A 72,089-nucleotide genomic window follows, 5' to 3' on the forward strand; every position below is an offset into this window, starting at 1 on the left:
AAACATTTTTCACAACTTGCAGCCACTGAATATTCTTAAGTATAAATGCATGGGTTACAATTTAATAGCATCACTGCAGGCTTCAGTTTGTGTTTCTGTGTACCATGGAAGTATAGCTTGAAATGACAAGGTCACATTTTGATGTTTTTGTAAAACCAAAACAAAGCAAATATGGTGATTTTCTATTTTCTTTTGTAAATTTTTAATTATATAATCTCGTGATATAAGGCTCCATTTGAATTACGTTACTACTATTGTGAGCTGGAAATTGACATCTCTCGGATATCAGAGGATGTATTTTTCAAGTTTTAGTCAACTTCTTCAATTGTTGGGCCGGCACTGCCACCTTCGTTTGCACCAGCGTTAGCGCCACTGAAATCTCCAGGCATACCTCCTGGCATACCACCTGGCATTCCCTGGCCACCTGTAGCCTGGTATAGCTTAGTGATGATGGGTTTGCATATGCCTTCTATTTCTTTTAGCCTATCTTCATATTCATCCTTTTCTGCAGTCTGTGGGACGGAATTTGAAACGCTTGTTATTTGTCCTAAATATACGTAATTTCCTTAATAAAGTCTTTTCCAGACATTAATGTCACAACAAATTTGGTCGATCATCTCGCCATAGTGTCAGTGGGGTCATACTGACTCTGTGTACACGTAATGAATTCATTGTTTCCTTAAGCTGTAATGAAGCTTAGTCCGGTGACAATATCTGCGCTCCCTATGCTGTTACTATGCACCTTAGATTATAACGTGACCTGTGAAAATTCACATACCTGGTTGCTGTCCAGCCAAGTGATGACTTCTTGACACTTTTCAATTATCTTTGTCTTATCCTCTTCGCTGATCTTGTCTTTCAGCTTCTCATCTTCAACAGTGTTCTTCATTTTGAAACAATAGCTCTCCAGATTGTTCTTGGCCGAAATTCTCCCCCTTGGAGCTTCATCTTCATTCTTGTACTTCTCGAAATCGTGCACCAAACGTTCAATCTCTTCCTTTGACAAACGTCCTGTAAACAATAGCAGTGTAATTAAAATTATTTATATTTCACAATTTCTATGTTGCTATGCCCTTTGTTTGATCAAAACATACTATATGCTATAATTGACAACAACAGAAAAACAGCTTAAAGAAAATATTTTTTTTATAGAGAATTCAATGATCACAGTTGAAGCTTCAACCAAAGCAGACTGCACAAAGTCTCACGAATACTCACCTTTGTCATACGTGATGGTGATCTTATTTGCTTTATCGGTGCTCTTGTCTACAGCAGACACATTCAGGATACCGTTGGCATCTACGTCAAATGTTACTTCGATCTGCGGCACACCACCAGGGCTGAGGGATATCAGTCAGTTCAGATTTTCCCAAAAAATACTGTTAGGAATAAGAAACAAGGTTTATGCAATAAGTTGTCGCTAAAGAACTCAATCTTGCTAACTTGAACGTCATTTCCACAATAGCATGTTCTCAAGACATCAGTTTAACAGAGAGTTCATACATCAACATCACCGAAATTATAGGACGTCAGCGATTTTCGACGACTTTGAAGGTCAAAAATACCGTTTTCCAGATATAATTTTACGTACCTTTAACAAATCATGGTCATGACTAGTCAGTTTTGATAATGGTGGGGGATTATCAGTTTTACAGGCTTTCCTGGGACGCTTTAAAATTCAAGATGCGTCACACCTTGTTGTGTCTTACCCTGTGAGAATTAATATTTACATATCTCCCATATCCATACCACAACGGACTCGCTACTCTTCATTTATAAGCCATGAATTGCAATTTCACGATTTTTTGTGCAAAGAAATAATTCCCGCAGAAAGATATTTCTAGGAAAACATGCAAAAAGTGGTGATTCATCTTACACGCAAGGTGACGATTAGCTAGTACCTGTTGTACATTTCTTTTTTGTCATCAACGGGTGAATTACATTCGGTATAGAGCAGCTGATTGCATAAATTATCTAGAGCACTTTGAAATATAATGAATTTCCGCTCATCAACAAGGGTTGAACAATCATCATTTTCAGTCTCTGAATCGCCAGTGTCTGTTTCTATGTCAAGTACATAGTCATGATCTCGTCTAAAACTAGTCTCCTAATCCGTCGAATTTCAATTCTGTTGAAAATAGCACTTCTATGGCTTCCTGGTGTTGATTGACAGAGAGGCCGTGGCACCCTAGGGCGATAGTCAGGTGGCTTAGCAACAAAAAACAGCAAGATCGTTACACGGACGACAAAAGTGCCAAATTTTCTACAGAGTTAACATATGTGTGTAGATCAAAATAAGCTATTGCTCCAAAAATTTGGGCCACTGGAAAGGCTCGATGACGTCATAAATTCAAAATGGCTGCCATTATATTGCTTAAAAATGGTAAAATACAGTTTATTCAGCCAGTTTTCACTATTCTTGCAAATAAACTGACTCAAACATTCTCAATTATAGATAAAACATCGAAATGACGCAAATTAATTATCATGATGACGTCATAAAGCCAAAATGGCCGACCAAATTAAAAATGTCCGCCGTAACATTGTCTAAAAATGTTAAAACACTGTTAATGAAGCCTGTTTTCAGCATTTTATTAGCTGAACTGAAATTAAAACCCCAAATTACAGACTAAACAGAAAATTGATGCAAATTTATTATTAAGATGACGTCATAAAACCAAAATGGCAACCGAAAGTTACAAAATGGACGATTAAGAAGTTTACTATGCTTGGTACAATAGCCCATTTACGTGACAAAATGATAGTATAAAGGTAATGTATAATTTGTATTAATATTCCATAAACTTAAAATAAAAGATAAATGTATCAAAACTTAGCCAATAAGTTCAACACAAGTAAAAAACTCTTATGAGATTATTGATTATTAAAAATGGTTTGTGTTTGAAAAATCGAATCGATATAAAGGAAATGAAGGCAACTTCACACACTGGTTCTACCTTTGCTTGTGATACGGTATAGTGAGTAGATCAATGTGGTTTGGTGATAAGGGAAAATGGTGAGAAACCAGTGAATCGATAGTGCTTTGACCCTCGTAATGTGACCTTGGTCCCGGAAATAAGGTTTTATGTTGGTTATTCCTCCTAGCGGCGTTTCGGGCCAAAGTGGGGTCCCTTCTTCAGTCACTTGAATGGTTTTGTATTCCCACATGCTCAGTTTAATGGTAGCCATTGTTCATCAAAGAGAGATACTAAAATCATTATGTTTTGGTAAGATTTTTGCCTGAATTGTTGCTCAGACCAGTCATTTGTACTCTCCTTGTGTTTGAATTGTGCTTGAAGAAGGATATATTGTATGTTTTTCTTCCTTTTACACGTTATTATAGGTTTTCTGGAAAACCGTTTACTCGTCCTTCCTGATTTTCCAGATTCTCATCACATTGTTTGATTAGGCTGGTTTTGTGAGGTTGTGCTGATAAGTATTTTGTTACATCATTACTCTTACTTTTGTTGTGATGAAGGATGGCTGACGTTTTGTTACATCCTTTTTTTATACAAGCTATGTCTTCCTTTTTGTAATCTCTTTGTTGAAGATTTTGCGTTGAGAAATTGACCTTTTTATGAAGTCCATATTGTTGTTGCATGTACATATCTGAGTAATTCACCTTCAATGAAGCATTTGAAAGTCGGTGGCAGATAACTATCGTCAGATGGTTTTGTGTGGGTTTTAAAATCGAGCCATCTCTCTCGATTGCGTCAAGGTATGAGATTTTGTCGATAGAATGTTCAATTATGAATTCCCAAGTTGAACGTAGAGTACAGGGTGTTGCACTCCTCGACAAATGTTCTGAATTGATGTTCGATTCCTGTGTAAACCATGAACATGTCACCTTTGAAATTTTCATATGAATATTTGACCGGATTTGGGATTAAATATAACTTTCTCCGTTTCATGGTATGTGATATCAGCTATTTCTGGTAAGCCCATACTGCATCCATAGATTTGTTGGTATTTTTCTCTGTTGAATTAAAATATTTGCGTTTCAGAATAAGGCCAAAGTAATTAAATTCTTTGTTTTGCGTCAACTCAAAATGGGAAAAGGTACGCGTCTGCGCGGCTGAAAAACACACACAAGAAAATTAACACAATGTAATTTGATTGCAGCAAATAGAGAATTGTAAACAAAACTTTTGTTCAGAAAAGCTAAGCGGTCATGCCCTAAAATTTCCTATTCAAATACACTGTGTGTATTTTTCATGAAAACCTTAAAAACCTAAGCGGGTGGGGACGCAAAACAAAGAATTTAATTACTTTGGCCTACAGTAAGGCTTCCATGTACATTGATGGTGGGTTTTTGTATCATATCAGTTGGCAGGTACTGTTTCAGAGTCCAACGCTACGATCGATGCATTTATGGCTTCATTTTTGGCATGTTTTTCTACATTGATGTCCCGTCTAATGTTACCAGAATAGAGTTTGCTTGTTTTTTTAATTGGTTCTAAATGGAGAATAAAGTTTTTTGTGCCCCTGGCATATATAAGTCGTTTTGGACGATTTGTTTTATGACAAGGTCTAGAAATTCCGACATTTGTTTTATTGGGCTCGAGCAGCCATTTCTATTGAGACCGTGACGTTGGATGATGATTGTTTCTTCTGCTTTGATTTTGTGTATTTTTGGCAGGAGATACCATCGTGGTGTACAAATTATTCTACTTATGGGAATGGGGAAACTGTAAATCACCTCGTCAATGATCTTGTTGTCGCAGATAAATGATTTCGTATACGATATCCACTGTATAGTCAATGTCGCCAAGTGTAATAGTGAACATTTCGCAGCGTTCTATAACTTTCTTTAATGTCATGTATCTTATTCACAATTGCTATGCCACATCCTTTGTTGATGGGTTTCATTGAGATTTTATTGTTTTTAGACAGATTGTTCAGGGCAGTCTTTTCTGCCAGAGTCATGTTCTTTCTGATGTGGGTTGCGGATGGAATTTCCTCCATCGATCTAAGTTGCTTCGAGACAGTTTTACAATTTTTAGGTTTTCCGCGGTTAGTAGTGTCGAACATGGACTTATCTTAGAACAGATGCCTGATTGATTGATTGATTGATTGTTTCTCACGATATCGCACAATCTCATGATGCGAATAAATTTGTTGATATCTCATACGACAATTTTTCTGTATAGGCACTCCGGAGGGGGAATAAATTCAAGCCTTTACTTAATGCTTTGATTAAGGTTTGATTTGCAAAATTGGTGATGAATCTGAGAATCTGTCTGAGTTCTTATCTTTGTTTAACCTTCCATTTCTGCTTATGTTCTTCCTGGTGTTTTTTATGTTTTTATGTTTTGGGTTTCCAAACAGCAAAACTCGTCTGGCCATATTTTTTTCAGTTTCCTTCATCTTTGAATTCCTGACCAGTCTGGTAAGTGAACAACGAAAGGCAAAGACGCTTTTCATAAGATTCACGAAAGCTGCAAAAAAGTAAGCTAAGCTAGATTCATAACACAAAAAATAGTCTTCTCTTTGTTCATAAAACCCTGACCAAACGATCTTTTCAGGCCGGCACATCCTCCAAAAAGAGAACTTCTGTAGCACAAAACTATGTCACCACACATCGGAAAATAAAAATCCAAGAAAATTCAAACGAAAAAGGCTTCTGGATCAAAGGAAGCAAAAGACCAAAATCACAAACATGAAACCTTTTTTCAGGGACCAATGTCACATGACCAGGGTCAAGGCATGATTTATTCACCGGTTACACGCCATGTTTTTCGTTATCATGAAATCACATCACTATTGATCTACTCACTATAACGTAACACTTTCAAAGGTAGAACCGATGGGTAAAGATGCCTTTATTTCCTTTATATTGGTTCAGTTTTTCAGAAAGAGGTCATTGTTAAAAATAAATAATTTCATAATAGTTTGTAATTTGTGTTGAGCTTATTGGCTAAGTTTTTGTACATTTATCATTTATTTTGAGTTTATGGATCATCAAGACAAATTGTACATTACCTTTAAACTATTATTTTGTCACATAAATTGGCTATTGTACTAAGCACAGTGAACTTCATAATAGGTCATTTTGTAATTTTCGGTCGCCATTTTGGTTTATGACGTCATCACAATAATGAATTTGTATCAATTATATGTTTTGTCTGTAATTTGGGGTGTTAATTTCAGTACAGGTGATAAATGCTGGAAACAGGCTTAATTAACAGTATTTGAACATTATCAGACGATAATATGGGGGATATTTTGAATTTGGTCAGCCATTTTGGCTTTATGACGTCATCATAATAATTGATTTGCATCAATTTTATGTTGCATTTGTAATTTGGGATGTTTGTGTCGGTTTATTCAAAAAATATTGAAAACTGACTGAATTAGACGTATTTTACCATTTTTAAGCGTTATAATGGCGGCCATTTTGAATTTATGACGTCATCGAGCCTTTCCGGCGGCCCAAATGTTTGGAGCAATAGCTAATATTGATTTACACATATATGCGAACATCTGTAGCAAATTTGGCACTTTTGTCATCCGTGTAACGATAGTATTGTTAAGCCACCTGACTACGAGGACCTGTTGGCGTATTAAGAGTGGATGGCAAGTCTACTTTCTTCTTTTTATAGGGGAGGGGAGGCTCATCACTATTGTCATCAACCCTTAACGGAGTCACTTCTTTTGAATTTGCTGGTAAAATGATGATATGATTAGTCTAGATCTGTGTCGCCACATAATGAAACTTTTCATCGACACAAGAGGCTTCTTTCTGCAAAATAATAAAGAATATTTGTAACTCTAGTACCTATTTCAATAAGTACGTATCAGACGACATCTGTTCTCAGTATTATCAATAGTGTTTCTCTCGCGACGCACATACGCATATATGAGCACACACAATGTGCCTTTTACCACCTTTCCAAGAAATAAAAAGAAGTACGGATATTGACAAATTGTTAGTCAGGGATATCCAAAACCTAGTACAGGTAATTTGGTGATGAAATACTAGGCATATTGTTCAAGTGACTGAACTATGACTGAATTATTTTAATGCATGCACTTACATCTTTTTACTTTGATTAAAAACAAATTGTTTCCACTAAAAGTCTTTCACGAAATTCAGGAGAAAATCTGGATTGGTCGATATCACAGGGCTTGTGTTGTTTTTGGGTACTAAATATTTTATAATTGTCATTATTATTATTATTATTATTATTATTATTATTATATTATTACAAGTTTAGGGGCTATAAGTATTATATAGAAATCTAATAATAGTTCATTGAGGCTGTGTGGGAATTCTGATAAAGAGGTGTTGTATATTTTAATTTCGTCAATAGGGTGACTTCCCATTGATGTACGTGCAGCGCAATTTTCTTCCATCAAAAGTCACGACTATGAAAAAGATTTCCAATATAAATTAACTCTCTCTCTCTCTCCTATGAAAAAGATTTCCAATATAAATTAACTGTCTGTCTGTCAGTCTGTCTCTGTCTCTGTCTCTGTCTCTGTCTCTCTCTCTCTCTCTCTCTCTCTCTCTCTGCAGTGAAATTGCTATGCTGCGACCATCGAACGAATATTTTCCATACATTAGGGGTAACATTAAAAGTTCAAATATAAATCTAACCAGTGTAGTCTGGCAGAGACCCAATCTCCAGGCAGAGTCATCTTATCGCGTATTACCCACAATTCCTGATGTGTTCGATTCGGCGATATTTGGCGTACGCGCGATAAGAACTCTGGTTCCGAGAGTGGCAGAGACCCTGCGATTCGCGTTCTTCTCTGTTGGAACACGCGCGCGCCCTTCAGAGGCGCGACGCGATTCCCAGAGCATGCGCAATTGAGAGTGCGTGGCGTGACAGTAGAACGTCTCCGATCTCGTGCTATCGTGTCGTTAGCTTTAAAAATGATGGAATGTCAACAGAAACTGGAATTACTGCAGAGAATACTTTTCAGGATATCACATGTGAGTGTCTAAGGTACCAAGTAGGACGTTTAGGAAATCCTTTTAGAAACTTCACGTCACCTGTGGCCATTTTGTGGAGTATAAGCTTATAAGCTTACGTAACTGCAGCGTAAACAGTATTTCTACTGTACATATTGCCGGAACATATGCGATGGAAATGTTTGCGTTTCACGTCGTTCAATCTGAATAGATGGAAATGCCGCCCTCTACTCAAAACTTTGAAAAAAAACAGGGTGACAGACTTTGGAATGCTAACTCTTGTATAACAATGACGTAATTTAATGGGACGACATTTGTATTCGAGCACGGCTACAGTACAGTTTTGGATTCGAGAACTCTCATCATGTTGGATTCACTGAAACAGTCAGTTGTATGCTCAACAATCCAGAGGGTGAGTCGAACTTTTTCCTATGTCCATGTAGAACTTGTGCAAAAATAAGCGAATCCACAGGCCTTTGGCGAATCAATAAATGCGTTTTTCACCAAGCTGAAAGGTGGAAAGATTAATTTTTTTTGTAGCACGTCAGTAGTTTGATATAACTAACGCCCTTCACAATAATACTGGCTCTTCCATTGAGCATCGTGCTACAGGTCAAAATATTATTCCTCAGGTTGATATACATATGTAGAGATTTTTATGGAAACTATTCCATAGCTATTTACATTTCTTTATCACTTTTTGCGGTTTTGCGGTTTCCTGTTTTTTGTTAGCCGATTAGCCGGCACACGCCAAAACGACTAGTCTTTGCCGTTTTCTATAATTTTGAGTTGGCACGCGCCAAAACGATTAGTCTATTGCGCTCGTATTTCTGGGCGCGTTTAGTCTCACTGTTTACCTCCGGTTGGTTAGCAACCGCAGTTTAATTGACAGCCGATTCTTTATATTTAGGGTAAATTGTTGCAATAAGTGTTTCCTACGACGTTCGCACAAGTGAGAGCCCTATACCATGTCAAGTAGGGCAGTATTAAACGTGGTATCTTGTAATATTTCCCCCTTGTCTTGGCCTGCTGGGTTTTTAAAAAGTGTTTAAAGGTATATAGGTACCATGTTCAAATTAAGCTGTTGCTACCATGGAAAGTGATCTAGCTAGTCGTAGAGTCTATTGGGTCACGCCAGGTCACACTAAAATAATGCACCACTACATGGTCATAATTTGTCTTCATTATTCTTCCTGGAATGAGACAAAGAAATTATTAATTGTCAATCCATAAAATAAATAAGTACCAGTGAATCTTGGGTGCTAAGGGGAATTGGTTCACAAAATTAATTTGAGATACTAGTAGAATTAATTTTATCACAAAAAATTAATTTGAAGGCATAAACTTAATTTGATGAATGCGAAGTTAGTATTATACTACATAACACTTATTTGAGATGACTGCATGAAACAAAATTAAAAATGAAAAATTATTTCTGGTCTATATAAAATTAACTCTAACACACTAAAATTAACGGAAAACATAATTTTGACCAGAATGGCCCCAATATACATTATCTTTATTATTATACACCTGCGTCTGCAATCTTTGGAGTTTTCTTCGTACAGTAAATTTCGGTATCAGAGGACGCAGAGCCAATAACTTTGCCGCAGGGTACAATAACTTTTGGTGTTATTGGACGCTATTTGACCTTTGACCTCAAAACACCATTACGTCAATGCGGGGAAATACTTCTAAACATTGGGTACTTCACAACGTTAGTAGTGGTGAATCAAAAGCCTGTGAATTCGGGTGAAATTATGCTGCCGGCCTACAATTTCTCACACGTACACTGCACTGCGCGGGTTTGAAATTTCGTTCTGTGCGCTTAGCAGACGCGCTTAACGCATTCTCAGTTTGCTCGCGATCGCTCAGTGCAGTGCGGGATGGTCATCCCCCAAAAAGCTTTAATTTTGATTTTTTCGAGGTGAAATTGGATTTAAAAAGGTGTATAATAATGAGGTTATTCCCAAAATACCGGGATTTATGTCCGAGTACATTTTTTAGTGAAATAAGGGAAAAAGGAAAATTTTCAATGCCAAAATAGTTACCATGGCAACTTGAAACATTAAAATAAGTCTGGCTTTTGTGTTCTCTGACCCGAACTCCCTCACTAGATAATTTTCATATCAATCAAAGAAACTTTTCATGGGATATTAGAAAAATTGATATTTTCAACCCCTAAAATGGTTACCATGGAAACATGGGGCAGTGAAATCGATATCATATTTGGTCTTTTCGACCCAAAATACCCTTATGGTGAAATTTTCACGGAAATTGAACCTATTATTATTCGCGTTATTATTTCTATATAATACTTATATTAATTATTATTATTATTACAAGTTTAGGGCCTATAAGTATTATATAGAAATCTAATAACAGTTCATTGAAGCTGTGTAGGAATTCTGAAAAAGAAGTGTTGTATATTTTAATTTTGTCAATAGGGGTGACTTCCAATTGTTTTACGTGCAGCGCAGAATTATGCATTATACTGTACGGAGAGAGGGGGATATCATTAAGCCAAGGGGTAATTAAATGCTTGTCGGAAAAGTGACACTAAGCAGTTTACGCGATACCAGTAGGCCTAGACTTTTAACTTTTGTGCGAACTTTACGGATACACGTTCAATCGGTTCAATTTAATTTTGTTTTTAGTTTTCTTCCATCAAAAGTCACGACTATGAAAAAGATTTCCGATATAAATTAACAATCTCTCTCTCTCTCTCTCTCTCTCTCTCTCTCTCTCTCTCTGCAGTGAAATTGCTATGCTGAGACCACCGAACGAATATTCCCCACCCCCATCCCAACTCTAACATAACGTATCCTGTACTAATTCTTTCATAAACGTATCAATGTACCAATGTACAATGGATTCATTCTGTTGTATAATTTAAAACTTATTCAGACTTACTTCGTAAGCGTCATATTGGCATTGCAGAATAAACATTTTTCTGCATTTCGCATGTTTCGCCCTGGCAGTGTAATCTGGCAGAGACCCTGTGATTCGCGTTCTTCTCTGTCGGAACACGCGCGCGCCCTTCAGAGACGCGACGCGAATCCCAGAGCATGCGCTATTGGGAGTGCGTGGCGTGACATTAGAACGTCTCCGATCTCGCGCTATTGTGTCGTTGGAATGTTGACAGAAACTGGAATTACTGCAGAGAATACTTTTCAGGATATCACGGAAAAAAATCAAAAACTAACTATGTTAGATCGTCCGTCTCCGGTTGAGCGAGGACGTGAAAAGAGAAGATGCGAAGCCTGGTCTCCCGACTCGGCTAATTCATATGCCAGTTCCGACTGAGTGACACTTATACTACCTAGAGGAACTTGATTTTCTAAAAGAAAGTGTACGGGATTTTTGTATTTGTACCATCCTGAATTCTGTTAAAATCGTCACTTTGAATGTGAGGGGACTACGTGATCCCATCAAGCGCAAAGCTATTTTCAATTGATCTAAGAAAACGGAATTGATATCGTATTTTTACAGGAGACATATAGTTCTCACTCGGATGAAAGAATTTGGGAAAAAGAATGGGGAAATTCTATCATTTGGAGCCATGGCTCCAGACACAGCAGAGGAGTTGCAATTCTACTCGGAAAAATTTAAATGTTGGTATAAACAAAAAGTACAGAGACGAGAATGGTCGTTTAGCTGCTGTACAACTGAGTTTAGAGGAACAAGTGTGTTGGTTTATCAATATTTACGCTCCAAATTTGCCAACCGCAAAGTGTGCATTTTTAAGTATGTTAATGATATCTGTACTGATTTTGAAATCTTTGGAGAAGATGTGATTTTGTCAGGGGATTTCAATGTGCCTTTTGACCTTAGTATTGATAAAGACAAAGGAGGTATACCACTGATCACTGATGAAAACCAGATCGTGAGAAATTTCATTCAAAAGTTGATGTGGAGGAATAATTTTATAGATGCATGGAGGTATTTCAACAAAAGAGAAAAATGTATCACATGGCGAAGGACAAAACCGTTTGTTCAGTGTCGACTAGATTATCACCTTATCAGCAATACACTTCTCTCAAGTATTATTGACGTATAAATTGTGCCCTCTGTAAAATCAGATCATCATGCCGTAGTCTTAAACTTGAGTATCACCACTTCTGAAAGGGGAAAAGGTTATTGGAAATTTAATAACAGCCTTCTTGAAGATTGTACTTACTTAAACAAACTTGCAATTGTTTTAGAAAACTTTAAAGGAAACACAGCTCGCTTGAGTCCAAACAGATAAAATGGGAAATGTGTAAGTTAGAAATTAAGAAATTTACTATTGAGTACAGTACAAAAAAAGCTTTCCAAAATAAGAATTACAAATGACCTCAAAAGAGGGATAAAACTGCAGCAAGTGTGAAGGAATACAGTAGTAGTCGGCCAATTTTTTACTGTTTTCCAAAATAAGTGCGCTTTCAAAAAGATAAGTGATAGACTTGTTGTAATTGACAAACTTTTATGTATTTCACCGAGTAATCAATTGTGTAAAGAATATGATAAGTTAAGACACGATCTGGATGAGAAACATATGTACAATGCTAAAGGTTCACAGGTACGTTCTAGAGCCAGATGGATAGAACAGGGTGAAAAAAATACAAAATACTTTCTCGGTTTAGAAAAACGAAATGGAAAAAATAACACTACCAAAGGCTAAAAATGCAAAATGGTAAATATACAACAAGTCAAAAGGGAATTTTAAGTGAGATAACAAGTTTTTACAAAAGTTTATATTCCAAAACAAGAAGAACAATTTCGTTAGAAATGTTTTTACATGATGTTAATATAACGACTTTAAATGAACAACAAAAGCAGTTATGTGATAGATTGGTTACAGAAACAGAATGTGTTAACGCCCTGAAGGGTATGAAAACGAATAAGTCACCTGGTTATGATGGCTTAACGGTGGAATTTTATAAGAAGTGTTGGCCAATCATTGGCAATCCACTTGTAGAATGCTACACTGAATGTTTTCATGAAGGTTCACTCACAATATCTCAGAAAAGAGGAGTAATTACTTTACTACATAAAAAGAGTGAACCAGAATTATTGAAAAACTGGCGTCCCGTAAGTCTCCTTAATATAGACTATAAGATATTAAATCAACTTTTAGCCAATAGATTATAATGTGTTACCATCTGTGATAGACTGTGACCAAGTTGGTTATATGAAAGCAAGACAAGCTGGGGAGGTACTAATTTGATTCAAGATCTTTATTATTATACTCTGAAAAATAATTCACCAGGAGCAGTTTTATATATTGATTTTGAAAAGGCTTTCGATTCAGTTGACTGGGATTATATACGTGAGGTATTGAAAATTTTTAATTTTGGAGAAAACTTTCAAAAATGGTTCAATGTCCTGTACAATGGTATTTCTAGTAGTGTAAAAAATAATGGATGGATGACAAATTTTGTAAACTTATATAGAGGTGTTCGACAAGGATGTCCTTTAAGCGCACAACTATTCATACTTTGTGTAGAAACACTAGCGTGTAAAATCAGACAAAGCCCTGAAATAGAAGGCATCGACATTCCGTCACTGAATCAACAAAAAGAGGCACGAGTAGCACACTCCAGCTAGCAGACGACACAACCATCTTCGTTAAAAATGAAAGGTCTGTAATGAAAGTTTTAGAAATAATGGATCAATTTCAGAGTGTCTCAGGGTTGAAAATAAACAAAGAAAAAAGCGAAGCCGTTTGGATCGGCAGCTTAAGAGATTCACAATCCAGATGTGGTAATTTAAAGTGGACATCAGAGCCTGTTAAAGTATTGGATCTTTATATTGGATACAACAAACAAAAGTGTGACCAACTAAATTGGGAGCCAAAAATAAAAAAGCTCGAGAATACTTTCAATTCATGGAAAATGCGAAATCTCACCCCGCATGGAAAGGTTCTAATTATTAAGAGTTTAGGTTTGTCGAATTTACTGTACTTAGCGTCTATTTTAAGTGTACCTGAAGAGATTGTAAAAACTGTTGATAAACTAATTTATGAATTTCTGGACTGTAAGAAGTATAAAATCAAGAAAGGAGTACTATTGGCACAGATAGAACAGGGAGGTTTAAATGTACCCAGTTTTTATGAATTGTCATTAGCTGCTAAATTTACCTGGTTTCGCAAATATTTTGATCAAAGTAACGCAAAATGAAAACAATTTTTCTTACTTGTTACAAACAGATGCGGAAAATAGCATTCTCAGATCAAGTGTTGATCCAGATTATATACCTTTTCAGATTTTAAGAGCGTTGCCACCTTTCTATAGAGATTGCCTTAAAGTTTGGTTTGCTGTCATACAGAAAAGTACTGAAACAAGTAATAGACATCTTATGTGGAATTCAATGTACAAAATTTTTGTGTCTGTAGAAATGAGTGATTTAAATATTTTTGCTTATGACTCTTTCAGTAACACCATCGGTATAAAAATTTCTTCAAGAATGGTTTACAGAATGTTAATTAAAGATTTTGTGATAAAGCCAAATGCGATGGAAAGTTGGAGTAGAGAATGTAAATTTCAATTTGCAGGAAAAGGAAGTGTGGTTATTAGCCAAAAGGGTTACACAAGAAACTAAGCTTCACAGTTTTCACTGGAAATTTACTATCCGTAGATTACCAAATTGTGTTAAGCTTTTTCACTGGAAGAAAATTGATTCTCCTTTATGTAAACGTTGCCATGTATACGACACTTACCAGCATAGATTTTGGGAATGTATTGTCGCAAAAAATATATGGAGGTTTACTGAGAAAGTAATAAGTAAGTTGTTACAAATGAAATTGAGTTAAAGTTTGTAGATGTGATCAGAGGATATTATTTCAAATCAAAGAAATTGGAAAATATTGTAAATCTTACTATTATCATAGCCAAATGGTCTATACATAAATACCATGTCTGTAATCTTGAAGATTCATTTCCTTCTGTAATTGTTATGAGAAACGAGTTGTATCAAAGAGCTCAAGCTCAGAAAATTGAAACCTTGCTTAAAGTCATGTGATTTTTTGGTCACATTGTTGTAGTTTTCAGACATGTATACCTTTTACGAGAAAGAAAATAAATAACAAAAAAAAACAAAAAAAAAACGGCTAAGTACAAAGCTGGGATTGAGGTACAGGCCGGGGTACGGGCGGAGTGAATCCTTGTCCCCGGGAACGCTAGCGCTTACAAACAGGCAAAGTTGGTCAGTTTTTGTTTTAGTGTTATGTCCCATTGGCCGAAATGTTCTGCACCTGTGAATGCCGGACCCTTGTCCATAACAACGTAGTCATTCAAGTCACTTGAACTGGACCATTGATACATGTCATACCGCCGTACCGATCGACATGATCGCAAGCGTAGCACTCGTCGCTGACGTGTAATGCATACCATACAATGTCAGCTTAGAGCGTACGGACATACGCGAGCGCGTTCATGTAAGCTTATGGCCGTTGTTTGAGGGACTGTGGGGCTTAAATACTCGAAATTATCGTGTGTCGCAACGCATTTCTTTTCATTTTCAACCAAAAATGGTGACTTTGTTATTTTACAACATGACATGCACTTTTAATAGTTCGCTAGTATCCATTTCAACTCATTGGACAATGGAAACATCATTTGGTGTCGCCGTTCTGAACTACCGAAAATGCAGTCGTTGTGCACTGACTAAGTGGGAGTGCAGAGAAATACTTAGAAGAGCCTAGTGTAGAATTTGGGATAATTTGTTTGCGTTCCTGTCAGCCTTATCTGAAACATTCTTTGTAGTTTTATCGCCCTCGTTCACGCCGAATATTCATAGACGTGGGCACTATACGGTTCTCGGGGCCTAGACCGTATAGTGCCCACGTCAAAATTTGTATGGCCAAAAGCTGGAATGTATGTATATGAAATTTGTGGCTGACGTGATGCATTTTACGCAATTATAGGCCGTGTCAAAATCCAAAAACACACTGACCCCTATTTGGCATTTCAAAAACATGGTGACCCCTATCACCAAATCAAAAACAGGGTGACCCCCATGAATCCACCGGCCCCCCGCCCCCTAGGCCGAAGAAACTGACCAGTCCCTTAATTATCATGCATGCAATGTCTTTACTGCCACTGTGCTATATAAGCCCACATTTCCACCAGTCATCAAAAAACAGAAATGGATTTTCACTGTGTAGCCTGAATCATTTTTTAGAATATGCAAAATCACAATAACTGCACAGTATATCCTCTAAGCTCGCTCGACACAGCACATTTCATCCTCCGGCTATGTGTGACTGGAAGCCATGCGAAGGAAGCCATATGCAGACGTGAGACGAGAACATATGAATGAAATCAAATCCTGATATCTTTCACAGCTTCGCACTGTTTTGTAACATTTGAATAAAAGATCGAGGTTTATTTCCGAGGGTTTTTATAGCTTAAACTATGGGGATTTTCTGGAAAAAAATCAGGAATCTCAGAGGCGCGGTGCATTGTGGGGTGGGGCAAAGGTCAAGTGGGCATCAACAGGCGCTCACTTACGTGACTACCGTAAACAATACACACAACCCACGACAATCACACAGAAGTTCTCTCGCTCAACAGTTACGCATTGAATTTCTCAGAGTTTTCTTTTACCGTTTATGTTTAATAATACTTACTTGTATGGATTACAACTGGTTAGCAAATTTATACCGAAAATTTACAACCGGATAGTGGTCTACACTCTCCCGATGTTGGCGACTATAGGCGCTTCGCTTTCCGTAGTTACGATTCTGACATGGAGCGTAGTTCGATAAGTAGTAAGTCACTAAATTTATAGACACAGAACAAAAAATGATCATTGTGCAGTTGTACGGTATTCATGAGTGTTTCCGACCGGAAATGAATTTTTTCTCAGAATTTCTCGTGATGTCCAAATAAGCGGTGCGACTATCGGAAACTTGGTAGGCCTATAGGGCCTAAGCTTACAGCTAACTCTGTGAGTGCATATCGAGACTGAACGGATATATCAAGAAGAACTTCACAGCAATGACAATGATAATTTATAAAGCGTCAATATCCACGGTAATGTGATCAAGGACGCTGACTAAAATTTACAAATCACAAAATTTGATGAAACAAACCGCAAACATCAAAAGCTGGGGCTAAAAAGCAGATCTAAAGAAGAAAGTTCTTACATTGGTTTTGAAAGTTGACAGGCTAGGAGAACGCGGAAGATGAAAGGATGTTTGTGAGTACGGAAGCCGCTACACTAAACGACCAATCTCCATATTTCATTTTGCGCGAGCCATCGAACAAAGTCTTAAGGAGGTACGCTACCATTCCAAAAAATGTTGGGACATTCTTGAAGTTGACTTTTCTGAAATAATCTTTATGTGTAAATTGCAAAGATATGAAAAAATATGGGGTACCCATGCAAAATTTTTGAAAAGACACATGCCAAAATTGACAGAAAACCACTAAATCTCCTATTTTGCAAAATTTGCACTTACCAGCAGAATCTTTATTTTATCGCAAACGATTAACAGATCCAAATGTGCATACCACATTTTTGCATTGCCAGGACAGCTGAATTAGGACAATCAACTAAAATTTGTGATGTCTTGTCTTAAAAATTAAATATTAGACCCTAAATTTATCATTTAACTGTAAAATTAGTCTTTTTTAAAAATATGAACTTTATATAAATGCATAAAATAATTTTCAAAATGTTAAAAAGTACAGCAATATCTATTAAACAGACAGTGTTCTTTGATTTGGAAGCAAAAAAAGTTGGGGTCACCACGCAAATTTTCTTACTAAACAGCAAAAAGTGACGAAAAAAGGTGAATTTTGTTAGACCTGAGATTTGACCCTCTAGCTTACTGATTTATGTTGGAGCTATAATTGTTAATTATTCTCTACTGATCTTTCAAAATAAAAATAACTGTCGATTTTTCTGTGCAAAAATATAATTTGGGTTGTTTTGATTCATAAAAACTTCTGAAAGAAATATTATGAGGTCACTAGCATGATTTTTTGCCATTTTGTCCTGTTATTCACGCTCACCAGGTTAGGTAGTCTAAAAGGAACATGTACATCTTCTGGACAAAAGAGGGCGCTCTCCTATATAGAAAGATAGCGTACTACCTTAACTGATCAACTGACCTCAAGTTACGACTAGACCAGGAACATAAAGTGAGATCATATTTGAAAGATAACTGGGAGCAAACCCATGAATGCACTGAATGAAGTATGAGCCTCGAAAGTTAAAGACTCAAACTTTTGCTCATACTTACCTTAATGAAACTTTCGACCATTCTCTTACCAAATTAACAATAAAAATCGGGGGGGGGGGGTGTCACCGTGCAAATTATGGTTGTAGAGAAACAAAAACCCAAGGTTCACCGATGTTCAAAATTCAAAATAGCCGCTTTCTCCGTGTTAACTCGGGGGAGAAAAATAAAATTTTCTTTTTTTGAAAACTAAGTAGGTAAGTTTTTTTTCACACCAGAGCTTTAAAATGAACCCCCACGAGTGGTACATCAGAAAAGAATTGTAGAAGTTTGAGAGGCTGAATATTCGTGTTACCTTAAAAGTCAGCACTAACATCTTATCTTAAAAACAATGTGCTGTGTCATTGGCAACCAATGCAACTTGTACAGAATGGAGATAAAGAGTTATTTTTGAATGAGTCACAATCGTGCAGCTATATGTTTTGAACACGTTGAATCTGAATAAAAAATCAAAAGTTCCTGCAACGGAGAGTGACATTAATCGATGCGAGATTTGACAAAACTTTAAAAGCACGGACAAATTGTGACGTCCTAGATGAAAGGTTACTGTACAGCAGATCTCTCCAACGTGGTAACAAGAGTCAAGGATCGCGCCAAGGCTTTAATAGCATGATAGCAAAAAATAATTTTAGCATCCAAAACACAAGTTTCTGAAATATCTTTATCTGACAGGTTATACGAGAGTAGTATAATAAACGAGGTCAACTGTGATAAATTTTGTTTTATTTAACTACAGGGTAATTCCCCCTTACGCGTTTGCCTATTGTGCATGCGTGGAAGAGGGAATTCCCCACTGAGTTAGATATAGGTCATTCAGCACTAGCTATGACTCACTGGGTAATCCCCCTAACAGAACAGTATTATATTATCGGATGGAAGGGAGATCATTTGCTCAATAGATTCTGGCTGCAGCTCTGTACCGTTCCTTAAGGAGTTCCAGTGCCCGTTTCAGTGCTGATTCTCGTCTTCTGGATGTAAGTATATACTCGTTTTCTGGTTGTGTGAATTTACTATGTTTTTCCTACGCCTATCGGAACGAGATTTTCCCCTACCCTACAGTAACCGTTCCGATCTTGAACACTGTTGCACAATACCCCTATCGGAACGTTTTCAGGCAGGGCCGGTAGGGACTTTCCGGTAGGCTTCGCGGAACGGTTGCTTAGCAGCCATTGATGTCATGACAGAGGTCTGTCATTCTACAGTTTTCATGAAAATTTTCTGTGGAATTTTTTTCTGAACTCGAGAGTTAACTAAAATAGTATAGACTTTAATCTACTATTTTCAACAGAGACCTGAGCATCACTAATAACATAAACATGAGCAAATATATTATCATCCCGACCTTCGATTCTATTATCATCGCGAGAGTCGACACTTTTCACTGAAGTATCTTTCTTCAAGATTTCAAGCTGTATTCCATCTTTTGTGTTCATTACTCTAAGACCATTTCCATGAAACTCAATATCTTTAAAGCTACGCAGATCAATAAACAGACAGAATTTATTCTTCAAATAATCGACTTCATCTATATCAATTTCACACCAATCTTTATCTTCAGCAAAATACCATCGTGTTTCTGTCCAAAATTGTCTTGGTATCATCTTCTGAGCGTATATTTTATTTGCAATACCCTCAATCATTACAGACACAGATTCAATGGATGGATTAAAGAAAAGTTCACTATTAAGTTCTGACTGATTCTGTTTTTTAGTGAAGAGTATTAAGATACCTCTAATGCTACGTCGTGGTACATTTATATTTTCATTGATAACCGTGGTTGATTCTTTGAATGGGATTGTTCTAAAATAATGTATATGCTCGTAAAGGTAACTTTTCCCGCCGTTGTAATAACCAGCAGTTGACCTCGCGAGTGCGGAATCAGAAATTGTTTCGTATTCCATTTGAATGTTTTTTAATTTATAATTGGGTGTAACAACATTATTACTGACAAGTAATTGGGAGGCGGGTGCCAACGTAATTTCCCATTCGATATGACTCCCTAACTCTTTTGGATATGCAACCCCATGGCCTGTTATGAGGGGATGATTCAGATGAATAGCATATTTTGTTTTATATGTGTCAAAAAGTAAATTATCATCCACGACGGTGTGATCTGCATTGGCCACGCCACTTCTCAATTTTCTTAGATTTTCGTTCTGAATTCCGTACAGTGTCATGTTCGTTCTCTCCTTTTTATGTTTGAAGAGATCACGATAACATTCAATAAGGTTATATTTATTCAAATTGAAAAGTGCCTGAAAAGTGCCTGCCCCTGAAATGTGAGAACCATACGCTCCACCAAATTTTTTGCAACATTTTGAACCACTCGGTTATCTTCATGTCCCATTACTTCGAGATCAAAAACCAGGTCGAAAGTATCTGGAACTAGGACTACTCCGCTTTCTAACTTTGGACATCGTATGATAAGTGTCTGGCCTGGATCTGCCTCACTTGGATTATGGGCAATCACATGATGAGTTCTTTCTGACTTCGTTCCCTTCGGTATTCGGTTGGTGAATTCCGGTAATAATGATCTATCGTACCCCATTTTCGTGTAATGTATATAGTAGTGAAGAAGAAAAAATTACAGTTAAAAAGAAAAAATAAATCACATCTTTACATAAATATTTCCGTCTGATTGAAAGATAAATCGATTACCTGTGTCGCGAATCAGTCGAAGAACCCAATATTCTTGTAAATGTTGGACTTCCATTTCATCATTGTCAATCTCCTGAAAGACGTTTATGAATTCTAGTCGCTTAAAGAAGTTAGTCTTTTGACATTCCTTCACGAAAGCTAATATGTTATGATATAGATTATCATCTTTGAGTCGGACACCTGGATTTGCTTGAAGTATATGTCGATTTACTCGTCGGAGTTTGCACCATTCCAATTCGACAGAGAAACCAAATAGGTCTTTATTTTTAGAAAGAAACTTTGCAATATTCTTTTCACCAAACATGCTTGACCATATATTAATACATAATTTTATTTATTATGACTAATGTTAAACCAGTTAAAAATATCCATAGCTGTTCTCCAACAAATCCGACAACCGATCCTGCTGTCTTTAATAGAAAACTAACAAGGGAGCCGATTAAACCTGGTATTGCAGCTGCACTTTTTGCGGCCAAGGTTTTTAAACATTCGCCATTGCTTTACAATTTCTTTCGCTTTTGTATATACTTTGGGTGGACCTGAACCATTGTTTGACCCAGAGCCGCCAGTTCCTGCTCCTCCTCCTCCTTTAGTCACAGCCAGGGCAATTGTTGATATTGTCATTCCAAGGGCAGTAAGTAATGCAGCGATTGTAATACCATTTCGTTTAAATAACTCAGTCAGCTTCAGCCTGAGTGATAATTCTGGATCGGAAATTACATCACGAAGAGACCTAGTAGTAGCCAGACTTTCACGTGCCCCGCTAATATTACCATGTTCATATTCAATTCGATCAACAACTTTAGCTTCTCTTGTTATAAGTTCATCTAGTAGTTTCTTAGCTTTTTCTTTTCCTTGGGTGCTCGTTTCAGGATCCTTTAACTGTTTTTCAACTTCTTTTTTCTCTAGCGTTATTTTCTTTTTTTCATTGTTAAGATCGTCAAGACGCATATTCGCAATCCTTAATTCATCATTAATAGCTCTATATTCAGGGTTTAGATTGTTCCATTCATCGATTTTATTTTCAAAAGCTTGTATTTTGTGTGCATTACCAGAAGCATCTTGCCGTAAGAATGTCAGTTCATCTTTGTATATACCCATGTCTTCTGGCGTCATCTTCTCAGCCGGTATTTTATCGTTTTTCACATCTTCAGAATACAATGTACGACTCACATATTCGGGCTCTGCGCTAGAGTGATCGACTCCACTCCATGCGTATACTTTATTTTAAATTCAGAACCTCCTTTCCTCTTTTTTAATGTGGATTTCTCTAAAAATCTACTTCCTTTATCTGTTGTAACTCTGATTTCTTTATAATACAGTTCACCACCTTTAATCTTACCATTTAAAATCAATTCGTGTCGTGCATCAGGATTAGAAATATTATATTTGTCTAAGAGTTGTTCAGCCATATCTTTTGTAATTTCTACTCTCTGTCCAATCAAACGATCCACCATTGGCTATACACTAAAGGGTCGGGGTTTGCATCATCATAGGAAAAAGTTGTTTCAGCAGTAGCATCATCATCATCATTCAAATTTGCATCATCGAAATCCTGGAGTGGTATATCTTCTCCTCCTTCTGCCATATTGTCTTTCTATATTACTACAATTATTTTTTATCATCCCTTACATATACAGTAAAAATTAAAATGCACGTCTCAGTTGTTGAAAGCGTTGAACAATTGGCCGACTATATCGAAAGAACTAGCGCCGCATATCGCCGCAGTTATAAATTAATGGGTCAAATTGATATGGCTCTTAATGTGACTAAGGGAATTCTTGTAAGTTCAGCTGTCATAGCAGCAATTCCGGCAGTACCAGTTCTTTTAGCTTTAACTCCTATACCAGGTGTTATTATTGATGTAATACAGGGAAAAACAGGAGTATCAAAGAGGCGAGAGAAATATAAACATTATTACGTTCAATATAAACAGCTGCTTACACAAATACAAGAAAAAGGCGCAACAACAGACCCCGCCTCAGACCTTATTCAGGACATTTTCAAGCAGGCACTAGAAATACAAAAACAAGAAGGATTTAGTCCGCCTCTAGAGCGTTACATGCGACATTATGGATTAAATGGATATGAAAGTTAACTCCGTTAGCGTTCCGAAGGGGAACCGTAACCGTAGGTCCACCCTATCGGCCTAGTTTCTGCCAGCCATTCTTTTGTGTCTGGATCGTATAACTGCACACGTTTGATATCATTTGGCGCCATCATTATTTTACTACGCTTTTCACTACGGATTTCTCCAGGTTTTTTCCGTACAAACTGTACAAATTGTGCCCGCTCGGGTTCCTTCCCAGTTTCAAACAGATCCTTATAATCTTCAAAGTTCAAATGTTTTCTAACACAAACATCTTTTATCCCTTTATTTTTTTTCGTCTCGGAAGTTGGAGTCCGAAAAGCATACACTTTCGAGCGTATGCCGACAAAATCAAGAATAGGTACTCCATTCAACTCATCTTTAAATTTACCTATCACCTTTTTATTAATCTTTGGAAAATCGGGGCCGCTCATCCCACTAGTATCATATATAGACTCATTACCATTCTTTTCCACATCTTCTCGGACTATATCATTGAAAGTTACGTCTGGGGAAGGAAGAGGCACACTGTAAACAAAACTGTCAGTATCCATGTAGGCTAATCGTATTCCAGGGAACTGCTTTCGAAAGTAATTGTAATGCGTCTCATACATAAGCAGCTTAGAAAGTTCAAGCACTGCCGCGCCAATGAAAACTGGCTTTTTATATTCATATTTATCCCTTTTCAGTTCCAGGAGAACACTGTCGCAGGAATCACCATCCTCTTCGGAAGTTATGAAAGTTATATGTTTCATCTTTGGATTATACTTCTGAATCTTTTTACGACCACTATCGGAACCGCGGTCCGGAACAAATTTAAAGTCTCTGTACTTTCGAACGTCTTCTATTGTCTTGCCGAACATTGCATTATTCATAAGCTTATAGAAATTCTTTTCAAAATCTGTCTTTCCCTTTGTCCTCATTTCAGTGTTAAAGGCAATATATTTCGCGAGACACGGCGCCTCTTCGAAGGCAAGCGCCCGATACACCTTTTTCAGTCGCATTCCCATCCGAAGATAGAATTCAAGCAACTTGTAGTGTAAGACGTATCTCTCTCTGTCCATAAGACTTGTAATCAGTCGACTGCCCTGCCTCGGAAATTCATGGTGATGTGGCGCGAGTGGTAGATCGGAATGTTCTGTACACAATTCAGTCGGATATTCTAAGTCTACTTCTAGAAAACTTGGCGGAAAGGTGGCACCGGGTCCCCACCCCCCGGAGCCTACTCCGCCTTCCCATTCTAACCACTCTTCCATCGTCATCCAATGAAGTCCTCCCACTGGCATTGCCTGACTCATTGCCCAGCCATAAAGATTATTAGCATCGAGATATTTTATTTCGGTTAACGGCTTCTCCGGATCATAATTCCCGCCAGCTCCGCCAGGCTCGTCTGTTGCATAAGCCGGATGATTTGTCTGTAAATAATGAATATTACACTGGCTGATACCACCTCTAATTCCCCTCTGAATGAAATTCATCTGCTCAGCATCTTGAATGAGTTTAAATTTATTACCTGTGTAAAGTAACATAGCATCCCATGTCAAGCCGGGCGCTGACATATAGTGAGCTGGATCTAACTTATATGCTTCTAAACATGTGTCACGGAAATTTTCGAATATATTCGCAAGAAGGAGAACGTCTGTCTCACAATAGAATTCCATATAATCACGAATCGTCTTACATCCAACTTCACCCCATACTCGCAATGCATGTTCATAATCGGACTCCGAAATCCCCTCTTCCGTTAATTTGCTATAAAATTTGTGTCTCTCCGGGAGCTCCCCCTCTTCTAGTCTGTCAACCGAGTCTAAATATTCGTAGGGGAAGAAACCTTTCGCCCGCTGAATGTCCGGGTACGAAAGTGGTACTGCCGTCCATCCATCCTCTGGCACAGTCTTTGCCAACTTCGCGAGCGACCCAGACATCAACTGAGCACTGTCCATAAACTTTATAGAAAAGAAACGTTTCTTTATCTCCCTCTTCTTATTCGGCCACTCTCCACCAACAACAATTGAGGCACTAAAAATAAATGTTTTCATAAGACACATAATTCCACCATTACCCGTCTTAGCTATGATATTTGGCTCTGGTTCCGAAGGGTCCCCGATTTCATGTAACTTATTCAAAATAAAAGAACCATCGTATCCCTTGAGGTTGTGAAAGTAGATAGGAATGGTTCTCGACGGGCGGCATCCCTCACAATAAAAAGTCGTTCCGTCCTTCACTACTCGATATCCGGCGGGCGCCTCACATGCAATACAGACTGGATCGTTGTAATTAGAAGGATCTTTCATCGGTTTTATTTTCCAATAATATGATTTCGAATAATTCTCAGCCGTTTTCTTCATATCCTTTAGAAATTCTGTAACACAGGAGAGGCCCGTGAATGTTCTGTAACCATAAACTTTCGGCTTACTGTCCAGTCCCCATCGTTCCACCATAACATACGAAATACAAATTGGAATGTGTCGGCCAGTGCCCTTCTCAATAATTGCCTCAGTATCTGCATACACAACGTAGGGACAGGGCACCTTCTTCTTATGTCCTTCAAATTGACATACTTCCTTAGGAAAAACTGGCTGAGCAGTGTCTGTTCCACAGTATACCTGATGTATTTCTAATTCTTCTGTTGACGCAAAACCTCGCTTACAAACCATACAAATACACTTCTGTCTGCGCTCATTCTTTCGATTATTACGAGAATTAAGAAGGCGATTTAACAAAGTAATTGGTACGAAGTGGCTGCCATCTTCACCAACTATCAGTAAGATATTTGCTATTTGATCCGTTCCGCTAGGACCTTCGGAACCACTATATAACACAGTTATGTCGGACGGGGGATCATTTTCGTAGATCTGAAATACTTGAAGTTTGGTGCCCGGATTTTGCTGCTCGAAGCGCTTGAATACAGTCTTATCGGCGGGCGTAGGAAATGGTATTCCATCAAAAGAGTAATCGACCATAAATGGAGTGTACGTATTCCATTTTCTCCTTACCTGACCACATTTCTTTTTGCGAAACGCGGGGTCGCCCAACTTTAAACTTGAAACGACGGCATACTGAAAACAATTCTCGCCGCCAGAAGGTAGAATAAGATCGCTCACACAATGCTTATTTTTTAACCATTCAGGCAGTTGGACTGCGCCAGCCCCCGGGCCGGCCCCGAGTAAAACTTCTACTAGAATTACTTCAAAATTAAGTATCTCCTCGAGAACGAGACCAGAACCCTCAACAGCTTCAATTGTATCAAGCATATGGTCGTAGCGTTCTATTAATTGTTGTTTCGCATCCGATTCCGCCCCTCCTACATCTTTTGTGTATGTATCTTTTAATTTAACAGGCAATGTACGATTTTGTGTATTACCGTTTTTCGGATCCGAAAATTTGACTTCCATTTCTGCATAAACAGAGTACATCTTTCTTTCTTTGGCCATACCTTCAATATCCACCAGCTCCCCGATATCCTCGACTCGCTTGACTTCAGGAAATTCTTTTCGTAAAACTGCTCCCTTGAATGCTGTACGTAATCGATGTGCCATAACAATGTTTATGATATATACTATCCTAAAATTTTTTAAAAAGAAAAAATAATTATTCTATGATAGGTCATCAAAATCCACTATAATATTTTTGGCAGCATTTATTTGTTTATATATCTCACCTAATCTTTCTAAGTCGACTAGTTCTTCCGCATCTTGAATTTCTGGTTTATTAGCCGCGGCACAAAATAACCTCTCAACAGTGAAAGAAAGGAGCACGCTTATTTAAGCGCGGTTTAAATGCTAAGAATTCTATCTTACTACCTTTTCGGATATTACGAGGTACAATAGCAGGATTTTCTCGGACTGGCAATGGGCTTACTGCTTTAAAACGCAGTCAATATCTTGAACCATATCAATACATGTAGCAAAATCGGCCCCTCTTTTAAACCGAAATTTAAAATACTTTATCTGCGCCCCGCTCCCTCGCTTCTGATAAACTTTAGATGGATTGTAAAATCCGATAGGATTCTTGGAGTGAGCGGCCAGGCTTGCAGCATAACTTTAGCAGTGCTTGCATCGAAACTTTCACCTAAGGCACGAAATACTATTAAATCGGTAAACTTTTGAAGACTCGTTAGCCAACGGACACACATTTCATCGCATGTAGCTGGATCTTTAGAACCATATTTAGGTCCGATGTTGAAAACTACTTCTAGCTCACTGTCTACGTATATGAAAGGATCTACCAAAGATTCATCAAATATGAGTTTGCCGTCACTGATTCGAATTTCTCCGGTTTCAAGTATTTTTATTGCATCTGAAATAGAAAGGATTGCCATTGTCTTATCGTAATATATCTTTACGAAAAATAATTTTAAAAATTTTTTTTCTATGATATAGTATCCCAAAATGTCATACATATTCATAAATGGACCAACTGGAAGTGGTAAGAGTTACGATGCAGTAAATTTGGCGGAGGGGCCGGAGGTGACTCACGTACCAGAATTTGACACTAGTTTTTCTAGCAACATTGCCGACTTTTATAATGGGAAAGTTTCGATTGCCGATTTTCAGAACCAGTTTATAGAACATACTCTTAGTTTACAATGTCAGGCTGGGAAAGCCCCTTCGGAACGCTACATTATTTGTGACTCTTCCATAATTCAACATCTAACTTTTTCTAGAATCCTGGGCGTTTCCGTGGCAGCGGAAGAAAAAAAGATTGTTTCTAGAGCATTTGATCATTTACACAGTTTCATTATCATATTCAAAGATATGCCTTGGGATTATTGCAGGCGGAATGTGTTGACTCGAGCCAGACAATATGAAATAGCCGCCTTAAAAGAACTAGAAGAGATTCATGATAAGTTCAAACAGACTTTCTTAGAAATTTGTAATGACTACAGACTTCCATGTTTGGTAATTCATCAATCTCTTACGCCTGCCCTTCTCAAGAATATACTTAATCCAACAATTGATACAGAGACAGTCGGGTCAGTAGAATCTCCACGAGCTTTTGACTTTGGAATTGCATGGAGCGGCGGCAGCCAGGGATTTTTAATAGACGGTTTCGGCAAGGAGGAACTTGAAAAAGCGTACTACCCACCTAGCCAAGAACAACTACAACAACCCCGAGTCTCACTCAAGAACATACACAAACTTCTTAATGCTTGTGAAACAGTGCATGCTTATAATGCCCAGTTTGATTTACAGGCACTTGATATGATGAAACCTTACGATTCCGTAAGGGGCTTTGAAGTTACTTGTCTATGGCTCATGTCAGTTGTGTACATTATACTTCAGCCAGAACTTATCGATAAAGCTGAAAAAGGGGGGGCTCGAAAGAACGGACCGTGGCAACATGAGAAGTCGCTTTGAAGATCTTGCAAACTTAATATGTTCAGGAACCGAGGTACCACCTCATCCACATACAGCCGAAAAAGATGCAATAAGTGAACATTACTTACGACAGTACATGATAAATACTTGGCCAGGTGGTTGGAAGCGGGGTGGTAAACTGACACTTTCGGCTTTCAAGAAATTAAGACTTCTTCCATGGTACTTATTGAATAACTTTCGTAATTACTTGCGTTAGTACTTACGTTAGTACTTGACAAGTACCAGCACAGGAACTTACGAAGTTCTAATAACATTTTCCTCTGGCTCCCAACTATTGAAACTTTCCGGATAACCGCGCCATTTTATCAGATAATATTTCTTTCCTCTAATTTTTTTCGTCTTCAAAATTCGTTCTACTCTGTACAGCTCGTCGGCGCGTTCCGAAAGGGCGCTCTGAAGTTCATCAGAATAGAAAGTGCCGAGTATTTCCTCTCCATTCAGATCTTTTATTTTGTAAACTGGCGGAGTACCCAGTCCAGCCGCGTACACCACTTTTGAAACCACGAAAATCTCCTCTGTCCAATTTGGTAAATATCCTTTCTTGAAAGTGGTCTTGTATTTTGTAATTCGGACCTGTTCTCCCGGCTTGAATTCAGGGTTAGCTCCCATGGCTGCCAACTCAGGGTAAAGTGTATAAAATGCCTGCCAATCGTTGTCCTCTGTTACATCGACGGGTTTCATTTTGATACTTCCGTGTACGGTGTTATTGTAATTCTCGAGAAGTTCTGGTAGAATGGGGAGCCATTCTCGTGTCTGTCTGTATGTGAAGTATTTCCACATCATCGTCTTGAGGGTCCGATTAAAACGTTCCACGACGCTAGCTTTTTTGTCACTGTAGGTGTGAAACCAGTGAATTCCCGCCTCCTCCAACCATTTCTGCATTTTTCGGTTAGTAAATTCCTGCCCCTCATCTGTCTGAAGTTTGTCGGGTTGCCTCCCGGATTTCTTAATTATGTCTTGTAGCGCCTGCAACGTATCATCAGCCGTTTTTGACTGTATCGGCCTGGCCCATGCATATTTGCTGAGCACATCGATTACTGTTAGCATGTATCGAATGTTATGATTCTCTTTTGCGAATGGTGAAGGGAATTCCACGAGATCCGCTTGCCACTGTGAGTCTATCGATGTTACGAAAACGCGCTGGCCGCCACGAGTACGAGGTACCGGTTTATGTAGATTATAAGTTAGCTGAGTTTTTAACCAGTCCTGTACCTCTTTCTTAGTAATTTTTAGCCCGCTGGAGCGTGCTGCATCATATAATTTTTGTACACCTCCAAAACCAGTTTTCGGGTTGTAATATAATTCTCTAAGAGTACCTTCGGTAGAACCTTCGGTGTTCCTATCGGTAGAGCCTTCCATGATTAGCTATATTAAACGAAAAATTGAATGTCGTACGGATGCCGTAAATGAAATACTAGTTTACTGAATGGTGTATTTTTCAATTGCTTGATTAGGGAAGTGACCTCCCGTTCTGACACCTCCATTCCATATTCTTTTATAATAGTCTTGTTATCTGTCTTGCTGGGTGTGTAAAATAGTACTAACATCTGTATGTTTTCCCTAAATGGTTTACTAATACTAGTATATTGTTGAGTCAGAACCCAGACAGATAATCCGTCGTGTCTTGCGCTGAAACCAAGTTTGACTAAAACGTCACTGCGCTTCTTCATATCTTTGGACGAGGCGCAGTCGTCGAGGATTATTAAAGTGTTCGTGCCGGCCCATTCTTTATGTACTAAGGCTAGTGTAACATCCACAGCATCGAGTCCGACCGGAAACACAAACACGTGGTCATCGGTGAAAATGAATCTTTTGTTATATGTTTTATTATTCATGAATGTCGGACAAATGAAAACTATATATTCAAATTTCCTTAAGTACGGGCCGGTGAGGAGATCCATCACATATTCTGTTTTGCCAGAATTTGTCGGTCCAGTTACAATCATGTTGAATGGTGGGGTCGCATACATCGGATCTATATACTGTACATAAATGTAATGAATATGGCTAAAGATAACAAACCAATTTTGCCGTATTCGTGAATAGGGTCTGCGCCGGTCACGGCTGCTGCCTTCCGTTCCGAAGGTGACCCTCCGGCTTACGCTCGTCCTGCCACTTCACGGGATCCTCTTCCCCTTCCATCTCATGTACAGCACTTTCTCGAACTTCCGTGTTTATATCACCATTCACCCCGAAGACCATAGATTCAGTTGCGTATTGCAATTCATTATTATAACCTGAGATCGCCTTGCCCAAAAGAATGACCATTTCAGATGGCAAGAGAAGTAAATTGGGCGAAATTGCAATATCAAGTTTGACACCAGTATTCATTATTGTGTCTTGATATCGCCTATGACTGATTACTTTGTCGGTATTACGAATTTCATCTTCGAGGAGAATGCCGAATTCTTTTCTTACTTGCTCTGCACTGCCAGTATCACCCACAATGGTACTGCGAATATTTGCTTGTGCACCGAGTATGCAATATACGTAGGCTTCAAGGCTTTCATTGAGGCGGGCGAGACCGGCCTTTGTTAGTCCGAGTCTCCCTTCAGAGGAATGAAACTATTGTATTGTCCCTCCGATCCATCATTTCTAAAGAAATAATAGTGGGGCCGGTCTTTGGCGGGCAGTACATGTTTTTTTCTTTCCAAAAATTGTATGTGTATAGAAAACGCCTCCGTCGGCGGAGAGGAAAAAGTCATGACCATTGTATATTGCTTTTGGCTGTCGAACAGGCCCACGATTAGTGTAATATTCATATCCATAACCAAGACCTGAGTTTTGACCTTTTCGATAACGAAAGTCGGACTTCGTTGGGCTTATATTTCAAATTCTGTACATAGAAGTTCATATTGGACGAGATTGTATGGATTGTCGCCGGCTTTGAAGGTGGGGGTATCGTCTGGAAGTGCAACGCCCATTTCATGAAGGATCCTACGTATTGTAAAATATACATGGAAACGACAGAATGATCGTATTTGTGGCGGAAATTTCCCTTCGGAACCGAAGAGATGGGCGAATGATATACCACAACCAGTCGTGCTGCACCATACAGCGAAATTTAATTGCTGGTCCCAATATTTCATGTGCGGGCCGCCCAGCCAGACATTACTTTCTTTAGCTGATCGATGAGTGATTACGTTATCTTTGAACACATCCCGTGGATGAAAAGTAAATTTATCTGTCGGCGTTACATATATTTCTAAGTCCATGAGAATAGGTTTTACTCCCCCATTCGGTTTGGAAGGAATATCAGCATGCTGTACTGTCGGTATGCTCGTCTTATTCAATTGAAAAGCAACTGGGAATGCATCTGTACTCATTATTCGTGTTTCTATATACAGATAGATTTTAATGGAGGAGAATTTTCTATATTTTCTCGTCATATTCCAAACCATGTTAATACTATATTTCGGATACAGGTTTAAACGAATTTTTTATTTTTTACTAAGAATAGATAACATACTAAAATCAATGGAGAATTTAATAAAGACATCGGCAGCGGCAAATACGACAGCAGCACTACCTTCAGTGCCTTCGGACGCTCGATCCATAATGGAGACGAAGCGTGAAAAAATACTCTGTGTCATCGCAAGTGGTCAAAGCAAGTTATTTTTTGGCAAGGAGATTTCAGTTGCGGACGTGGAAAAATGGGGGGATGAGACGGTAATTAAAGCCTTCAAAATGTATGAAGCGAAATACAGTTCTCTTATAAGTGATAATATCACTCAAAGTTTCATAGATCTAGGAGCCCGTGCAATAAGTCAGGTAGTTCCAATCGATGACCGAGATAACTATGCCACTGATCTTAAAAAGGATTTTATTCTAAACAGTGAAATAAAACGATTATCAGGACGGATAGCCTACACATGGGGGCCCATACTTGCTCTAGTTTCCACCGGTTTAATTACAGGTAAACATTTAAATTTTAAAAAAATCGGGCTTAATATAATACCTGAAATAAATGGATTCAACTTCGCAAGCACCGACTCAGCAAACGGCTCCGCCAGGGGCCCCGCCGACTCCGTCACCGACACCGACACCTCCTACCATTCGGAACCCTACCGAACGGAGCCGCAGCGCAATATAGAGAAAATTACATTACCGACGAAGCATCCAGGGAGAGTGGAAGCCGGGAAGAGATTAGCGGAATGGAACAGGCAAAACAAGGAGAGGAAACGAAAAGCAATGATTAATGATAGCTCCGCGATAGCAACTGAAGCAAACTATATAGGTCTACCGCCTACGACAAAAGAACAGTGTGATGGCTCACGCGATAGCTGGTATAATAAATGTTATCTTGTTTTAGGAATTGTGGGAGTTTCATTGACTGCATTAGGACTATATTGGGGGCGTGCTCGGCATATTTGTCCCGTTCGGAAAGATGAGCAAAATCAGAAAGCGAAAAAAACAGAGCCCGTAGCGGCTCCCTCCAGAACCGTTCCGATAGGGGAACCCAGCTCCTCTACATTGTATGAGATGGATTAACTCCATAATTATTTTATTTTTCTATTTTATATACTTGTCAGCAATCATGGATACTAAAACAGTTGTAAACACAATGTACGATGGTATTGTAATCGCAGGACTTACGATGGGATATCTAATGATCTCTAGCAAATTTCTAAAAATAGATATGGGCGATCCAAGTCGTCCAAATTTGACTCGCTTGGCAAAATTAGGCGGTGCGACTGCTGCCGCGGTTGCAACAAAAGATCTCCTTGAACAGAAAAATATTATTCCTGCAGAACCTTATACTTTGTAATGGACACCTTCGGAATGGAGAGTCGAATAATAATAATAATAATAATAATATTCATCGAACATTTATACTTAGTAATATATACATACAACGTACAACGATGATCATTTGGATTGTAAGCAAAACAGGCGAACCGGTTACTGTTAATTTTAACCCTAGCATTGACATGACACAGTTTACGAAAATACGACTGCTAGAGTGCGGACTATATAATTCATGGCATAACATACGGGGGCGAATAATGTACTAAAATACCAAGAAGGAAACGACCCAAAAAATAAGACGACAAAATCAATACGTCCAGGTAACTACAATATTGATACCCTCAATAAAGCGATAGGGATGCAGTCAAAAATCAATTTCGAAAAACATCTGCCCACAAACCGTGTTTATCTAACACTGGCTAGAAATGTTAAAGTCTATTTCAATGCCACAGGTAGCTTCGCCAACGTCGTCGGCTTTTCAGATAAACCTGAGGACAACCCCGTGATAAAAAGTACTATGAGTCCAGGTCGAGCAGATTTCTTAACAGTTACTAAATACATAGTTCATTCAGATGTCGTTGATGTTACTGGAAATTATGTTTCATTTGGCTCTGGCGAATACATACAGGGAAAATTATCGGACTGTTTACAAATACTTCCCGTCAAGGATACAAAAGAAATAAGTGAAAAGGTCACCTATGATTTTAAAAACGGGGGCGCAATTTCCATGCCATTGAGAAAAGGCTCAGATTACATGAGTTCAATTCGTATTTGGATAACAGATCAGGATGGAAACATAGTTAATTTCAATAACTGGCCAACTAGCTTTTGTATTGAATTATTGTAGCTAACCCTATCAGCGTAGCGCCCTACCAGTGTAACCCTATCGGAACATAAACCATCCCACGACCAATCCACCAGCAATATAAATCATTTCATATTTCTTTTGCTCAGGACTGGGCTGATAATAATCTGAGAATTGCGCTAACGCTTGCGCTGGCCTTGACGTAGAGTTGGCCACCGCTTCTGCTTCTTCCAGGATTTCTGCATCTGTATCTCTTAACTCAGCTGCAGCATGCGCGTCCTTTGCTTGATTTTCTCTTTCCCAATCAGCCTGGAGTAATCTTTTTTCTGACCAGACGGCACGGTCATGTTCAAATTTTTCTAATGCCTTATCATGTCGGACTTTCTCTGCTTGCAGAGCGTCGCCATTCCCAGAAAGCTTTTGTCCGATAATATTTCCTCCTGTGAATGCCGTTGCATTTAATACAGCACCGAGAACTGTCATTCCTATTGCTGAAGCCATGATTGAGCTTGAAGATTTAAGTGACGTTAAAGTGAACAATAATACTAAGATAGCTGCTAATCATAATAAAGATTACGTCCTTCGTTACAAGGACCGCAAAAAATATTTCGTTTTAGCCTCTGTCGCGGTACAAAGTCACGAACATGCTGTAGAATTTCCGAGCTTACAGACATTGATGAAACCGTAATTGATGCCACAATCGCTTCAAATGATCCTACTCCTTTTGCTCTGACGTGGAATGGGGATAGTCAGAAATTCATGCCTTATAATGTACCACGTAACATCTTAGATATATTGGATAGTGAAATTGCAGGTGGAGTTGCTGAACTGCCAGGAACTCCAAATGTTATTTATTTCGATAGCAATGTTAACAAGTACAAGTTGCTAGATTTTCGTCGTTGGCTTACTCCTAAGAATCCATACATTGCACTTCTTGGTATACCGATTCACCTCAAGATCAAACCTCTTTCAACAATAATGTCTTCAGATAATACACTGCGAAGGTGGATAAATAATGGGGAGAATTATTGCTCATACAATGCTAGCGGGGTTCCAGTAAGATTATTTTGGGACACAACTTTAAAGAAACTGGGTCTGAAAAGTGTCGGTGATGAGGCAGCTGAATTAACTTTACAGACAGTAAATCAACAGATGACTGATAATATGAAAATACTTCAACATGGTACAGTTCTCATTAGATGTGTAAAGTTAGCTACGGGAGACGAGTTTGACGATTTGGTTGGATATTACGCAATGAAAACGGACAACAGAACAACTTGTGATATTATTATAAGTATCGATAAAGATCGTAATGAAATGAGTATTGAATGTTTTGTTGGTGGGAATAGAGTAGAGAACGACTCCGGAACTACATTTGTACGTAAAGATAAAAGTGTGAACACTTTGGATATTAGTGTTATTCATCTGAAACGTCTCATATTATTTGAAGTAATGGTCTTCCAACACATTTTAAGTTCAGAGGAAATTTCTAAAATTTTATCTATCACGTGAGAAAGTTCGTACCGATAGGAACTCCGAGTTCAGAAAAAAACCTACCAGAACAATTCTGTAGAAAATTTCATGAAAACCGTTCCGAAAAACTGTAGAATGACAGACCTCTGTCATGACATCACAGGCTGCTAAGCAACCGTTCCGCGAAGCCTACCGGAAAGTCCCTACCGGCCCTGCCTGAAAACGTTCCGATAGGGGTATTGTGCAACAGTGTTCAAGATCGGAACGGTTACTGTAGGGTAGGGGAAAATCTCGTTCCGATAGGGGTAGGAAAACATAGTAAATTCACACAACCAGAAAACTGTTCCGATAGGGAGTATATACTTACATCCAGAAGACAAAAATCAGCACTGGAACGGGCACTGGAACTCCTTAAGGAACGGTACAGAATCTAGCAAATGATCTCCCTTCCATCCGGTAATAGAATACTGTTCTGTTAGGGGGATCACCCAGAGAGTCATAGCTAGCGCTGAATGACCTATATCTAACTCAGTGGGGAATTCCCTCTTCCACACATGCACAATAGGCAAACGCGTAAGGGGGAATTACCCTGTAGTTAAATAAAACAAAATTTATCACAGTTGACCTCGTTTATTATACTACTTACGAGGAGAAACTAAAAATATCGTTATCATTTAAAGAGTCTGACATCCGAAATGCAATTTTTAAGATTCAAAATCACTCTGACATTTGAAATCATTCATTGGAAGACATAAGCTTACAATGTTGAATAATCAGCACAATAAACTATTATGTCCATGACTGGCAACGAATTTTCAGAGTGAAGAAATATAAACATTAGAAAATTGGATCTAATACTCATCCTTGAAGTACCTCAGCATCAAGTGGATGAAATGATGATATGATTGATTAGAATTCAGAACAACACGTTGACTTCGATCGCGAAAAATGGCTGATCACCACCTAAGTGCAAAACCAGAAAGACCAAACTGGTCTCTACTAGAAATGGTTATCATCAAATGCAGCAGAAAGTTTAAGTAAAACCAAGAATAAGCCTACATCACACTTATCATCGATGGCAAGCAAAATACCATTTGTAACCAGTTTCATTAGGCCTACTATGACAACATAAGTAATCTCTGTCAGCAATCTTCCATTCAAAACGACACATTTTACACAGGTCGAATTTTTTTTGAATTTCCTGATTCAGGTTTGTAAGGAGTGGTTTAACAACGATTACAAACTTATTTAAACTTAAAGTTATGGCACCAGACTACAAAGAGTCGTTGAAAAATTCAGTAAAGATGCATCGTAGAGCATTCCTACAATAACAAGGCAATTCTTAAAAATCTCTGCGATTGTAAAGGCGAAGCAACAATGGGTTGATGGCGAAGAACGACTCATGTTATGCATTTTATCAGCAGTTGTGGAAAAATATTTTATGACCTGATGTTTTCAAGTTTCGTTCACGAAGGTATTATACGGTGCCGCAACTTGCCGTAAAGGGCCTAGGTAGTTTATCACTGGGTCATGACCGCAGTCGCCTGTGGTCTATTCCGCTCTGCGTCTATGCGCACTATAGACGTGTGTACATATGGCTGAGAAATTCTTCTCAGGCATACGTATACACACGGTTTGTGGAGGGACCGTGGTATACACGTCTATCTGATTTTGCGGCTCGTACTATGATTTTATAAGTTTATATAAAAAGTATAAGGCGCGGGGTATTCTATATTGACTGATTACTAGAGCTATAGATAGGCTACATTCAGGACAGGCAGCGACGGGCAGCAATTAGTAGGCAAAACAGGTGGTTTTCACCGTGGGCAGAACTCGGTGCCATGATACTGAACATTAATAGTAAGCCTGTCACCTTGAAGGTAATACTGTAGGTGATGAAACGAGGACTTCAAACGCATGATGGTACAAACAACACCACAAGTGAAACGTACACATAAAAAATACACGCGTTCCTAAGTTGTACCCACCCAGGCCACGCAATTAAAATATGACTGATACTGCTGGATAGTGTTACTTGCGTCGGTAAACAGTCAATTAATAGTTTAATTGACTACCTTGGTGATTGGCAGGTCGTGACCAACAACGTCATATGCAAAGCAGGCCAAAAGATAAAAGCCCCCAAAGATATTGACAGCTGGCCAGGGCTTACCATGAATACGAAATGAATCTTCACTAAGCAGAAATCGCGTTGTCAAGCCCTTCTTAACCGGTCAAATCCTCTTGGCATTGCCTCTCATGCAGATCGGTCCGATTTTCACTAGGTCACAGAAGCAATACATATCTGTAAAAAGGTGTCTCAGATTTTCGGTAATATTTATGGAACAAGAGAAATTCTTGCTGAAGTGAAACAAAACCCGGTAATTTATTCAAAAACCCATAGTTGTTACTTAAACACCTCATTGTGCTGAAAGAAAAGGGAGTAGGAAAAATCTGGGACACTGTTTTTTCCCCAGAGTACCCAATTGCTGATTTTCTGTTCAAAGATCTCAAGTTGCCATAGTCCTTGAACACCTAGTTTTTTAGGTAAAAAAATTCAAAAACGCATATTTTTGAGAGAAATGAACACAGGCACAGTGATTTTGGAAAATAAACATATTTTTCATAATGTTGAGATATAGGGCTAACAGAAAATTTATAATGTGCCTAGGGTCCAAAAGTGAAATTTATTGAGAAAAACTGAGTTTAAAATAAGTATCATCTAACGTGTGTCTCTATCTTAAACATTTTTCAAAACTCGCAGCCACTGAACATTCTTAAGTATGAATGTATGGGGAACAATTCAACAACATCATTGAATGTTGCAGTTTGTGTTTCTGTGTACAGCTACTTCATGGAATTAAAGCTTGAAATTACAAGGTAACCTTTTGCTGTTTTTGTGAAATCAAAACAAAGCAAATGTGGAAATTTTCAACACTTTGACTACTTTGAGTCTCTGAAAATTGCTGTAACCCTATTCCCTTTTGTAAATTTCTAGTTATATAGTTTATCAATATCATTACATCAGGCTCACTTTGAACTAGTTACTACTACTGTGAGCTGGAAATGGACATCTCTCGGATATCAGAGGATGTATTTTGCAAGTTTTAGTCAACTTCTTCAATGGTTGGACCATCACTGCCACCTCCGTTTGCGTCACTGAAATCGCCAGGCATAACCCTGGCCACCTGTAGCCTGGTATAGCTTAGTGATGATGGGTTTGCATATGCCTTCAATTTCTTTGAGCCTGTCTTCATATTCATCCTTTTCTGCAGTCTGTGGGAGGGAATCAGAAATGCATGTTATTTGCTTGTCCTGAATATACGTAATTTCCTTAATAAAGTCTTTTCCAGACATTAATGTCACAACAAATTTGGTCGATCATCTCGCCATAGCTGTCCGTGAGGTCATACAAACACTGTGCGCTCTTGATAAATGTTTTTACTTCATGCAACTGTAAGGAAACCGAGTCTAGTGGCAATATCATCGATTACTGTTGATATAAGGTACATGTAACTCTAAGCCTGTTAAGGTTCCAAGACAAGAAATTTGACCTTTTTAATCTAACAATTCTCTAGTGGTTAATAAGCTCAGAACCCCCGTAAAGTATACATTTTCTGAAAGCCTAGATATAGGGAAACATTTTGGTAACCACAGTGTCACCATTGTTTACATAACTATCACGTGACATGGTAATTTGCATAACCTTTCAAAAAACGGTTTTCCCTATGTTTTGTCTCAATACTTCAAAATATCTGACTCAAACCTGCTGGAATGCAAGCTGTCACAACGCTCTTCCAAAGTGTGTCTCAGATTTTTTATATCTTGCTTAGTTTTTTTGGAGCACAATTTTAAAGAAATCAACTATGCTTAAATTCACTGCTCTAGAAGTTTTTCTGGCATAAAAACTGTTGTAGAAGGTTTAAAAAAATTCTGAGACACACTTTTGAAGACCCTTCAAAAAGCTTGCACTCACACAAATTTCAGCCACATATCTCAAAGCATTGAAACAAAACATAGGGAAAACCGATTTTTGAAAGGTTATGCAAATTACCTGTCACGTGATAGTTATGTAAACAATGGTGACACTATGGTAACCAAAATGTTCCCCTATATCTAGGCTTTCCGAAAATATACAATTTACGGGGGTTCTGAGCTTATTAAACACTAGAGAATTGTTAGTTTAAAATAGTCAATTTCTTGTCTTGGAACCTTAATTCAGTAAGCCACTGCACTCTCTGAATTGTCACTGTGCACCTTAGATTATCACGTGACGTTAGAAAAAATCATATACCTGGTTGCTGTCTAGCCAAGTGATGACTTCTTGACATTTTTCAACTATCTTTGTCTCATCTTCATCGCTGATCTTGTCTTTCAGCTTCTTATCTTCAACAGTGTTCTTCATGTTGAAACAATAGCTCTCCAGATTGTTCTTGGCTGAAATTCTCACCCTATGAGCTTCATCTTCGTTCTTATACTTCTCGGCATCCTGCACCATGCGTTCAATCTCTTCCTTGGACAGGCGTCCTGTAAAACAGTAGCAGCGTAATTGAAAGTCATTAGTATTGCATAACGTCCATGACACAATGTCCTTTGCCTGCATCAAAACATACTACATGCTATAAGTGACACAGAGAGAAAAAAAATCAGAAATATGTTTTTGCGACAGAAAATACAAGAAGTTTAACAGATCAGAGTAGATGCTTAGACCAAAGCCGACTGCACAACGGCTCAAAGAACACTTGCCTTTGTCGTTCATGATGGTGATATATTCTTTGCTAGTGCTCTTGTCAACAGCAGACACATTCAGGATACCGTTGGCGTCTACGTCAAACGTTGCTTCAATCTGCGGTACACCACGTGGTGCTGGAGCGATACCAGTCAGTTCAAATTTTCCCAAAATGTTCTGTCAGAAATAAAAATTTAATTGCAAACAAACCGACGCAATGAAAGTAATCTAGCGAACTTGAACATCAATTTTACATTAGCAGGTCGTCAAGGGATCAGTTATCCAGAGGATTCATACATCCAACATCACCAAAAATGACGGAACTTCAGCAATTTTCAAAGACTTTTACGGTCTCCGGATATCAATTCATGTACCTTCATCATATCATTTTATGAATTCATGACTGATTAATCGTGTTTGAATATTATGGGGAATTATCAAGTTCAAAGGACTTTCCAGGAGGCTTTAAAAATCAGATTTTTCTAGCAGTGTCGGACCTTGTTACCCTGTGAGAATTAATATTAAATACGTCTCTCTCTGACATGCAATTATTTAACTATTTTCCGAAAGCAAAGAATTCAATAAAAATTAAGATAATTAGTGTAACTTGAACAATTACGTGTATTTTGCAGTGCAGTGCATAATATATTCCAAGGTATTATTACTATATGTATGAATTCTGAATCCCCTGTTGTACAAGCAGCGACCCCTGGCCTGAATTACAAGTATATCCAGATTAACTTTATGGCAACATGTCTCGCCCTTCCCTTTCCATGCACAAAATACTTGTTGTAGCACAGTAGGTAGAGAGACTGTGGTACAGTGGAAGAAAAGACAATACCATTATCATGTTTGCAAAGTGGTTTATTAATTTCAAGGTTAATTTATTGTATAGCTTACGATTAAAATGGATAATATGCTGATTAGGTGTCCGATTTCCAGTCACCTTCACTGGAAAGTCATACTACCATTGAGACAAGTTGTGTAGATCAGATACTTACATTGTCTCTTGTCAATGCACGTTCTCCTTCATAGACCTGGAAGAGCACGCTTGGTTGGTTGTCAGAGTAGGTTGTAAATATCTGGGTCTGCTTTGTCGGGATAGTGGTATTACGTTTAATCAAGGCAGTCATCACACCACCAGCAGTCTCAATACCAAGGGACAGAGGAGCCACGTCCATAAGTAGAATATCGGAGACTTCTTCCGATTTCTCTCCAGAGAGAATTGCAGCCTGGATAGCTGTAAAAAAATTGGACCAAGTTAAAATTCTTGTTGTCCATTTAGGATGCGACCATAAAAATTCAATCTCTCAATTGTACACAAAAGGTGATTTTGCATCAGGTGAAAGGGTGAGAGAGTAGTTGACTCGCGCCCTCTACGTGGCTGATTGTACAATTCAGTGAAAACAACGTCTTTTCCGTACACAACATCTTTTCCGAAAGTATTTTTTCATGAAAATTAACATACCTGCACCATACGCGACGGCTTCGTCAGGGTTGATGCTCTTATTCAAGTCCTTGCCGTTGAAGAAATCTTGTAAGATCTTCTGAATTTTAGGGATACGAGTAGAACTGCCAATAAGTACAATATCATGGATGTGTGACTTGTCAATCTTGGAATCTCGAAGAGCTTTCTCCACTGGTTGGAGAGTACTACGGAACAGGTCTGCATTTTGTTCCTCAAAACGAGCACGAGTGATGGAGGTGTAGAAATCAATTCCTTCAAACAGCGAATCGATTTCAATGCTGAATGACAAGAAGAAATTACAGATTGGTGACTTGATAAACATTGCTGACTAGCTAATCGGCTGTTTTACTCAGCGGATTAAGTGATTAAGTCAACACCACAGCTGTCCCACACGTAGTAGAATAAGACAAGGGATGAAGATCACTGATATACTGTCACGAAAAAAAAAGGAAAATCTGAGCAGGTATAGAATTCAATCAAAATTTAAAGCCCCAATAGCTGCTGCAAATGTTTGGCAAACCGATCTCAAAATATCCTTAGTTTTCTGGAGTTTTCTTTGAACAAGACCCATTAGAGACCAAAACAATGTATAACGCTGCCATGACTGTCAAAAGTGGCATGTAAATTCAAAGGTTTTAACGTCATTAGAGATTTCCCGCCATTTTCAAAAACTAATCATATGACAGAGAAAAAAGATTAAAACAACAAAATATTGGCCATCGTGTGTCGTGCAATCAAGTAAATGGCATCATGCTTGTTTCTGGTATGATCACGATGTGTAAGTGCAGGAAATACTTTTTTCCCGTGGGGGGCGCCATTTTATGGGTGTGGCACCCGTTTATTATTAAGGCTGTTAAAACGTGTAGGCATGGTCTCGAATCAGCGTGTAGTGATACTTCAATACACGTCCTTCAGTTATTTTCACAAACCAACTTTGGTTTGAAATAAAATCATGAAAATAATGCATAAAATTTGCAGCTATTGGGGCTTTAACGGTTGACTACTATACCACTTCAGATTTGCGTTGTTTCGTGACACTATGTGACCTTCACCCCTTGGTCTTATTTCACTAAGTTTGGGACAGCTTTGGTGTTAACTTAAGATAATGTGCGCCTCGAAAGTGAAAGACTCAAACTTTTGCTCAAACTTTCCTAAGTGAAACTTTCGACCCTCTTACCAAAGCAAGAATAAAAGTCAAGGGTCACCGTGCAAAATTTGGTACCAGCGAGACAAATTATCTAAGATTTCGCGATTTTTAAATTCAAAATGGCCGCCACCCCTGTTTTTTACTCTATGGGGAAAAATAGAATTTTCGATTTTTCAAAAAAAAATAAAGCGGTTAGAACTTTTCTTTCACCAACAGCTTTAAAATGAACCCCCATAAGTGTTAGATCAGAAGCGAATTGATAAAATTTGAAAACCCGAATTTCTGTCCCCCAGGCGCGTTCTGCCTTAATCAATTAATCCGCTTCCACGAACAGCCAATTAGCCAGTTGGTAATATTTACCGAGCAATTAAATATGGTGGTTTCAACAGGGTTCGAACCCACAACGTACGGTACCCAGTCACCTAGCGGAGAAGCCAAAGACAAAACCAAGTGGTGTGTACACAGGTTGGAGAAGATATGAGGACTGGTAGGTAGTAAAAAAGGCAGTCATACGGTTTGGAGTCGAAATCTTTATTTGAAATATTACAATCAAAATTAATACAATAAAATGACTTGTAGGTATTAAAGAAAGCAGTAAGACGGTTTGGAGTCGAAATCTTTATTGGTGAAATATCACAATCAAAATTATCAAAATGAAATAAGCCATTGCAACAAGAACCTCAATCCTCCCTAATCCAAGCTTTAAGGGGACTGACTACTGTCCCCTGTGGTGGTATTTATCAGCTTTCAACTTACAAAGTTTCATATATGAAGCATTCAGTCAGTTCATTGTGAAAACAAAAGGTATGGCAAAGTGACCACTGAGGGCGAAGGGTATTCCTTAACATAATCATTAAACCCAAGACAAGAAATTGATCTTTTTAAGTTAACAGTGCTCTAGTGGTTAATAAGCTCAGAACCCCCGTAAATTATACATTTTCGGAAAGCCTAGATATAGGGAAACATTTTGGTTACCATAGTGTCACCATTGTTTACATAACTATCACGTGGCAGGTAATTTGCATAACCTTTCAAAAATCGGTTTTCCCTATGTTTTGTTTCAATGCTTTGAGATATGAGGCTGAAATTTGTGTGAATGCAAGCTGTCCTAAGGATCTTCCAAAGTATGTCTCAGAATTTTTTAAACCTTCCAAAACAACTTTTATGCCAAAAAACACTTCCAGAGTGGTGAATGTAATTCTAGTTGATTCTTTAAAATTGTGCTCCAAGAAAACTAAGCAAGATATAAAAAGTCTGAGACACACATTGAAAGAGCGTTGTGACAGCTTGCAAGATAGTTTGAAGAATTTAGACAACACATAGGGACAACCGATTTTTGAAAGATTATGCAAATTACCTGTCACGTGATAGTTATGTAAACAATAGTGACACTGTTGTTACCAAAATATTTTCCTTTGTCTAGGCCTTCAAAAAAGTACAATTTACCGGGCTTCTGAGCTTATTAATCACCAGAGAATTGTTAGATTAAAAAGGTTAATTTCTTGTCTTGGAACCTTATGACAGAAAGGTTACACTGGAAGATGAAAACAAAGACAGCAAGAAATATAATTTGCCATTACTTATGATATTACCATGGCATTGATGACAATTTTTATGGCTAGAAAAGTAAATGAATATGTTTTTATATTCTACTTATGTTTGATATGTGAAGGAAAATACATGTACATACTAACCTTGCTTGAGTTGAAGCTGAAAGCGTCCTCTTTGCACGTTCACAAGCAGTTCTAAGACGCCTAAGTGCACGCTATTTCCTGTGATATCCTTCTTGTGTTTGCGTTTGAACTCATTCACAAAGTGGTTGACCATACGACTGTCAAAGTCTTCACCCCCCAAGTGAGTGTCACCGGCTGTGGACTTGACCTCAAAGATGCCATCCTCGATGGTCAAGATGGACACATCAAAAGTTCCACCGCCAAGGTCAAAGATTAGGACGTTACGCTCAGCGCCAACCTATTTGGCAAAGTAGGGAGTATGAAATTTGTAAGTTGTTCTTGAAAACACATAGGAGTTTTACATAACTATTTAAGTAAGTTACGCCCGGATTAACCACGATGCAAGTTTAGGATGTTACTCGAACAGCAAATTACGAGAGTGGCATATGATAACTACATTTCTGAACTATCCAATCTAATTAAGAATCCTTGACAATGTCTATTAGTCGTTCCTAACGCTGCATCACAAAATAACGATTTGCGGGGGGGGCCGGGGGGGGCGGGGGGGGGGGCTGGAGAAATCGCGATTGAAATTTTTTTTCAGATCCCCCCACAATACCAAGGGTTTCATTAAGTTTTGAAGGGGGCCAGAATGGAAAAGTAGGCGGCTTGCAGCTGCCATGACCACAAAGCGGTCGTCGTCGGGGGAGGGCCCGGGAGGGAGGCCCTGAAAAATGAGCTAAAATTGACTATTTACAGCCCACAGTCACTTGAATTTGTAGTATTTTCAGGAGAATTGTTAGCAGTGTTCCAGGGCAATTTGTGTTCATATCATAAAAGCCATTTTCCTGGGAGATTAGGCCTAAATATGATAATTCATAATTAAAAATGATTAAATGTGGTAATGTTGACGATATTTTGAACAAAGAAAACTGAAGTCTTTAGAGCCTCTATGCTTTTAGGAGGTAAACTATAATTATTCACTATTATTATTGATATAAATTGATATGTAGATGATATTATACAGTGTTACATCTAGACAGGGGGATAGGGGATTCCCCCTCTGTTGAAATGTTGGCATCCAAACTAATTAAATTCTTTGTTTTGCGTCCCAACCCGCTTAGGTTTTCAACGTTTTCATAAAAAACACACACAGTGTATTTGAATAGGAAATTTTAGGACATGGCCGCTTAGCTTTTCTGAACTAAAATTTTGGTACAATTTTTTATTTGCTGCAATCAAATTACATTGTGTTAATTTTCTTGTGTGTGATTTTCAGCCGCTTAGACGCGTACCTTTTCCCATTTAGAGTGGACGCAAAACAAATAATTTACTTACTTTGGCCTAATTTGTCAAGGGGGACTACTCCCCCCCCCCCCCCAATGAAATGGTGCCAGTGACTCCTTAGAGGTACAAATAGAACACATGAACTGGTGAAATGCCCCGAAATTTTCTGGTAAAGGGGGAAAATCCCCCTTGTTGATGCCATCCTGGATGAAACACTCATATTTTAAACAGAGTAAAAGAGAAACCTTCCATTAATGTATAATGTTATGCTTAAAATTAAGAACCCTGATGTTTGGTATGGAAATCTGTAGATGAAGAACTTTTATACCACTGGGGAGGTAAAAAGGATAATTTATATAACAATAATGATAAAAAATGACAATCATTACCATATTTCGCAAATAGAATCAAAGACCTTCAAGGTCATTTGACTATATGGGTATGCAAGTAAGAACCTTCATATAGGATATGAAAATTTGTACGTTCAGAAGCTCACATATGGATTTAACCTGACGATCGTTTTGAAGTAAATTTAGAGGTCTGATCGTATTTTAAACCGCTCTGGGCGACATTCTTATTGGCGTCGATAGACCGAAAAGCAGTACATATCATACGTCCAGCTGGTTAGATACCTTCACATTTACGCCTACCGCGCAGTGCAACGCATGTCGGCTTACTAAAATTCGAACTGTCATCGGGAAGTTTTTTTCGTGAGAAAAAAATCTGGTCATTGCCTTCGAAAACAGTTTAAATTCACGTAATTATCCCTCTCTTGTTTCTTAGTCCACTTCAAAACCGAAAATCGTACAGCGAAGCTTGACCTTACGATCGCTTCCGTCTTCTTCGGCCGACAGGTATAGTATGCACGTTTTCATTGGCGTATATAAAGGTCACCACATAGGAATGCGCAATTCAGGTAGCCAATAGAATCGTCCGTTGCAATTCCGATTTTTTGAAGCAGTATACGCAAGACCGTGCTGCATCGTAGTACAAGGCGATCGTAGTAGTCGCGTCTTCTAAATTTTGTTTCACATGAAAGCCCGTTTCACAGTTTGTGAAACTTGTCCGTATCATTTCAGAAGGTAAAAAATAGTTCAAATTTTCCGAAAAAGTAGCCGGCGAAATCGTGAGAGTAACCGATCAATTTCGCCGGCTGCCGGCTCTTAATGAAACCCCTGAATACCCTAAAAAATTCAAAACGCCAACTCTCTATATGATCAAAAATGTTCAAGTCCCCCAAAACTATCACAAGCCCGCATATTTGTAAAGGATGTACGCGCAGAAAAAATAAACACGTACTAGTATTGCGCCGTTCCCCTCGCAGGTGTTCAACACTACCTGTTATTAGCAGTTTGTAAAGTTATATTCCTAAGGCAAGTTCTTAAATTGATTCATTTTTAAAAGCATCGGTGAACTTTTTAGATTTATCGGTCTAGGCCAACTTGAGTTAATCCAACTCTGGCCAGGTCAATTGCTCCTGCCAAAGAACGCACAAAATGACGATCATGAGAGTGTAGGCAAATTGTGTATTCAGCTTGCTATCACAGCCTGCGTATATGTACATGCATTTGTATCACTGACAACTGACTCTCAGTCTGGACTCTAATTAAATCATCACCTGATACAATATATACAGGCTTTGTCGACAAACTGAATATTGTGTGTTTGAGCTTGCTGTAGGGAGACCGCAGGAAACTGTAGTTGATATATTGCATAGAAATATTGCAAAAATCATCAACAGTTGCAGTTTCTATCCTGTTACTAGGCTCAAGTTTGTTTTTTTTACAACAAATCACACATGATTAGATTTTTTCGAGATAAAAATAAGAAAATGGCAAAATGGTTCAAGATTTTTAAAATTATTACAACATTACAACGATTGGATGACATAAAAATGATATTCATTTTTCATTGAATTACCTACAAAATCTTGGAATTGGAAAATGTAAAACAAAAAAGGGAACAAAAAATTTGAAGTAATTTTCTACTACCCAAAAAATGTTCGAATCCCCCTGAATCCTCTAGCCCCCTTACCATTTTTGTGAACGCAGCCTAAATAGGTATATGTAATATGTACCAAACAGAATTTCATTGGTTCTTGAATTGAATTTTTTTCCAAGCTAGAACTAGCACAGAGATGGCAGCAACTTTTAAATCAGATATCAGTAAATGTGAGGTAATATTTTTTTCTTGTACCTAACTTCGAACGATGACCTCTGATTTTCAGTCTTGATTTGGTAAAAGTATGGTTGAAAGTTTCACTGGCGGAAATTTATGCAAAAGTTTAGGTCTTGCACCTTCGAGGCACATACTGCCTTAATAATGATAATATAAATGAAAATGTATTGCCAAAGACATTAAAAGAAAATAAAAACTGAAACTGAAAAATATGGGAAATAAGCTGAAATGTACGTTGGAATAACACTGACAGTAACAAATGCAAGAGATTATTAGGGCAGTAGAACAGTAGACCAGTAGAACAGATCATCAATATCCCCAAACGGTGAGACAAGAAATAAATTAAAGCAAAAACAATAGACGTTTAGAAGGCATATTACAGTGAAGTTTAAAAGGAAAAGCAACTATACATGCTGTTTGGATAAAATCAACCGTGAATTTGTATGTCTCGAAAATACAGATGTGACATTTTCACAAAACGCTGCAGCATAATTCTACTTCTCCATGGAACACACACACAGAAGTTAAACCGAACAGACACAGCGAATTTTACCAGACATTGAAGAGATCATCATGTATGACAATTTTCATCGTATGTCATTATTACCTTTGTTTTTACGTGGAAAGAAGCGTTAGCTTCAGCTAAGTCACTTATTTTATGTAGCATGAATAAATTACACAAGGACAAAGGAAGACTCTGGTAACTTAATGTATCTGTTTAAAGGCTAGTACAGGCTACATGCATCTAGATTCGCAGCAGCTGCTGATATTCTTTATTATTATTAGTTTATTAAAAGAAGACCAGGAAGCACATACTGAACCATTGAGCCTAAAAGTGCAAGTTTGACCATAGAGGGCGCTGTTCAGTAAAGATTCCAGAAATGCTCTTTACTCCCTTATTAATATATTACAAAAACATGACAAAGTTTGCATAAAGGATGCAAGCATGCCGCCCCACATGCAGTAGTACCAGATGTGCACTTCTAAATATCCTAGTATCCTAGAGCATACTTTGCTTTATCTTTGTTTTAACTTTATTTTCATACATCTTACATCTGTTCAACTTACGTTTTTGTCAAGACCATATGCAATAGCTGCAGCTGTGGGCTCATTGATTAAACGGAGCACATTTAAACCAGAGATTGTACCAGCATCCTTTGTGGCTTGACGTTGAGAGTCGTTGAAATAGGCTGGGACAGTTACTACGGCATTGTTGACTTTCTGTGGTGAGAAATTTAACATAAATTATGCCAGCAAAGAAACTGTAATTCCGTATGATTTGTTTAAGAAGTTATTTCTAATAATTAATAGACTGAAAATGACTATATTATAGTTTTGTCAAGACCAGTGAATTTTGTGACATATTACCCCTGATTATTACTGATAATGTATGCAATTATCAAGCATTGTGACCCGAACGAATAAAGGACTGGGCATTTAAAAGGGGGAACCATGTAAATCTGATAATGGTGCACAATATCGATAACGATGCCTTACTGTACGATTTATCAAATGTAGTCCTTATGCATGCACTTGTCGTTTGCTCTGTCCGGCTTGCGCTCAGTAGCTCTCCCGTCCGATACGTTGCAGTGTGCAGCTTGTACTACTACGTTTGTTTACAACATGGTTCGCTTCGTTGCCGTATAGGTGAAACAGAACTCAGTACGTTTGCAAACTCCTAGACGATACTGGGTTTGACACAAGGATATCATGTACGTTCGTGTGAAACGAGGTAAGCGTGAAAAGCTAATGCATTCATCAAAGAGCCAACAACGACAGCTGTCAACAACCTTGACCGGTAGCGTCTACGGAAATTACTACGAAGTCATTCAAAGGTCCAAGGTCAGCTACGACCAACAATCATGACGACCGTGGGCTCTCCGTTGATCTAACATCTCGGTTACCTAGTTCTTATGCACCGGCTGTAATCGGCGACAACTTTCATCATCGGTTTCGACTAGTTCCCGACGAAGACTCTCCAGTATATTTGTCAACCGTACCTTTCAAGCACCCGTTTACATCGAGTTTTCCCGTTCGCCAAAATACAATAGCTCTTCTCGAGAAGCCATCGAAAATTAAATTTATAGACACAATTAATGAAATTTAAACATTTAAATAACATAGGAACACTGTTGATAATGTTTGCAATTGAATGCTGCACGATTAGCGACATAATACTGATCGTATCGATCAGCTGATACCATGCAGCTCGCTGATATCAATTAATGGCTGAGCAATCCGCATTTCACCGTGTTTCAGCTTTTTGAATGGCATGATATTGAAATCTGATGTTTCAAGTTCGATATAGACGGTAGTGATGCAATTTCTTTTCATTTCCTTCGAAAATACATCGTTTTATTTCCAAATCGAACCCCGAAGTACTGCTCATTTTTTTATGTTGAACGTGCGTGTTCAGGGCAGTGCAGTTTATGGAGTGTGTGTAAATGTGTACAGATTCAGGGACGTTCATGCCGGACGCCGCTCACTGGCTTCAAACTCAGCTTAAATTTCCTTTTTATATTCGTTTTCTACATCTACAAATTCAAACTATAAAATAATAGCAATAATGTACCCCTTTCCGGGCCATAATCGATTCAAGCAAACTTTCGGCTTCGCCTCGTACATTATGTCGTGGAAAGTTGCCTTCGTCCATTTTGGGCCGGGGGGGGGGGGTAAATTATTGCTTAATTATTTGTATCTTTCTTAACAAATATACAGAGCATGCCATATTATCTCCATATTTAACACGCCAAGGGAAATTTTCTGAGGAGTGACCAGGAAAATAAGTGAGGATTCTACTCTTAGGAGAATCAGAATGGTTACCAACTGGATATTTATTTTATTCGTTTCCTTCCCACCAGACGGGGCAAGGGTTTGAGTTAAGGTTATGCTGAATATACATATCACTCACTTCTATCAACTTAGAGGATTAGATATTTTGATCTTATGCTTGCTTTCACAATTCTATGGATCTCATTTTCATTATATATAGTGCGAAATACACCACTAAGTAAATGTCACACCTCTGAAATGTAGTCAGTATTAACATACCTTTCCAAGATATGCCTCGGCAATTTCCTTCATCTTGAGGAGAACCATGGAACTGATTTCTTCCGGGTAGAAGGTTTTTTCTTCTGCTTTGTACTCCACTTTAATCTTGGGTTTACCTCCATCATTAATCACTTTAAATGGCCACAGTTTCATGTCCTGTTGGACAACTGAGTCTTCAAACCGACGACCAATTAAACGCTTGACATCTTGGAAAAGAAGGACATTTTTTTAATTTTGGAAAACAGGCTTGACAATATACACATATTGACTGGCCATGAGGGCAAACAGCATACGTCTGTACCTCGAGGGACTGTGAGTCACCCCCAAAACCAGACTGTTTCCCGAGGCCGTAGGCCGAGGGAAACAGTCTGTTTTTGGGGTGACTCACAGGCCCGAGGGGTTAAAGACGTATGCTGTCGCCCGCATGGCCAGTCAATATGTGTTTTATAACACACCTCATCCGTAGCCATGCATAAGAACGTACTATACACAAAACTTGTCGCATGAATAATGTAATATGTTGAAGTGGTTCGGCAAAAAAAGTTTTTCCCGACAGGGCCGCAAATCTTCTGCAAAACGTTCAATGCACTTTTGATTATCGTTTTCGTTCGTTCCGAGTCCTTGTTGGAAACCAGAGCATTCGGTTCTTCTTCAGAAAGTAGGATAAACCGAGAAATTTCTCGACTATCGTTTCGCTCGGCCGCAGACGACATCTTTGTTTACATTCCAGTTCGCGCATGCGCCAATGTTTTTTTGACGTCAGCGGGCATCATTTTTCAGAACTGATGCCTGGCAGGCAACAGTTCGGACAAATGATGCCTGATGACGTCGTTTACGTGGATCAGCACAAAAAAGAACGCAACCCACGTAACTATCAATTGGCGAATTAGAACACAGACGGCGGATGAGGGTGTGTTATAAAACAATTTATCGACTGAAAGTCATCTATGTCTTACTTAAACACAGTAAATCATGTCATGCAAAGCTGCCTATCGATGTGACTTTTTGTTGCAAGGACATAAATCATATTTTGACCTGCATCTGCATTGTGTAGTTTACGAGCAAAAGAGACAGGTACATAAGGAGGGAAGTGTTCCTTTGAAAGTACTATGCTGCTGAGTAAGGTCAGACGACGTCGATGAAGTGCTTTCATAATTTACTGGAAAAGAACGTCTTTCACTCAACGACGATATGTTTTAAAATCAAAAGTAACGATTTATCATACTTTTATTTCTAGTAAAATTATTAATCTGCAGTGTACAAAAACGATGGTTCATTACGATAAAGATAGTCATAAAATCATCAAGAGCAACTTAACTTGTTGTTAGAAGAGATGATTTTCATAACCTACCGTACACAGTATTTTTTGGGTTCATAGCAACTTGATTCTTGGCAGCATCTCCGATGAGACGCTCTGTATCTGTGAAAGCCACATAGCTGGGAGTTGTACGGTTTCCCTGGTCATTGGCTATGATTTCAACTTTGCCATGCTGGAATACACCAACGCAGGAGTAGCATGTACCCAAATCAATACCAACGGCAGGTCCTTTGGCAGCCATAGTTTCTTTAAAAATCTAGAAGAGGTAGAGCACTGTATTACACACTTTATAAATTCCTGGATCATTATTAAGTACATTTCACATTGAGCCATTTGTTGATAGTAACACTGCTGTAACAGTTAGATAATGTACTGTTATTCTGTGTTCATCGAAGATATTTGACCATTGGAAATACTACAGTTATCCGTAAGGTGCTAACAATACCAATGCGATGATGAACGTATAATATGGTTGGAGTATGAGCCCAGAGCTAGGGGCAATGGGTAGGGAGTGACATAATGTTTCGAAAGGGGTAGGGTCGGCACTAATGCGCTGAAAAATCAAAATCAAATGAAAATGCAGAGAGCGCTTGCAAAAATACATAAAATGAGAAAGACGCAGACAAAAATAATATTTTCACCAGTGTTTGTTATACATTTGCTGTATGTTCGAATACATTGTATAGCGGAGATATGGTCCGAAACGCTCCAATACCGAAGCGTTCGATATACGAGGACATAAACCTTATTGTAAACCTTTAAGTCAAAGTTAAGCTAAAACTTTAAAACGTTTTGAGGAAACATGCCATGCAGTGCTTCGCACGATCGAGAGCAGACTGTGGAAACGTTCAACAGAATTCGAACGAAACTTCAACCCACGCAGCGTAGTGCAGGTGGTAGGAATGATGATAAAGCAGCATAATGTCACTCAAATTCACAGGTTTGGACTGACCAATAGTCACTGCATGACGTTATGAATGTATATGTAGATATACTATGTGTTTTGTAAAAAAGGACAATCTTTTCTTGTTTTTTTCACTGTGTTGACGTAAACGTGTTATGAGGTCGAAGGTAAAATATGGCTACAATATAACCCAATAGTACTCCGCGCCAAAGCTATTGAATGCCGCATTCTCTGATACCGAAACATGCTATACAACAAAGTTCATTAAGTTACAGACTCATTTGTAACATGATAATAAAATACAGTAAATGGGAAAACTAATAATGAACAAAAACAGCTTACTACGAGACACTGAGTTATGACACTCAATGTTTGAGGAATAGGCAGCAATTCGGCAGTTTCCAATGACAACAGTGGCAACCGTATCAGCATTGACAGCAGAGTTAGCAGAGACAGGAAAATCTACCCCAGCCTTTTATTGCTTGTAGTTTGCTGTAAACAACTCCATATATAGCAAACGTAACTGAGCACCAATCAACTCAAACTTTTGGCAAAATGACTTCTTGTTTAGGTCTAGGCTCTGACAATAATTCAATTCAATAGAACTCCTTCCCTACATGGGCAATTAAATAGTATGGCTCAAATAAAAAACAAGAAAATACTAAAAATATATAAAAGAGAACACAGACGTCGACACTTAACTGTTAGCAAAAACAAACACAAAACAGTTTACGACTCATTCAAAGCCACACAGGTGGGAATGAATCATAACTTGCGCCGGTTTGACATGCAAGCCCAATTCTAAAAACGCCGACCAAGGAAAGTATGTCAAACTCTTTCGATAAAATATGATAATTACTAAACAAAAGATTTCAGTGGGCCTTTTTTTCGTATGGAATGATGACTTACTCTGTGGGCTATTCCAATTAATGTTGAACAAAGATAATCAATTATATAATTGACTTTTGTAATTGACTTTCAGATGTTGAAGCCAACAGATGAATGAGAATGAAATAACGCTTTCAATGTAAGTTTTATAAAAAGATAAAATTTCTCTATTAAACATGAAAGAACGCAGTTTTCTTAAAATGCAAACATAGTTGTCCTTTCTTCAAGATAGTATCGGCGTTTAAATCTCATTTTAAATTGTTATCATACATTGAACCGAGGTAAGTATGCATACAGATAATTTCAACTTGCTATGGTTGTCGGAGGTTGTTTCCTACCTTTTAGATCGATTATCATATCCTTAGTTTTCATAACATTTAAATTTAGATAGCAACTATCACACCCCTCAACAAACTCGCCAAGAGTAGACCATGAGGGCATCCTTATCTGTGTTAAAGTGAGGGCGGAGCACCATCGTCAGCAAACTTTACAGGATGGCTACCCTAATGTTTACTTCAGAATCTACAATCATCAGTATAAATGTATACAACAGGGGTGACAGGACGCAACCCTTGGGAGAACTGTATTTGCTTAATCATATTTGACATGAGGCCGTTGTACAGAAACCCTTTGTCGTCTATTTGAGAGAAAGTCAAGATTGCAGAATATAAGTTGGCTACTAACAACAAGCTTTAAGAATTTTTCTGCAAGGATGTGGAGTTGCAGAAATCTACACATCGATTCTTGCAGGAGAACCTATTTTTGTCTAAACGTTTGTATAGTTCATCAAGAATGAAAACCTTATCATCTTCAACACCTTTTCCGGTCGATATGCAAATTATTGGATCTAGTTTATGACCATGCATAGTCAGAATATTGGACTTAATTATTTTCTCAAATGTTTTCATTACCAGGGAAGTAAGAGCAACAGGTCGAAAATCATTGGGTTCTTTAGGGCTAGCTTTCTTTGGGACTGGTACTGCTGTACACCTCTTCTATATGGCAGGAATAGTAATATTTTCAAGAAAAACTCGAAAGGGGTGTTGTATGACTCCTTTAAGCTGATAAGCACAAAACCTGGACTTTTGTTCGCGTTTAACGATTTTAACGTTTTAACCACTGTCAATCTCACTAGATATCATTAACTCATCAGGAGATAATGACTGTTTTAAAATTGAGTCTATGCCCGTAGTGAACGAGTTACAGTGTTGGAAGTGAAATTATCGTGTTATCGTGTAAGCGAAATATGCATTTTTATGCAAATGAGTGCATCCTTGTAGATCAAAGGTGTCAAGCAAATGATTGTACTGTTGATATGTTGGTATCCATAGATGGGTGTTCAGAGCAAAGCACTTCATCATTCAAACAAAGGCATATATTTCGGTGTTTACCTTGGACGTTAGCTCATATCAGTTAATATTCAATTTCTATAACTTTAAGTTAAGGCTAATAAGACGTTCACCGAAGCCAGATATTTCTAACGTTAGCCTACAGTATCGTCAGACGCTGGTTCCTGCTTGATAATTCGTAGATACGTTTAAACAATGGTTAATGTGTGTCAATTCTCTGATAAAGTTAAGCAACTGGTTGAACAATAATAAATCATCTGATAATGTTTACACAATGGCTAATGCTGGATAAGTTATGAAGTTATCTGTGGGACATGATTAATGCAGGATTATTCAAAATTATTTTGTACAATCGTACAAAATATTTCACACATAATAATTATCATGTTGGTTGTATATTGTAATTTTGTATTTTTATTTTGATGGTGATTGTGTCGCTAATTTAAACTTATATTCAATGAAGAGTTTTGAATTTTGCAAGCATTGTGGTGATTCACCCAGCTTAACACGTACTTATGTTGTGTAAGACATGCACAGGGAAGGAAATAATTACGGTCGCATTACTGGAGATTTCAGCACCACAACAATCTTTGGCCCAGAACGACGCGGCCGTATCTGAATATCGTGTTTGCAATGTAATTTTCAGATTGTTAACTGAATGATGCTCGGTATGTCGACAAGGGATAAAACGTTTTATGTACCAGTAACTGCCTGATTAAAAATGCTGATAAACGTTACGATTAAAAACGTATTTTCGCAGCCATCGTTGTTCTCGTTGTTAGCATAAGCAACCATCATTGAAGATGACGAAATACAGCGTAAGTATACGCATGGAACTCCAGCCTCGAGCGAATTCGCTAAATCACCCCAAATCAAAAGTGTACAGTGTATGTTTAGTTCGTTAAAAGTACACCTGGCCACAACAATATCCTAACTCGCCCGACCGTTAACTTTTCAACACCTCTTAAAAACGGCAGCAAAATTGTAAAACGTACACTACACCCACGCACAGGGACCAACGACATCTAACATAACTGGAGATGTCTTTCCCACGTTGATTTTCTTCCCACAACTGAGCAGCCCTATCTGCAGTTTGCCCACTTTATGAAGTCTAATGCCCACATTGTTGAGCATGATTTACAGGTGTGTCTACAAGGAGCTAAAATACTTATATGAACAGTAATTACTGAAATGTCGAAAAAGTATAATTATAATTAGCACTTTTGGCAAAGTAGGTCAGAATTACGATCAGGGAATTTATTACTAGCCACCTTTGTATACCCCGGCTTGTGTCAACTGAACAGTATGATTCATGATCTTGAAATAGAGCGATATTGCATATCGGGGAGAGTTTATTGCCTCCATGAATACCACCTGCGACTATGGTGACTGTTCGTGTAGTGCAAATGGCAAAAAAGACTACATATATTTTCGTCACCCAACTACTCACTTTTTGTATTTTGTATACTTCCGAAACACAGCAGCAAATGTGCAATATTGTATATCGACGCATAAAAACAGTATCATCGTCATTACAGGAGATCTCATAGCCCGACATATTTATACATCAAAGCAGCCCTTTCTGAAGTTTGCCTGATACGAAGTTTCATATGTGTATATTGTTAAATTTACAGCATGTAAGAATGTCACTAGCCATGATACTACGGTAAGTGCTTCTAATCAGCGTCATGGTTATTAATTTACTGCCGTTGCAGTCGTCGTTCTTTGCGGCAAAGCTACTCGAGATGACGAGACAGATCGTTCTATCGTATGGTGTCCCGGATTTGGTACATTTAGCCTCGATCACCACCTCCTGCGATTACTTATTTTTTTACGGTACCTGCAGTGTACATGGAGTTGTAAAAACGTATTACACTGTAATTACCTTAGTTGTCCGACTATTAACCATTCAGACTGAACTACCTTGAGAGTGGTACTTGATCATTACTGTTCTTGCAGCCTAGGGAGTCACAAAAAGATTTCGAATACCTATTTGCATAATAAATATTTATTTGATCATGTGTTTGACGGATGGAGGACCGGGGATTGCGCAAGCGCGAGTACATTGGGAACGAAACTTCAGCAGAACGAATTCAAACTTCAATGTGCTGAACGCAGTGAACATGGTAGAAATTGTTGTAATGCGGTACAATTTCATTGAAATTCATAGTTTTTGGACTACCGTCATTCACTGCGTGACGTACTGAATGTTTAGGTGTTTATTTTTTGTAAAAAAAGAAAATCTTCCCTTGTTTTTCCCTGTCTTGATTTAAAGGTTATGAGGTCAAAGGTGAAAAAGCTTCGATAACACTCAAAGTTATTGTACTCCCCGCCAAAGCTATTGAACGCCTCGCCCTCTTATACAGAAACTTACTGTACGACAAAGCTCCTTAGGTTACAAATGCAGAAGTATGATAACAAATAATACAGTAAATGAGAGAACTAAAAATAAAAAATACGTTGTAAAATACAAAGCTAACTTTGAGATATTGAGTTACGGCACAGAATATGTGCGGAACAGGCAACAGTTTGGCAGTTTCCAATGAAGACAGTGACAGCCTATCAGCATTGATAGCAGAGTTAACAGAGACAGAAAAGTCTGCCTTTTATTGCTAGTGATATGCTGTAAAAAGTCCATGTATGGCAAACATGATGACCTACATGCTGCAGCAGACTAATGTCGTCTCAGTAGCACCAACCAGCACCAAGTTTTCATATATTTGCAAATTACTTAGACATCTATGGCTATAATTCAATTCAATTGCAATAGACTTGATTCTTCCCAAACCATGACAATTAAACAGTGTGGTTTAAATACAACACATCAAAATATATTAAAAAACATAAAAAACTACATTCTTGACCGAAGAACAATAAAAACACTTTACGACTCATTTAAAGCCGCACGGCGGTAGGAATGAATGACAACTTGCACCCGATTACCTGCAAGCTGAGAATCTAAAATAGCGAGCGTAGGGAATTATGTCAATCTCTGTCGATAAAATATGATGATTACTCAGATAAAAAAATCGACCGGGTTTCCTTAATAAGTACTTACTGACCATAAAATGATGACAGATTTCTCTGTGGTTTACAATTAATTCGAGCTGAGAGAGTTTTATCAAGTGAACTTTTGCTTTTAACTGTCAGAGTTTGAAGCCAACATATGAAAAAGAGAATGGAAGACGCTTTCAATGTAAGTTTTATAAAAAAGATAAGGTTTCTATATCAAACATGAAGGAAGGCAGTGTCCTTAAAAATACAAACGTTCTTGCCCTTTCTTCAATATAGCATTAGTGTTAAACTTAATTGTAAAGTGTTATCAAATAATGAATTGAGGTAGATATACCTTGAAGCTAGCAATACTGCCTGCTGACAAGCTTTTTACGGGTTTGTTACTCTTTGAATACGACCGGTTTAGGAAGCCGTTTAACTTTGTGATCAGATGATCCAAGGGGAGTCAATGCAAAGAATTTGTAGGCCTCAAGTACTATACCGTAACACCTATCAAGAAGTTCAAGTATTTCATTAAATCAAATTGGACACGAAACATGATTGTGGATATTTTCGCTCTCTTGCTAGAAAGAGTCACATTGACTGAAGCCAACAAGTTTAAACTTTGGAGAGTCTGTGGCAAGAGATTCCCATTGCTGTAAATTATGACGTGTGTTCATCTGCTGTAGACAAATCCCTCGAGGATGTTTAAAAGACGAAAGCGAACAAAAAAACTGAAGAAAGTTCTCTGGAAATGTCGAACGGACTGAAAGATATTGACAATAGTTCAACATCAGTTGTGCACATTCTATCACGTACAATCACTGTTTTACAACACCGCTCGTTTTCATAAACATACTCCACCGCATTGAACTTTTCAAGCTCTGCCATGTGATCATTACTGTGTCGATGTATTAGAGGTTTGTGCAGCCAAGGGAGGCACAAAATGATTTCAAATACCTATTTGCATAATGAAGATTGATTTTATGCATTTGACGGATGAAGGACAGGGGAAATCGACCGTTAGCTACTAAGATGCATGTTTCATCGCACCCTAACTCTCTCTCAGCATAATAAATATTTATTTTATCATGTGTTTGGCGGATGAAGGACCGGGGATTGCGCAAGCGGGAGAACATTGGGAACGAAACTTCAGCTGAACGAATTCAAACTTCAATGTGCTGAACGCAGTGAACATGGTGGAAATTGTTGTAATGCGGTACAATTTCACTGAAATTAATAGATTTTGGATTAGCGTTATTCAGTGCATGACGTACTGAATATTTAAGTGTTTATGTTTTGTAAAAAAAATCTTCCCTTGTTTTTCCCTGTCTTGATTTAAGGTTATGAGGTCAAAGTTGAAAAAGCTTCAATAACACCTAAAGGTATTGTACTCCCCGCCAAAGCTATTGAACGCCTCGCATTCTTATACCGAAACTTACTGTACGACAAAGCTTCTTAGGTTACAAATGCAGAAGTATGATAATAAATAATACAGTCAATGAGAAACCTAAAAATAAAAAATACGTTGTAAAATACACAGCTTACTGTGAGATATTGAGTTACTGCACAGAATATGTGCGGAACAGGCATCAGTTCGACAGTTTCCAATGACGACAGTGACAGCCTATCAGCATTGATAGTTGAGTTAGCAGAGACAGAAGAGTGTGCCTCGGCCTTTTATTGCTGGTGATATGCTGTAAACAAGTCCATGTATGGCAAACATGATGACCTACATGCTGCAGCAGACTAATGTAGTCTCAGTAGCATCAACCAGCTTCAACTTTTCAATTATTTGCAAATTGACTTAGATATCTATTTGCTTGTTTAAGTCTAGGCGCTAGCAATAATTCAATTCAATTCAATTGCAATAGACTTTCATTCTTCCCCGATCATGCCAATTAAACAGTGAGGTTCAAATACAACATATCAAAATATCAAAAACATACAAACAGTCCATACTTTAAACACTGAACAGTGACCAAAGAACAAACAAAACCAGTTTACGACTCATTTAATGCCGCACGGCGGTAGGAATGAATGACAACTTGCACCCGATTACCTGCAAGCCGAGTATCTAAAATAGCGAGCGTAGGGAATTATGTCAATCTCTGTCGATAAAATATGATGATTACTCAGATAAAACAATCGACCGGGTCTCCTTAATAAGTACTTACTGACCATAAAATGATGACAGATTTCTCTGTGGTTTACAATTAATTTGAGCTGAGAGAGTTTCATCAAGTGAACTTTTACTTTTAACTGTCAGAGTTTGAAGCCAACATATGAAAAAGAGAATGGAATGACGCTTTCAATGTAAGTTTTATAAAAAAAAGATTAGGTTTCTCTATCAAACATGAAGGAAGGCAGTGTTCTTAAAAGTACAAACGTTGTTGCCCTTTCTTCGACATAGCATTAGTGTTAAACTTAATTGTAAAGTGTTACCAAATAATGAACCGAGGTAGGTATACCTTGAAGCTAGCAAAACTGCCTGCTGACCAGCTTTTACGGGTTTGTTACTCTTTGAATACGACTGGTTTAGGAAACATTTTAACTTTGAAATTGTTATCAGATGATCCCAAGGGGAGTTAATGCAAAGGATTTGTAGGCATCAGGTACTATACCGTAACATCTATCAATAAGTTCAAGTATTTTATCAAATCAAATTGGACACGACATGATTGTGGATATTTTTCGCTCTCTTGCTAGAAAGAGTCACTTTGACTGAAGCCACCAAGTTTAAACTTTGGATCGTCTGTGGCAAGTGAGTCCCATTGCTGTAAATTATGACGTGTGTTCATCTGCTGTAGACAAATCCCTCGAGGATGTTTAAAAGACGAAAGCGAACAAAAAAACTGAAGAAAGTTCTCTGGAAATGTCGAACGGACTGAAAGATATTGACAATAGTTCAACATCAGTTGTGCACATTCTATCAAGTACAATCACTGTTTTACAACACCGCTCATTTCCATAAACATACTCCACCGCATTGAACTTTTCAAGTTCTGTCTTTGTCCCTGTCCAAACGATTTTTTGTTCCAAAATCATCAATAAATAAATCTTGATCGCAAACCTGTTCACATCCGACCAAATATTTCATGATCATTCACTTACACTATTCTGCAATCTGTGTGAGCAATAGTCCTTTGGAGTGAATACTTACTGACTCTATTGATAAAAGGAAATGAAAAATTAAATATTACAACTTTCAAAAGCACAGTATTGGTGGAGAAGTTGACTTTAATGGTCGTTAACAACTGCCATTATTGAGGACCGGCAGTTTTCTGTAAGGACCTGAAGCTCTGGCTTGGTGCAGGTCCTTATGACCTGAAGCTATTTTCTCTTAATTTCGCACACCGCCTGCGAATATTTTATCTGTATCAGAAGTATACATGGAGTTTTCAAAAAATTATCACCCTGCAAATACTTTAGTCGTCCAGCTATTTACATTCAGACTGAACTACCCGGAGAGTGACATGTCGATGTATTCGAGGTTCGTGCAGCCAAGGGAGGCACAAAATGATTTCGAATACCTATTTGCATAATGAAGATTGATTTTATGCATTTGACGGATGAAGGACAGGGGAAATCGACCGTTAGCTACTAAGATGCATGTTTCATCGCACCCTAACTCTCTCTCAGCATAATAAATATTTATTTATCATGTGTTTGGACAGATGAAGGACCGGGGATTGCGCAAGCGGGAGAACATTGGGAACGAAACTTCAGCAGAATGAATTCAAACTTCAATGTGCTGAACGCAGTGAACATGGTGGAAATGTGTGTAATGCGGTACAATTTCACTGAAATTAATAGATTTTGGATTAGCGTTATTCACTGCATGACGTACTGAATATTAAGTGTTTATGTTTGTAAAAAAAAATCTTCCCTTGTTTTTCCCTGTCTTGATTTAAAGGTTATGAGGTCAAAGTTGAAAAAGCTTCAATAACACCTAAAGGTATTGTACTCCCCGCCAAAGCTATTGAACGCCTCGCATTCTTATACCGAAACTTACTGTACGACAAAGCTTCTTAGGTTACAAATGCAGAAGTATGATAATAAATAATACAGTCAATGAGAAACCTAAAAATAAAAAATACGTTGTAAAATACACAGCTTACTGTGAGATATTGAGTTACTGCACAGAAATGTGCGGAACTGGCAACAGTTCGACAGTTTCCAATGACGACAGTGACAGCCTATCAGCATCGAAAGCAGAGTTAGCAGAGACAAAAAAGTCTACCTTGCTAGTGATATGCTGTAAAAAGTTCATGTATGGCAAACATGATGACCTACATGCTGCAGCAGACTAATGTCGTCTCAGTAGCACCAACCAGCATCAACCTTTCAAATATATGCAAATTGACTTAGATATCTATGTGTTTGTTTAAGTCTTGGCGCTAGCAATATTCAATTCAATTGCAATAGACTTCCATTCTTCTCCAATTATGCCAATTAAACAGTGAGGTTCAAATACAACATATCAAAATATCAAAAACATACAAACAGTCCATACTTTAAACACTGAACAGTGACCAAAGAACAAACAAAACCAGTTTACGACTCATTTAATGCCGCACGGCGGTAGGAATGAATGACAACTTGCACCCGATTACCTGCAAGCCGAGTATCTAAAATAGCGAGCGTAGGGAATTATGTCAATCTCTGTCGATAAAATATGATGATTACTCAGATAAAACAATCGACCGGGTCTCCTTAATAAGTACTTACTGACCATAAAATGATGACAGATTTCTCTGTGGTTTACAATTAATTCGAGCTGAGAGAGTTTTATCAAGTGAACTTTTGCTTTTAACTGTCAGAGTTTGAAGCCAACATATGAAAAAGAGAATGGAAGACGCTTTCAATGTAAGTGTTATAAAAAAAATATAAGGTTTCTATATCAAACATGAAGGAAGGTAGTGTCCTTAAAAATACAAACGTTCTTGCCCTTTCTTCAATATAGCATTAGTGTTAAACTTAATTGTAAAGTGTTATCAAATAATGAATTGAGGTAGATATACCTTGAAGCCAGCAATACTGCCTGCTGACCTGCTTTTTACGGGTTTGTTACTCTTTGAATACGACCGGTTTAGGAAGCCGTTTAACTTTGAAATTGTGATCAGATGATCCCAAGGGGAGTTAATGCAAAGGATTTGTAGGCATCAGGTACTATACCGTAACACCTATCAAGAAGTTCAAGTATTTTATCAAATCAAATTGGACACGACATGATTGTGGATATTTTTCGCTCTCTTGCTGGAAAGAGTCACTTTGACTGAAGCCACCAAGTTTAAACTTTGGATCGTCTGTGGCAAGTGAGTCCCATTGCTGTAGATTATGACGTTTGTTCATTTGCTGTAGACAAAATCGCTCGAGGATGTTTAAAAGACGAAAGCGAACAAAAAACTGAAGAAAATTCTCTTGAAATGTCGAACGGACTGAAATAAATTGACAATAGTTCAACATCAGTTGTGCACATTCTATCGCGTACAATCACTGTTTTACACCATCACTCATTTACATAAACATACTCCACCGCATTGAACTTTTCCAGTTCTGTCTCTTTCCCTGTCCAAACGAATCTGTGTTCCAAAATCATCAATAAATAAATCTTGATCGCAAACCTGTTCACATCCGACCAAGTTTCCATATACATTCGTTCATGCAGTTCACGTTAGCTTGCAGTTCATTAGCCTCTGCCCTAGTGAACAAGCTTTAGTGTGATGAAATTGAAACTATCGTGCATGCGAAATATGTATTGTTAAGCAAAAGGTCATGCAAACAATTGGTATTTCATAGGAAAGACTGGTATTTCGAGCAAATCACTTTATCATTCAAACAAAGCATGTATTTGAACTCACGATACCAAACCATTTCAGGTTGGTCATGTCATCGTTATTTGGGTTTTTAAATTCAGATGTTGGCCCTAGACGGTTGGTCATGTCAGCTTTTTTTCGGATGCTAGGAATTCAAACTTATTTCTGACAGTATCTTCAGACGCTCGTTACTGCTTGATAACTCGTAACCATAACTTTATAACTCGAAACTAAGTTTTAGACGCTGCTAATGTGTGCTTATTCTCTGATAAAATTAAGAGATTGGCTAAACCAAAATAAATTATCAGATAATGTTTACACAATAGTTAATGCCGGATAAGTCATGAGATAATCTGTTGGATATGATTAATGCAGAATAAAGTCAACATTATTTGACACAAATGTACAAATTATCCCACACACAATCATCATCATACTGGTTCTTTATTGTAATTGTTGTGTGTTATTTTTCACTGTGATTTTCCTTATGTATGGCGTTGAATGCCTGCCAAAATTAAGCTATGACATTTGTAATTACGACATGCCATGATGAGATGCAAAATGCGAAAATTTTGACATGCAGACTTGACATTCGTAATTACGACATGCCATGATGAGGTACAAAATGCGAAAATTTGGACATGCAGACTTGACATTCGTAATTACGACATGCCATGATGAGATGCAAAATGCGAAAATTTGGACATGCAGACTTGACATTCGTAATTACGACATGCCATGATGAGGTACAAAATGCGAAAATTTGGACATGCGGACTTGACATTCGTAATTACGACATGCCATGATGAGGTACAAAATGCGGAAATTTGGACATGCAGACTTGATATTCGTAATTACGACATGCCATGATGAGATGCAAAATGCGAAAATTTGACATGCAGACTTGACATTCGTAATTACGACATGCCATGATGAGGTACAAAATGCGAAAATTTGGACATGCGGACTTGACATTCATAATTACGACATGCCATGATGAGGTACAAAATGCGAAAATTGGGACACGCGGACTTGACATTCATAAATACGACATGCCATGATGAGGTACAAAATGCGAATATTTGGACATGCAAACTTGATTCTTACATGAAGAATGCGAGAATTTTGCTATGGGGACATTCAATGCGAAGTTACATTTGATCAGGCGCAATGAAGACGCGCGATACAACATGCAGACATGCCATTATGCGATGCAAAATGCCAACATGAGGAGTAGAAGCTTTGAATTAGGCTACCTTTTCCAGCAAACAAGGGGGTCACCTTTTATCCACAATGCACCGGTGTATTCGGAAACATGGTCGGCTTTAATAAGACTTGTGGATTAGTGTACCATCCTACGGTCCCTCGAGTTCCTTGAAGGGCCTATGGTATGAAGAGTGATTGTGTGGCCTTCTATGGTAAGCTAGCAAGGACACCAGATACTCATAGTATACATATATACCTCCGTGTCAAAAACAAGTAATCCGTTGAACTCTGATTTTATAAATCGCCATGTACGCTCGAGCATTCAATCTCTACTTCTCGATTTCAATTCAGACCGTATGGATAATCAGTTTCACGATTTCTTCCAAGGAAACGCGTGAATGCCCATCGTCTTCTTTCTAACTTGAATGCTTTTGGATTAATCGACGACGATGTTGTCAGCCATGTTCAGCTTGCCATTGACGCCATTGATGTTCTGGCTAGCTCTGTGATGATGGTTTTGAAGCCTGAGTACCATTGTTGAAACCAGCAAATTCCCGAGGACGGCCCTCGTTCAGCATTACTGAGGATCAAGTACCAGCTGTGTACATCAAAATGTTTTGAGGGCTGCACGTGACATTTGATGGCATATGTGTGTGTTTGTACGAAAACTGAAACATGATACGTGCTGCCCTTAGATGTGAACAACGTACATATTATCCTCTTGTTGTTGTGGCTGATATTAACAGTAATGGTCACTGTTGTTTGTAAAGGCAGCTTACTGTATTCAAGCGATGAAAATTTTGTATAGGCCTATTTCATTAAATAAATTAACATGACCAGTATGCAGTCTATTCAGATATATATCCTAATTAGGAAAGTTCATTAAATAAGCAAATTAGCAAATATCTTTCATGTCAACCCTTAATGTCTTTCACGGCTGAAACATTTAGTGTTATCAACATTGTACAAATCTCGTCAGATTGTGTTCAGTCATTCTCAATGTATATCCGTTTTTTCTAAAATCATTAATTATGCAAATGAGCAAAAGTAAGAAAACCACACCCGCTAAAAACTAATCAGTTCTTGCCATTTGCAAACGTAATCTATGTACCTGATTTGATACTGATCTGATGAGCCGTTTTTGAGATATCGAGCACACAGACAGACAGATAGACGGACAGACACACAGACAGACAGACAGACAACCCTGCGACATGTGCTCACGTGTGTGAACACTTGAGCATAAGCAGCCATCACTCAAGATGACAAAATACAGCGTCCGTATACGCGTGATATTCCGGCCTCGGGTGAGTTTGCTAAATCACTCCAAATCAATAAAAGTGTACAATGTATGTTCACCAGATATGAACTGAAAATGCTCACGTGTTTCATTGTATTTTGAAGTTATGTGTAAATTTGAACGTTTGACATGTTTGCATTTTTTGCTCACGTGTTCACACACGTGAGCATATGTCGCAGCGATGTCTGTCTGTCTGTCTGTCTGTCTGTCTGTCTGTCTGTCTGTCTGTTGGTCCATTTTCTCAAAAACGGCTGAACGTATTTCAGTCAAATTTGGTAGACATCTTCAGAATTCAAATGGCTAGAACTGAAAAGGTTTTGGTGGGCGTGGCTTGCATATTAATGAAGTTATCACAGTTTTAATTTTTCTGATACATGGTAGTCTATGGGAAGCCGGCATCTGTGGTTTGAGGGCGCTATCCCCACGTTACACTCTGGCTAGACGATGCTGAAATTAGACTCGGTTTCGGATTCGGTTTCAGATTCGGTTTCGGATTCTAGAGACTGAAAGAAATTTTATATTTTCAGCCAATTGTTACACTGTGGAATACTGGATTTTCCTTACTTCCCTGGACCCTTTTTTCAGCTAAAATAATATCTAATCACACTAAACAAAGTGAAAATAAGTATATAGGGATAACTTAGCAATACAAATTTTTTGACAAAATGTCATGTGATCTCGATGACCTTTGACCTTAAATATGAGTATGTCCATAACTCAGTAACCACAAGTGCTACACCCTTCATATTTGGTATGATGGGAGACCTTATGACATCACATCCTGTACCTTATTAATTATGTGCATATCTAATTCTGAGCCAGCAAATAGAGCTAGAGGTCTGATTTTTGGTATATAGCTATAACTTAGCAGTACAATTTGTTGACAAATGTCATGTGACCCAATGACCTTTGACCTCAAATATACATATATGGCCATAACTAAGTAACCCCAAGTGCTACACCCTTCATATTTGGTATGATGGGAGACCTTATGACACCACATCCTGTACCTCATTAATTATGCGCATATCTAATTCTGAGCCAGCCAATAGAGCTAGAGGTCTGATTTTGGTATATAGGAAAACTTAGCAATACAATTTTTTTGACAAAATGTCACGTGACCTCGATGACCTTTGACCTCAAATATACATATTTGTCCATAACTCAGTAACCACAAGTGCTACAGCCTTCATGTATGGTATGATGGGACAGCTTATGACGCCACATATTGTACCTCATTAATTATGCGCATATCTCATTCTGAGTGAGCCAATAAAGCTCGAGGTCTGATTTTTGGTATATAGGGATAACTTAGCAATACAATTGTTTTGACAAAATGTCACGTGACCTCGGTGACCTTTGACCTCAAATATACATATTTGTCCATAACTCAGTAACCACAAGTGCTACAGCCTTCATGTATGGTATGATGAAACACCTTATGACGCCACATATTGTACCTCATTAATTATGCGCATATCAAATTTTGAGCGAGCCAATAGAGCTAGAGGTCTGATTTTTGGTATATAGGGAAAACTTAGCAATACAATTTTTTTGACAAAATGTCACGTGACCTCGGTGACCTTTGACCTCCAATATACATATTTTTCCATAACTCGGTAACCAAAAGTGCTACACCCTTCATGTTTGGTATGATGGGACACGTTATGACGCCACATACTGTACCTCAATAATTATGCGCATATCTCATTCTGAGCGAGCCAATAGAGCTGGATGTCTGATTTTTGGTATATAGGGATAACTATAGGAGAGAAATTTTTTGACCAAATGTCATGTGACCTCGATGACCTTTTACCTAAAATATATGTTTATGTCAATAAATAAGTAACCACAAGTGCTATGTCCTTTGTATTTAGTAGGATGGGAGACCTTATGACAACACACGCTTTACCTCATTAATTATGTACACATCTAATTCTGGGCAAGCGAATATGCTAGAGATCTGATTTTTTGGCATATAGGGATTAATTAGGAATATAATTTTTTTTTTTGAAAATGTCATGTGACCTTGATGACCTTTGACCTTGATTATACATATATATGCATATTTCAGTAACCACAAGTTCTATACCCTCCAATTTTGATAGGATATTAGACCTTAAGATGTCACATCTTGTACCTCATTTATAATGCGCATATGTATTTCTTGGCTGGCCAATACTGCTAGAGGTCTGATCTTTTTTCCCGATTTAGAACCGTAACTTAGACATGCCTCATGTGTTTCAAATTGGGAACAACGACATAGACCTATGTGCCCATAGATCTCAACATATACACTCCAATGATACTTCTTAATGACCACATTTTCCTGCCCCATCAAGACTAGTACTCCTATTACAAGTGGGGACTATGTCATTGTAAATGACTTGTTGAGTTAATGGTTGTATCACAGTATTCGATATATCTAATTCTGTATTTTTTCCATTTTATATTCTGAATAATTACATTAAACATATTTCACTGTCTCCAGTACATTTCATTTAAGTATTTTCACTTCATGCACTTTATCCCTTTCACACATGTTCAAATATCTGACCAGAGAACAAACACTTAATAGTCCAGGATGGGAGCTACAGTGTCATTGACGCTATTTTACACCAGCCAATTCCTAATTTGCATATTAAATGAATTTTCATACTAAGGGATATTCATCTGAATTGACTTGATCAAAATTGATGTAACTTGCTATGTACATTTCAGACACTGTAATACAATATTATTGAAAGTCATTAATCATTTTCTCTTCAGCAAATTCCTAATTTGCATGTTTAATGAACTTTCCTAATTAGAGATATATATCTGAATTGACTTGACCAAAGTTGACAAAACTTGCTACATATATTGCAGATACCATGATACAACATTATTGACAATCATAAGCATTTTTACTTAAGTAAATTCCTAATTTATATATTAATGAACTTTGCTTATTAGGGATATATACTGGGATTTACTTGATCAAAGTTGGCAAAACATGACAACATTGATGATTATACCTGGTTAAAACAATATCGAAAGTCATTTCACATTTTCATGTCAGCTAATTTACAATTTGCATATCTAATGAGCTTTCACAGCTCGGCATATATGGCTTGAAGGACTTGGCAAACGGTAATTACACTTGCTATATAAATGACAGCAGTCAAAGAACTTTAATATTTTTATTTCAGCTAATTACATATTTGTATACTTCATGACCTTTGAGAATTAATCAGCGGTGATTATTGTTCATTATGTTGATCATAATACTTTCAATGAAGTTGCAAACATGTGGCAAAGGTTCAAATTTACACATAACTGTATGAAACACGTGAGCATTTTCAGTTCATATCTGGTAATTGAAAGTGTTATGATCAACATAATGAAAAATATTTACCCCAGATTATTTCTAAATCCAAGTATATATCCCCAATGAGGAAAGTTCATTAAAATATGCAAATCAGGAATTGACTGGAATGTTCTCATTAAATATGCAAATTAGGAATTGGCGGAAGTAAAATGTTAAATGACTTTCAATAATGTCGTATCATAGTATCTTTATTGTCCAAAGCAATGCGTCGACTTTGGTCTAGTCAAGACAGATAAATATTCTTAATTAGGAAAGTTCATTAAATTTTCAAAAAAAGGAATTGGCTAACGTACAAATGCTAAATGACTTTCAATAATGTTGTATCATAGTATCTTTAATGTACATAGCAAGTTTCGTCGAATTTGGTCTAATCAATACAGATAAATATCCATAATTATGAAAGTTCATTAACTACACAAATTAGGAATTGGCTGAAGTAAAAGAGTTTAATGACTTTCAATAATGTGGTTTTATAGTATCTTCAACATATGTAGAAAGATTCATCACCTTCGGTGGAGTCAATTCAGATATATATCCTTAATTAATGAAGTTCATTAAATATGTACACAAGGAATTGGCTGAAGTAAAACTGCTTAATGATTGTCAATAATGTTATATCTTAGTATCTTCAATGTACATAGCACGTTTCATCAACTTTGGTCAAGTCAATTCAGATATATATCTAATTAGGAAAGTTTATTAAATATGCAAATAAGGAATTGGCTGAAGTAAAAATGCTTAATGACTTTAAACAATTTTATATCATAGTACATTTAATGTACATAGCAAATAGCATCAATTTTGATCAAATCAATTCAAATAAATATCCCTAATTTCAAAAATTCATTAAATATGCAAATTAAGAGTTTGATGAAGTAAAAATGCTTCATGACTTTAAATAATGTTAAATCGTAGTATCTTCAATATACATACCAAGTTTTGTCAAATTTGATCAAATCAGATATATATCCAATTAGAAAAGGTCATTAAATATGCAAATTATCCATTATCTTTTATGTCACCCCTTAATATCTTTCACAGCTGATATATCTTGGTGTGATCAACATTTGTAGCAAATCTCATCAAATTGTTTGCAGTCGTTGTTAATATGTTTTTTCTAAAATCATTAATTATGCAAATTAGCAAAAGGTAAGCAAGCCACACCCACAAAAACTAACCAGTTCTTGCCATTTGCAAACTGAATCTATGTACCAGATTTGATTTTGATCTGGTGAGCCGTTTTTGAGATATCGAGTACAACACAGACAGACAGACAGACACCCAGACATCCAGACACCTAGACAGACAGACATCGCTGCGACATATGCTCACGTGTGTGAACACGTGAGCAAATAATACACCTGGCCATCATAAAATCCTAAGTTGCCAAACCGTTAACTTTTCAAGTCCTCATAAAAACGACAGCAAAATTGTAAAAGGTACACCCACGCACAGGAACCAACTACATCTAAAATCTCTACCACGTTGACTTTCTCCCCCCAACTAATTAGGCCTACCTGCAGTATGCCCAATTTATGTATCAAGTCCATAGTGTTCAACATGGTTTACAGGTTGAAGCAGGTGCAGCCAACGAACAATGCACTTTTAAAGGGGTCCTTACTATGATAAGATATATTGTGCATGACAAGTAATGTGAACTGACTAATTTTAAGTCATGAGGGTAATTAATTAGCTGTTCATAATTTGCCCTCCCACTGAAAATTTTTCGACTTACCCTCCCGCACTCAAACTTCATTTTTACCCACTCCCCACTAATTTTTGTCTGTTTCCCCTCCCCACTGTCAATTTTTGAAGCTCCCCTGCCCTGGGGCGAAAAAGCTTGCCGATTTCCCCTGCCCTGCAGAAAAGTTCCCCTCAAATTTTGCTCACCAATTTTTCTGCAGACATGAAGCTACCCTACCCTCAGATGGAAAAACCTGTCGATTTTCCCCTGCCCTGTGAAAAAAAATTTCTCCTGAAAATTAACATTCCCATGCAGATACATACTGCAGTGGCCTTCTATTTGGTTTCCATACCGAATTACATTGATGGCTGGCTCCTACATGCGTCTTCTATATAACACGACATCCCAGAAAATTTTATTTGATTT

The 72,089-nt window shown here is 37.9% G+C and overlaps 1 protein-coding gene and 1 pseudogene across 1 annotated transcript; both read right to left on the reverse strand.

Moving 5' to 3' along the window:
• Window positions 1-308: 308 nt before the first annotated feature.
• LOC139117689 (heat shock 70 kDa protein-like) lies at window positions 309-29,633 on the reverse strand. The gene is given in 5 exon segments (XM_070680935.1): window positions 309-512; window positions 779-1,011; window positions 1,219-1,343; window positions 1,345-1,379; window positions 29,487-29,633. Coding segments are annotated over 5 exon segments (744 nt in total).
• An 8,340-nt stretch (window positions 29,634-37,973) lies between these two features.
• LOC139117244 (heat shock cognate 71 kDa protein-like) lies at window positions 37,974-52,397 on the reverse strand (annotated as a pseudogene).
• Window positions 52,398-72,089: the final 19,692 nt, after the last annotated feature.

Source organism: Ptychodera flava, chromosome 18 (genome assembly GCF_041260155.1).
Source record: "Ptychodera flava strain L36383 chromosome 18, AS_Pfla_20210202, whole genome shotgun sequence".
NCBI classification, from domain to species: Eukaryota; Metazoa; Hemichordata; class Enteropneusta; family Ptychoderidae; genus Ptychodera; species Ptychodera flava.